The sequence below is a fragment of the Micropterus salmoides genome, unplaced genomic scaffold (genome assembly GCF_014851395.1).
Source record: "Micropterus salmoides isolate LMB-PRFRI ecotype aquatic unplaced genomic scaffold, ASM1485139v1 Ms_hic_scaffold_13, whole genome shotgun sequence".
NCBI classification, from domain to species: Eukaryota; Metazoa; Chordata; class Actinopteri; order Centrarchiformes; family Centrarchidae; genus Micropterus; species Micropterus salmoides.
The window spans coordinates 22,602,100-22,663,047 of record NW_024040374.1 but is presented as its reverse complement, the minus strand read 5'-3'; the positions used below and the strand labels follow the sequence as shown (position 1 = coordinate 22,663,047).

The 60,948-nt window shown below is 40.4% G+C and overlaps 3 protein-coding genes and 2 long non-coding RNA genes across 5 annotated transcripts; 4 read left to right on the top strand and 1 right to left on the bottom strand.

The window, feature by feature from the left end:
• The first annotated feature begins 1,685 nt into the window (after positions 1 to 1,685).
• LOC119900925 lies at positions 1,686 to 4,293 on the top strand. Its single transcript, XR_005444127.1, has 2 exons — positions 1,686 to 2,008; positions 3,898 to 4,293. It is a non-coding gene; the product is annotated as an uncharacterized LOC119900925 (long non-coding RNA).
• Positions 4,294 to 5,830: 1,537 nt separating this feature from the next.
• On the top strand, positions 5,831 to 8,145 carry LOC119901366 (granzyme D-like). The gene is made up of 3 exons (XM_038716994.1): positions 5,831 to 5,934; positions 6,155 to 6,323; positions 6,773 to 8,145. The coding sequence occupies exons 1-3, from the start codon at positions 5,877 to 5,879 to the stop codon at positions 7,089 to 7,091; spliced, it is 546 nt and encodes a 181-aa protein (XP_038572922.1). The 5' UTR covers positions 5,831 to 5,876; the 3' UTR covers positions 7,092 to 8,145.
• A 9,218-nt stretch (positions 8,146 to 17,363) lies between these two features.
• LOC119901399 lies at positions 17,364 to 23,120 on the bottom strand. The gene is made up of 2 exons (XR_005444187.1): positions 22,687 to 23,120; positions 17,364 to 17,748 (listed from the first exon to the last, which is right to left on the bottom strand). It is a non-coding gene; the product is annotated as an uncharacterized LOC119901399 (long non-coding RNA).
• Positions 23,121 to 35,910: 12,790 nt separating this feature from the next.
• On the top strand, positions 35,911 to 37,945 carry LOC119900919 (granzyme E-like). The gene is made up of 5 exons (XM_038716243.1): positions 35,911 to 36,059; positions 36,280 to 36,439; positions 36,625 to 36,757; positions 36,971 to 37,198; positions 37,295 to 37,945. Exons 1-5 carry the CDS (start codon positions 36,002 to 36,004, stop codon positions 37,469 to 37,471), a joined length of 756 nt encoding a protein of 251 aa, XP_038572171.1. The 5' UTR covers positions 35,911 to 36,001; the 3' UTR covers positions 37,472 to 37,945.
• A 4,885-nt stretch (positions 37,946 to 42,830) lies between these two features.
• On the top strand, positions 42,831 to 44,655 carry LOC119900920 (granzyme E-like). Its single transcript, XM_038716245.1, has 5 exons — positions 42,831 to 42,986; positions 43,157 to 43,313; positions 43,444 to 43,576; positions 43,683 to 43,910; positions 44,011 to 44,655. The coding sequence occupies exons 1-5, from the start codon at positions 42,929 to 42,931 to the stop codon at positions 44,176 to 44,178; spliced, it is 744 nt and encodes a 247-aa protein (XP_038572173.1). The 5' UTR covers positions 42,831 to 42,928; the 3' UTR covers positions 44,179 to 44,655.
• The last annotated feature ends 16,293 nt before the right edge of the window (positions 44,656 to 60,948 follow it).

Here is a 60,948-nt window from a genome sequence, read left to right as displayed (position 1 = left end):
CTTCAGGAGATTGCATTAGAAGTCCTTTCAAAGAAATGTGTTGGTGGGAAAGGGAACTTTCTCAAATTCTTTCTTTCTGATGTGTTCAGCACACATACACACATGATTCTCTTTCAAAGGCTGTACACATAAAAGTGTTTTCTTGACTATGGAAATGGTGGAATTATTAACACTTCAATAAGTAAGACATATTTTATTTCACAACAGTGCTGTAACACATACACATACTATTTCAAATTGACATGTGACACTAAAAATACTTTTCTCCCACAATATCAACTTCAGATTGCAGGATATTATTGAAGATATTAGTCATTTTCAGAGCTTTTGTTACTACTGTGCACAGTCTGATATTTGAAAAAAAAAAAAATTGTGGGTCAAAATCTGGTGTTTTGAATGAAAAAAAGAAAAAGGGAAAGTAGGGAGTGAAATGAGGCTTTGAGGCACTTAAACTATGTCAGTCAGGTAAAAGCTGCTCATTGGCAGTATGTCAGGTCAATAAAGCTCCAAATAAGTCCTCAATTCTACATCCTCCATCCAGTTTTCTTTATGTTTTCATTTTACAATGTCTGTCAAAGTTAATGTGAACAACACATACCAAACTAATTTAGTATAAACAGTCAAAGCCTATTATGATAAACATTTTATAAAAATCACAAGTTGAGTCACCACTTGAGAATGCTTTCTCATCTTATAGACTCTCTCCAGGCTCTGTCTATCAGGATTCCTTTCCAGCTTTGAAAATACTTTCTTATTCATGTAGGCTTAAAAACAAGTGGCTAAAGGTCTTTAGGAGATGCTCTAACCTGTTTGGCAGCTATTCTCTTACTGCAATACTACATCTATACGTAGACCTTTATTAGGCATCACGTATTGAGTTATAAATTAATGGTATGTTTTAATGGGATAAATTACCGTTAATTTCATATCTTATTAAGCAGAAGATTTAATGATCTGTTTAAAATGAAGAATGTACAAATAAATGCGTGTATATGCAATAAAAGAAAAGAAAATGCTGATTGTCCAATCTCTTCAATTTTGAGAAAGGAAATTTTAAGTGCACCACTATCTTGTAACCTCATGCAAATGTCCCTCATTTGTTCAGTAGTTTCCTGTTCAGCATCAAGATAACAATAAGCAGTTTATTGTGGTCTATTTTACTGCCATGATGGTTGCTGTGGGAAAATGCACACCATACACAAATTACACTGTTTTAGTATTTTCTGAATTATGTCTGTAGCATCAAATATTTAGTTACTTCTGTAGTTTGCTACAGATTGTTAGTGCTATATCAATTCTTTGATCTGATCTTTCCAGATTTAAGTCACAATAATTCAGTAGAACAATGTAGGAAATCATGTTAATTCAGCTATCAAAACAAAGTATTTATTTGAATTAGTACAGTCTACTATTATACAAAATCACTGATCGTTGATTATTTCAAAATAAAAATATCGGCTCATAAATCGGTTCTTTTTCATTTCGTCATCGTCCCCCAAAAACCCATATCGGTTGGGCTCTAGTCACCAATTAATGCTGGGTACACACCAAAGGATTTTTTACATCTAATAAGATTTTCAAAATGCTATAGACCACAAACATGAGGAGAAAAAATCCTAGATTTAACCGTTTTGCTCCTACACAAACAGATTTTCAACCAGAGTCTAGACTGTGAACACAGGAAAACTCGCTAAATCTCGCGAAACTTCAGAATAAGCATGGCGGACGATATGCAGGAAGAAGAAATTGCGACGTTGAACAAACATTCGTGCTGTTGCCACAAATCTACAAGCTGATCCTCCATCTCTGCTGTCCACATTAATTTCACCTTGTGCTGCGCCATGACTGTGTTTCTTATGCTTCCGTCTTCAATCATCTTGCTTTCTGATTGGATATTGTTTCGTTTCACGTGATAATCTCCAGAACGTGCGCGTGTTTGTCCTCGGGGATCCCCCCACACATCAGGATTTCTGATCGATCGAGGCGCCTCCGACGTTCTTTCGATCAGGTTCGGACACTCTTAACACACCTCACACCAACGGAGAATCTGATAAGATAATCTGTAGAACCATCAAAATAATCGGGACATAGCTAGGATTGTCGGAAAGGGGGGGAATCGGCCAAAAATCATTTGGTCATTATCTTTTGGTGTGTACCCAGCATTAGACTTGCCGAAGTTGGGGATCAAACTCCGTTGTGGCACTATAAGGTGATGCCCGCAAAGTCCACTGACTCTGGTCGTGTCACGGCTGTGCCGGAATTAATAGGGCCATTATGGTGCGTTCCATTTGACATGGGAAGTCAGAATTTCCGAGTTCCCAGTTGGAACTTTCAACTGGAAAGCCCCCTGAAGTCGGATTTCCGACCCAGGAAGTCGGGAGAACCGCACTACCCCGACTTCGTGATCCAAGATGGCTGTCGGGGTATCAACAGTTAGTGAGAGCTGTAGTTTATACTATTTATTAGCACTTCTGTGTACTTGTGACCCATAGAAATGTTTATACACAAAGTGCTGTCCAACAGCTGTATGTGGACGTGTTGCTACAGTGTTTAGTGTGAGTAAATACCGCACAATGCGTTTTTTTTAAATCAACCGGTGTATCAATAGCTAACCTGGCTAGTTGTAAACAAACAGCTGGCTAAGCAAGGTTTTCCGACTTGTTAACTGCAACGCCATCAACTCGGGTGTGACGTCATTCCCAGCTCCGACCTCCGACTTCCGAGGTAAATGGAACGCAGCATTATAGTCAATGCTTGTGAGTCCACCAGACTTGCCGCAGCGCGTCCCAGACTTGGCTGTCCACTCTGCAGAGAATAGGTAGCCAATATATTTTTGACTGAAGACACGTCAAGCAGCACAGAGTACATCGAACCAGGCAGGAAGTCAGACACAGAACGGCATAGAGAATCCAGTCAATTTTCAAAATAAAACACCCTGTGGAGACACCCGATCTTAAACAACAATAAACACGGTTAAAACAGACACTAAAAGAAATCATTTAACTACGTAGCCTACTTAATCATAGTAGAAGCACAAAAAGCAAGCACTGATTACCAAATCAACAAAACATGTCACCAAATCGGGCAGACAAAATGCTCTGATTCTGAAATGCTCCTTGTGGGATATGCAGCCAGCAGATGACGGAACGAAGCAGGGTCACAGGGAGCTGTGAAGAAGTAGTAGAAGCACAAAAATGACAAATTAATAACAAGCTAATAAAGTGGGACAGGCTGACACGCTTCTGAGACCCTTCAACTAGACGTTGACGCCAGGTTGAGGACGGATCCGTAACGTGCTGTAGCTGGAGTCAGTGTACTTTCGGAGTTAGTCTGACACCCTACCAACTGAGCTAAGCTTGCCAGAAATAAGTCTGTAACTGCACTGCCATAGCAGTAAGCTTAATTAATGTTGAGTAGGTTGGATGAAAGTTAAGTCTTTACTCCCATTGAAACACATTCATTTTAAAATGAATAAAAAGATTAAAATAAAATCAAAAAATACATAGGCCTCAGCAATAAAAGTAATAGCACAAACGAAGTTTGTAGGACAAACGGTAAAGGAGAAGATAGATAAATGCTAGATTGATAGAAGAACAAAAGTGTGAAAGCTACAGCTCTCACTAATAAAACAAAATAATTATTGATTGCAGATTTCATCTTTCAAGTAAGCACAGTTCGTCAAATATGCTCTCTCGTAACGTTAGAAAATTCTTTAAAAATTGATGGAGGAGCACATAGATTCTGTACCTTAAACTACAAAATTATTAAATTACATTTTTCCCAAAATAACCTTGGATTATGTTTCAGTTTTGAAATTGATTAAAGTACAGAGGTCATGCATCATCAGTGTTCTGTTAAACTTCTGTTGTCTTACATTTGTCTTATTTCTTCTGACAGTGGTGACGTTTCCCCATCACAGAGGCTAAGCTACAGTGTTGGAATCCAGACCTCTCCTTGCTGGTGGACAAGAAGTGCTTCTGTTTGGCGACATTCACCTCCAGAACGCTGGGCTACAACAGACCCAGTACAGACTCAGACAGTGAGAAAGAATAGAAGAAACGCATGCTTATTGGAAATACTCACACACGTACACATATGAGACCAAAATATAATATATAAGAGCACAGGCATGAGTTAGCATGGCTCTTGGGTTGTAAACCTCTGTTAACATATGTGATTTCTGTTAAATCCAAGTTCCGATCTATCATGACTGTTTTATGAATGTCTCTGTCTGTTGACTTTTATTGTTGCCATTTTCCTTTCTTCTTAATAAACATGTAATTTGCACCATGATTGATGGTTTTTAATAGCTGTTATTACATTCCCTCTTTCGTTGTTGCTGTGTCCAATGGTTAAACCAGCCAGTCTTCTCAGCCCCGTGTTCCCAATAAAAGTCACGGGCTAACCGTAAAGGTCCTGTTCTACCAAGCAAGTTCCTCTCTGCATCTCCTTCTGTAATTCCCATTACTGCCCTGGACTCCAGGAGCTCACATCCCAAAAACCTGTCCACTCTTTTCCTTCTCATCTTCCCCCACCTCCTTTTTCCCCCCTTTCTTTAACACATGAAAACTCTATTGTGCATCATTCAAAACAATTACAATAAAGTTTGTGACTAAGATATAAAGTGGACATACTTGAGTCTAGACTGAAGAAGTGATGTAACAGACAAATCTGTACTCTGTGGTCAGTAAGCTGCATACTTTTAGGCTTGACTACACTGTGGAAAAAGGGGAACAGGTTATAGCCATCACTGTTTTCAGTGTTGCAAATCTCTTCATATCTTTTCTTTACAGAGTTTCATTCATGTTTGATCCACAGTCATTGCTATGAGCTAACATCCAGCTTGCCTTTTCATCTCTTACTGATTTCTAAAACACAGTCAGTACCACACAAGTGTATTTTCTTTCGTTTTTGCCAAACTGAAACAAATAGGTCTGAAGAACCCACAAGCTATAAACAGATTTTATAAATTGTGTTTGATTTATGTTACACATACATTTTTTAATAAAGAGTTTATTAAAGTGGCTCACTGCTTAAAACAAACGGACTGACAGAGATACTTTTACTATAAGGCTAGTTTATAAAAATGCAATCTACCGACTGATCTCCTTTTCCCTCCTACAGAATGGGGTCACATTTCACTTTAAGTTCCACAAACCTCACTTTCATACAAATCCTATTTACATGGCGTGATAACATGAGAATAATGTTACCTTTGGGGCTGTGTGACAAACACAGGGGCTCTGCTGAGAAAGCCACAGCTTTGAACATGAAATGCCAATAGAGAGCTTTGAGGATGGAGTGTTAACACAGAGGCATCAGTGGAGAAATTATGAACAGTCATATTACAGATCAACACACTGGTCTGATTTATGTTCAGGTTTTCAATTTGAAGATAACTTGAGGTCACGGACATGATTAAGAGGTGGCTTTTCATGAAATGTAAATTTATGGAAATGGTAATCCAGGCCAGATAATTGTAAAAACAAAGAGTCTTAAGTAAAAAGCATTACTTACCTACTGACCTCAGTCTTCACTTGAACAGTCAGTATTTGTGTTATGGCTGCATGTTTTTATTTACCACATTCATATATTCATCCCAGCACAAATATAATGTTACATTACATATTGTATATCTAACACGCATACCAAATTTACTTAATTAAACATTGTCTAAAAACTTAAGACTTGTGCTTTGAAAAATCAAATCTTTGTCATGCTGTGGAGGTGAAATAGCACTCCTCCTCACAAATGTGGTACAAAGCCACAACAGCATATGCAAACTACACCAACACTTCTCTCTCTGATAGAAGGAAGCATTTAAAGATGTGATGTGTGCCACTGCTTTTCAGTAGATCAGCTGAACTGATCTCACCATGTTTATCCACTGTAAACTGGTAATACTGATACTCGTGCTGACTCTTGATGGCCAAGGTAAGTTTAGTAGCGTATTTACAGTGGTATTTATACTTTTGCATTGCAGAATGTGCTTTCGACTACAGCACATGAGGCACTACATACAGTCCATGAGGATGGATCTGTTTATTTTAATCAATTTCTTTGGTCAGTTTGGGCACATATAGTGAGGACATCAATGGTCAGTTTAGTTTTGTGAGTTAATATATATAAATAATTTCTCTTTCTTTTTTCCCAGTTCATACAGGGGAAATCTATGGGGGTCATGAGGCTGTGCCACATAGCAGGCCATACATGGTGCTTTTGGTGCGGCACATGCCGGATGGTACTACAAGACACTGTGGTGGCTTCCTTCTGAATGAGGATTTTGTGATGACTGCAGCCCACTGCCAAAATGGATCAGTTTAACACACTTTATATTTACCTACTGGGAATTCTTGGGTAGTTAAACTTCAAATAAAAAATGCACCAATAAATGACATATTTTATTTACACAATGCCCTCACTGAAAAACATGTTTTTGCATTTTATTTTGTCATTTCAGGTCCCACATAGTACTACTGGGAGTTCACGATGTCCGTAAGACTAGTGAAGGACAAAGTATCTCTGTGGAACAAACATTTCCACATAAAGACTTCAACAACACTGATTTTACATAATTCATAATAATGACATAATGCTTCTTAAGGTAGAAGAAAAAAGAATTGTATTTTAAACTCTTGTGCTTTTTGACATTTGGTTAAGCTTTTTTTTCATAATTTCCATTTTTTATTTTCATTATGTTATTTGCAAATCTCTCTTGAATGCATTTATCAAGAGGATGAGTGAAATACTGTAGGCATGAACAATAATTAAGCAGGAAATGTATTAGACAACAGGCACATGTGAGCACTAGGGAAATTTTAATTGATATTTCAACTTCATATTTGTGTTTTTTTTTTTTTTATCCGTTTCTGTTCCTCATGTTGAGCTCCAAGGCAAAATTCAGCAAAAATGTGAGACCAATTGTTCTCGCAGGCCAGGATGATGGTTCTCTCCCAAAGTCATGTATAGTCTCTGGTTGGGGAAGTTATGACAATGAGAAATTAGTAGTAGAAGTACTCATGGAAGTCAATGTAACACTCATTGACAGTGAGCATTATCGTAAGCACAACTTGTACTGCTCTGAGGGATAGACCAGACCGGGTGAGGTATGTACATTTTTCTGACATAACATTGACAACATATGTTGGTCAACCATAGTAATTAATTCAGAGTTGATGAAATCACTGCATACTGTGTATGTACTTCCAGGGAGACTTGGTCTGTGAAGATGGGGAGGCATATGCGGTGGTGTCCTTCACCACACAATACCCAAATGGCCAGCAAACCTTTAGTCAGATTCCTGACTATAGAAGCTGGATCAGTTTGATTATGAGCACTAGTGGAAAGCGCTACTAGATCTATCACTTACTTGATCAAATCACAATATTTGAATTTACTGTTTGTGTAACATTGGAGGGCTAATAATGGAGAATAATTCCACAGCAATGCTTCATTACTTCATCTTCAACTATGTTTCCAGGTTATACAAATGATAATTTTGTTTGGTGCGTTGACTCAAAATATTTTTCTGCAGCAGGGGGCTACGGACATCACTAATTACACTTTTTGTTAATAAACATTTATTACAAATGTAAATCAAGCACATGCAGGTTTTTTAAGGCTAGACTTTAACAAGCCAATCATGGCCAAAAATGAAGTATGGCTATAAATCAGAAGTCTTATTGTAGACTTAATTTTTAAATGGGATATGAAGTTAGATACAGTATATCATCTGTTCTTATATTCAATATTATATACATTACATACATTACTGCTTTGTGTGTCTTCCTACCATCTTTTTAAATAATAAACTATTGCTCTCTCACGATGTTCTCAGTACCTCTGTTCACTCATCTTTGAGTGTGAATTTATTCAACAAAAAGACAACACTGCCTCCTTGTGAAAAAAGTGTAATGATGCAGCAAAAATAGGTCCACTGGCCACTTCTACAAGTCAGAACTGATGTTTTCCTCTCTTTTATAAGCTCTAAACCTTTTCAATTTGGCAAAGAGTGGTCAAAGTGGACACTAAAAGCCTTTTTCTTAATTTTCTAATTATACATTACGTTTTGTTTTCTGTTTTAGAGATTGTTTAGGCATTAAATAAGGCCGCCTTCCTTTATTACTGTCACGATCGGTGGTGTGGAGGCAGGTTGGAGGACCCAAACGCAGGACACAGAGCGGAGCAGGTATAGTTTGGTGGTTTTAATATAACAAAAGGCGAGCACACTTACAAACAGAGTGGCTGATTGACTGAGTCCAAAAACAAAGGTTGTCCAACATACAAAATCCAATAATGGCAGGGAAACAGGGAGACACGACGAGTGAGGCTGACGACACGAAACACACTGCTACACAGGGTGACAACATACAATGACCCAACAAAGACAAGACAGAGACACCAGGTATATATACACACACAGGGACTAATGAGCAGGGCGGGAGCAACACAGGTGAAGGACATGAGATTAACGAGGCAGGCAGAGAGAGACAGTGAGCAGAGGGAAACAGAGAGACTGACATGCAGGCAGAGTGACAACCGGGGGAACAGACGGAACACAGGTTACTGAACACAAAACAGACCAGAGTGAACACTTAACATGAACTAAGGTACAGGACTGGGAACAAGGACAAAGAACTAAAACGCAGGAACAAGAGTTAAGGCAGTGACTAAGAAACAATATAACAAGTAGACTACCAAACCAAAGCAATATCAAAACAACACAGGACTACGAGCTAGAACACCAGACAAGACATAAACACTAAGGACAAGGAAACAAGAAGAACAGGTAAACAGAAGGACACCAGAAACAAATGGCAAAAACTACAACTCATGACAATTACCACTCCAAATGTATATGAAGGAGGATCAAAAATAACTAATCTTAAATGTTTAATGGGGTACAGATGAACCTAGTATTTATTTTCATTCTTTAAACACATTACACAAGAATAATAAGGTAAGCAGATAGTTGTAAAAATATTGAATGTTCTCCACTTGTTATCCTGTAGTTACACAGTACTTCTAGGGGTGTGGGCTGTAATAAAAGTATCTACTGTTCTCCCATGCTCTATAATCACACAGTAACAACAAGCTATGTGCTGTTCTCCCATTCTGTATTTACACATAAACAAGAAGGAATGTAAGGGGAAATATAAAAGTATTTATATTGTTTTTGGTTATTTTCTGTGTTGCTCTCCTTCGTCTCCTTCTTCTTCTTCTTTCTATCCTCCTCTGACAAAGATGCAAGTGATGGCCACTTCATGCTACCTGCTCTTTCTTCAGTGTTTTTTGGCAATAAAGGAAAAAACACACATAAAATAATTGTTACTCGTTAAGTGCAGCAAAGTTAACTTTAAATTGACTCCACCACACATTAAACATGCCTTATTAACAATCACATTTAACATAAGCATACAATTCGGCTGTCAAGATTTATTTTATGTTCAAAATTATTAGCTTCGCCTATGACATTGTAAACTGCATAAATTTGCCTAGTGGCTAGCGGGCTTTTCCTCTCCTCAAAGCTTAACAAATAACATATTTATACTATATCTTACTCACCGCTGGTTAAGTCACTGCAAGAGCAGTAATCAGTGTTTATACAAAACACAAAACATTGCTTAGCGCCACTCTCTACCGAGTGCATGCACCACTAGCAGTAGCAGCCGGTGAGTTTCACATTGCTGTGCTGCTTTAGTAGATATTAATTAGATGTAGAATTGTTCGCTGTTGAAAGATTTTTGCTGGTCACACAAAGTTTGTTCTTTGCACTTTGACATGATAATGGCAGTACTTACAGCTGTCAAAAGATCACCCATCTCCCTTATTCTCCATTCTTCCTTTAGCTTTTTGGCTAACAGCTCACTTCAACAACATAACATGTCAACTTGAACTGCTACCGACCTGCAGCAGAGTCACGCATTAACATCAAGGATAGTGTAGTCGAGACTGCCCAAACCGAGTCCAAGTCAAGACCAAGACCAGAGCAGGGGCTGAGACCAAATCGAGACCAAGACTGAGGGAGGGCGAAACTGAGTCAAGACTAAGACCAGTTCCCCACATTACATGACACACAATTAAATGTGGAACGAGATCATATGTACTGTACTTCTCAAACTGATCTGAAAGATCCACATTCCCATTAAAGCACCCACATACAAACACTAAAACCTGAAATCAACTTAAGTATCTTTATTCCACACTCCTTTTCCATGTTTACTATCTACTTAAAGGTAGAGCTGGGCGTTGTGGCCAAAAATGTTATCACGTTAAAATATGTCATTTGATATCAATAATTAACACGATAAATGTCAAATCATTATTTCTTTCAAATTTAAAGGCACATTGTCAACACATGCCCTGTCCTCAGTCTAACAAACTAACCGCAGTAGCTACTTCCCTCAATACGTTAACTTAGGCTACGTTCACACTGCAGGCCTTAATGCTCAATTCCGGATTCCGAATTTTTCCAGATTTTCAGATTTTTTTGTTTGACAGTTCACATTATTAAATGTGGCCCGTATCAGACTTCAGTTTGTACTGTGACCCACATGCGTAGGAGAATAACACAACATCACACACAGCACACTGTTGCACAGAAGTCAACAAGGAGCAACAGAGGTTAGCTTTGGTTAGCTTATACTTGCTATTCATTGTCCTCTCACGGGTCACATTTCTCCCGAATAATGACAACTGTTCACAACTTTCTGTCCTTTTCATACCGGTTTCTGGCGCTGTAAAACGCACCTGCCACGCAACTGCCACACAACTCACTCCCTCCGTCCCTCTCTCTCTCCCAACTGTGTCCACACAGACAAGTGCAGATACGCCTAACTCAGAAGTGGAATAAAGGGAATTTGTGAGCAGATGATAGCAAGGTAGAGAAGAAGGATAGCCACATGTTTAATTATGGGTTTTGTGGAGCTTTTTCATTCACCGCAGCTCCGTCTACAGCATAACTGTGACAATAGCTGCTCTAGAGTGACGTCAAAGTCGTATCAATTCCGAATGTCAAGATTGAAGTCGCATTTAAAAATACGTGATCTGTATCGGATTTGGACCACATATATATAGTGGCCCAAATTTGAACTGGATAAGATCAGATTCCATGTGACTTGGCCTGTTTACACTGTCATAAAAAGATCAAGTGTGAGTCACAAATGGGCAAAAAAATTGGATTTGGGTCACATGGGCTGTCTGAACGTAGCCAACATTGGTAATAACAGCTTCAACATGTCTATATGAAAAGCAGCCGCCATGCCAGTGTTTTCATGTTTATTGTGGGATCTCTGTATTAAAGCGGCTGTGTTTTGGATTATTCTCGCTCATGAGTTCAAGCTGAGCACACGCACAGGTACACACCTGGTTGAAATCTTAAAACCGCACCAACAGTGGCCGCTGAAAACTACATATTGCCCCTTTAACAAAGCTAGACAGAGTGAGCAGGTGAAGAAGCAACAATAAATGCTTAAACTTCACTTTAGCGGATATATTCAACACGCAGCTTAACAGTGTGTTATCACAGCAGTGCAACAGCCCACGTTCAGAGCAATTAGGCAGACAGACAAGAAAGAACAGCAGGAAAGCCTGCCATAATGCAGAACATGCAGTGATGCAAGAGGGAATAGCCAGCAACAATGTCCTGCCAAGGAGGGAATGTGCAATAACTACAGGAAAAAGGTGTGCAAAACCAAAAAAATGTGTGAAATTCAACGGTGATTGAACAAATGAAGATGTTGCATATCCGGGCTCACTGTCAGCCGCTGGAAATGTCAGTCCATGGATGACAAACATATATGTAGATAATCTCAATGCACTATTCAAAATTGACACTGGCGCAGATGTCAGCACAATACCACAAACACTGTACATCCAGGGCCAGTTCTGCAGGCTGGAGAGGCCAACAAAGATTCTGCTGGGGACAGGAGGGATGCGTCTGACAGTGTAAGGGAAGTTCACAGCCATTCTCAGTAAGAACAGTGAGAGAACTGAGGAGGAAATACATGTTGTGAAGGACCTGTGCATACCACTGCTAAGCAAGCTTGCTGCAGTGGCACTGCAGTTGGTCAACCTCGACTCCAAAGTTTTGCCTGGATTGGGCAAATGCAGGGTGAGTACAGTATTGTACTGAAGGTGCTCAGCCCATTTCCCTCTCAATAGCCAGGTGCATCTACCTCCCACTCCCCCAAAGTTTAAAGAGGAGCTCGACCGTATAGAGCAACAGGAAGTTATATTACTGAATGGTGTGTGCCGATGGTGGTGGTGCCTAAACACACAGGCATGGGCAAGGTGAGAATATGCACTTATCTCACTGAGCTGAACAAATCAGGGGTGAGAGAGAAGCATCCCCTCCCTTCAGCTGAACACACCTTAGGACAGCTTTTTGGGGCCAAAGAGTTTTCAAAGCTAGACGCCATCGCAGGATTTTGACCGATTCCACTGTCCAAGGAGTCATCTCGGCTGATTGTTACAATCGCCTGTGCTTTAGAATCTCGTCAGCACCAGAACACTTCCAGAAACACAAGTCACGCATCCTGCAGCCTGAAGGGTGTTCTGTGTCAAATGGATGATGAGCTCATTTTGGGAGCCACACAGACGGGATGACAGACTGCAGAGGGTGCTGTCACGCCTTTCTTCTGTGGCATATGCTTCAAGAGCCCCCAGCAGCACTGAACAGCAATAGGCCCACTGCATAGGGACTGCTGAAGGAGGAAATCAACCTTTGTGTTGACTATGCCATAGTAAGTCTGACAGACACAGAAAGAGGCTAAGATAAATCCAAGTTCTGTGCAGAAGGATGGCCATACAAGTTCTCTACTGAAAGAGTGTTCCAGCCCTATTTGCCATTCTCAGGTGATCTCACAGTCCAAAATGGTGTGCAACTACATGGCAGAAGGATAGTCATTCCAGCATAATTCAGGGCAGACATGCTGTCCAAGCTGCACTAGGGCCATGTGGTAAAAACAAAAAACAGAGGGAGCCAAACGTTCAGTGTGGTGGCCAGGCCTCAGCAGAGAGCTAACACAAATTATAGAAAACTGTGACATGTGCAGCCATGACAGAATCTCAATCTCAGCGATAAAAATTAGACCAGCTGAGTTCCTGCCTAGGCCATGGTCTACTGTAGGAGCACATTTGTTTCCTACACAAAACCTGGTCATTACCTGGTCATTGTGAAATATTTCTCAAGATATTTTGAAGTGGCCAAACTGACATCCACAACAGGACAATCAAAAGTCTCAAGAAATCCAGCAACCTTTATCTCACCATCATGGCCTACTGCCCTGCTCTTCTAGCAAATGGACACAGTCGCACTGAACTTCTGATGGGAAGGAAAATAAGAATACCAGTTCCTGTTATTACATCCCAGCTCAATCTGGCACGGAGAACTCGAAGGACAAAACAGGGGTACAGACAAAACCAGCGGCAGAACTATGATTGAAGACACAGAGCACATGACATGCCAAAGACTTGATGGAGAGAGACACTGGTGTCTACTGCTGGCATGCCAAAGTCCTTCATCACTGAGACACCCACGGGTGCCCTGCAAAGAAATGGGCACCATCCCTCGCCAACCTTTGTGGCTCCTGAAACATCTGCCAACCCAACTGGATAAGAGGTAAGCTGAAGAGCCTTCTATTTGCAGTTTGAAAGGGCTTATTATTGTTTATTCCTGCGACTGCACAGGGAATATCCTTTGTTTATAAAGGGGGGATGTAGTATTAGGTTTAATACAGAGGGTGGAACCTTGTGGAGGTAACTGCGGAATAAACAATAAAGCTGTGGGATCAATAGGCATGGTGCTGTGGTTCTTCTGTAGAGCCTCCTTTAAGGTTTCGGTGTACCTATAAACCACTTAAAAATGTACACTGTGCTAATACCAATAAAGGCACAGAGTTATCACTGCAGTGCAGCATGGTTTCTCTCTGTAGCTGTTACCTTTTTAACAATCACAACACTGCAAATGAAGAACAACCTGTTCTCTGAATTTATACTGTGTCCTAATGCGTTATTTTTTGTACTTCATTGTCTGGGAAGTTTGAGCAATGTGGTCCAAACCCTGCTTCAATCAGTTTACTTGCGAACTGAAACACTATTGTACCTTAATAGAACACTTAGCGATGTATCCATAACAACAGTTAATGGGAGAAATAACAGAAAAGAAAAACCTTTTTAATAAATGCAGAAAGTCATCTGTATCTTTGTTAGTGAATAGTGGTGAAGGGCATGGGTTCCATTTTGGCCCCTAAACACAACTGAAAATAAGATTGGACTTATTACTGTTTCACAATTCAGGCAGAGGAAATGTTTCATGATATTAATCTGTACGTCATGTTGATTACAGACAAGATAAACATACAAGAGCATTTCAAACGGATGTGACCCCGATGCAGAAGACACAGAGTAAACTGAAATCAGAGATGCTGTACCAAAAATAAAGATTTTATTTACAATTGATTATAATGGAAAATTCTTTAATTAAGTAGCAGGCCTACCATAATTTGAAGACTTACAGCTTATTCAGGACAAAGAAAGGTCGTGCATTTTATGAGTAGGCCTTACTACATGGTACCTCCTACGCTGTCCATGGAGACATTCCTGACATTTCACCATAGCCTATATTGTGTATATTATGATGTGTTATGTTTGTGTAAAAAAACAAACAAACAAAATAATGCTGAGCTGAGCTGCTTGTTATAATCGCTGTGGTATGTAGGACATCGTCTGATTCTGAGGGGAAAATATGTAGTTAGCCTAGTCTTGATAGGTTTATATCCTATCCTATATTGAATAGTGGGCCATAGGAAATCCTATGACACATTGAATAATTAGTAGATAGGAAATACAGCAAGAACATTCTGAGGTGTGAAAGGCCCCTTAAAGAGTCCATTGTTTATTATGCTGGCTGGAAGGTGGAATATTTGTCACTTGATGACCAGATCTTCATGACTCTCATGAAGCTCCATCATATCTACACCAACGTGCATCGTGCTCAGCTCTTCCAATGTAGCTGCACTTGTGTGACAAATAGAATACTTACATTCATTCATGTTCTCCATGAGTTGTGGTTTAAGGACACCATGAACACTGTGCTGAGTCAGGAAAAAAACCTGTCAAGCTTATTGTCTTTATTCCTGATGTATAGCAACTGCAGGATACTCACAGATTGCACAGAAGTTGCTACTTCAGCCTACATGGACCTTCAGAAGTGCACCTACTCTTCATACATAGGAATACATTAATTCAAAAATCTTGCTGTGAAAATATACAGCAACAAACTGCATCCTGGAATAGTCTCTGACAAGGACATTGTGGCTAAGAGTGGAATTCTAAATGTCTCCATTTCAGGTGATCTTATACTTAAAAGATTTCTTATCTGAGACATTTGTGCCAGAAGGAGTCGTTGTTAACATGACACCATTTTCGAATCATGGGAGGTTGACAAAGAGATTAACCTTTCCAAAGACATTGCACATTGTTTTTAATCATTATGCAAATAAAAATGTATTTATTATATAATGTATGCAACACTTTATAAACACTGATGGGCCCCACATATTTAAACAAAAGCACATGATAGAAAAGAAATTCAGACATAGTGTCTCTCTCAAAATAATAAAATAAAATGACACAACTATGTGAACACCCTTACAGAGAGATGTCCTCTTACTTTTGGCCATACAGATGATTGATGACACATATGCCTAATTTGTGCAGCTACAAAGGGTTTTATGGGCCTTTTTCACAGCAGACATTTTGATGTGCCAGTAAAATTGCTTATATCTACAACATTATTCCTATAGCATGGATCAAATGTAGAGTACTTTTTATTGCTCTGTATGCTATTTAACTTTTTCTTTTCTTTCTAATAAATTGACAGTCATATTTATTGTTTAATTAGCCAGGATAACACACATTAATTGACTGAAATAGCCGGTTGATCAGCTGCAGTGGAACTCTGTCTGTGTGTCTGTCAGACTGGGCCAAACTAATACTTTCAATATTGAAGGGAGATATGAGTGGCCCTCCCATACTGGACTGATCCCCGTTTTTCCTGAAATCTGATAAATATAATAAATAAATAGGGTGAAAAGAAAGAAAGAGGAAAAGGAAATGTGTGGTGCTAAAATAAGAATTAATAAGACAACAGGCAACTGAATGTGCATGTGCAGGGCTGGGTAGGCAATCATATTGTAGAATTAGAAAATGGATTATTGTGAGTTATTTTTATTACTTATGTTTTTCTCATTCATATGTAGCTATACAATGAGTACAAGCAGAGGGTTCAGCACAGGAGAAGCTGAGCAGGGATATGCCTACTCAGAGCTGAAGATGAGGGATTTGATTTTTATGCACACACATACATACTGCTCTATTTTATGGGACTGCATTGAAGGTTTTTATTATATTTTAGTATTTTAGCACACTGAGTGACTGAGGCTTGCCTGACCTGGTCTTGTTCAGTGCAGTGGTGCCTTGCTTATACAAACTAAGGAGGCAGGTGTCATCATAAAGTTTCTTGAAGGTCTTCAGCATAATCTGATTCACTGTATACAACAAAAATAACATATGTATCAAAAGTGAAAAAGAAATCTTTCTCCGCACCCCCAAAGGATACTTGCATAAAAGGCCTCTCTGACTCAGTCCTGGTATGACAGACCACCATCACTACATATGAGTATGCGCTGTAACTGCCATACCAACGAGCCTGGCTCGTGGTCAAGTTGCATGTTTGGTACCCTGTAGACCCGGGTTCGAATATGGGTGGGGTGACTGCCCTTGCCTTTCTGTCACATATGGTGTCAGAAGTGGGATGGCTTGCCATGAAATTGTCAGAGGTGTGCGGGACCCCAGAGATGGGTGAAGGAGTAGTGAGTGGGGGCACCCTGAGATGGGAGAAGTACGACTGTAAGCGACTGTAAGTGTCTCCTGAAGGGGAGGGCAGTGTGACGGACCACTGTCACTACGGTTGAGTATGTGCTGTGACTGCCATACCAACGAGCCTGGCTTTTTGGTGTTGGGGTCAAGTTGCATGTTTGTAGACCCAGGTTCGAATCCGGGTGGGGTGACTGCTGTTACCTTTCCGTCACACCCGGGCTGAATTTCAGTCTCAGTACACCCCTGTCAACGCCCCACTCGTGGCTGTACCTTCATGTGGTTTGTGGGCTTTCAACTTAACAGGTCTTGCTTTCTTAACCAAATAATCTGTTTAGCTTTCTAATATATCTTTTGTACACATTGTTTTAACACGTCACCAAATAATTTGACCACCAGTCGCAGTAAGTGAGACTGTGAAGTTTTTTCATTTTTTCAGATGGCATAACATTGAAAGAAAGTGTTGTGTACTTTTTAGACCTTAATGAAGGATAGATTTCTTTAATATTTTGGATCATTAGGTTCAAATAAAATAAGAAATACACCATTGGAACATCTGTAGAAAAACTACATTGAAAAATGGATATCCTCTAGGATGTACAAAGGTGAACAGATCAGAGAAATTAATATTATTAACTATTTAGAAACAAAGTTTTAGTCCACTGACAGCATGTGATCCTTGTAGAAGGACTTCAAGATCACCAAAGTATGCCGCCAGAAGTCATCACTTGAGATGGGTATCATCACACACTGCTTGGGTGTCCAGGTGGTGAAGTAGCAAGTGGTCTTCCCAGAGATGTGAAGCTGTTCCAGTATTGGCACGTTGCTGTTACACTTGAGGACTGTGGGTAGTGTAGTACTTCTCTGTAACTGAAAATAAAACACATTTTTCTTAAAACAAGGTTGATAAACGGACTTATGGCTTCTACAAGCATATACTGTTGTATCACAATCTTGTAGCTAGTGGTAAGTCTAATAATAATAATAATAATAATGATCTTTATTTGTAGAGCACTTTTCAAAAACAAGTTACAAAGTGCTTTAACAAGTGTAAAGACAATAATACAAAACCAATACAAGATAAAAGCATGAAAACATAGAAAAGAATAAAATACACGTTTAATATAAATATAAAATTAGTAAAATAGAATAAAATAAAAGGGACAAAATAAAGTCAAATAAGATCGGGAAAGGCTCTCCTATAAAAGTATGTTTTAAGAAGGGACTTAAAGAGTTCACTGACTCAGCTGACCTGATTTCCTCGGGCAGGCTGTTCCAGAGCCTCGGGGCCCTGACAGCAAACGCTCTGTCCCCTTTAGTTTTCAGTCGAGACTCTGGAACAGACAACAGACCTCTGCCCGAGGATCTCAAGGTACGTGCTGGTGTGTATGGGACCAAAAGTTCAGAAATATAACAAGGCGAGAGGCCATGAAGAGCTTTAAAAGTGATCAATAAAATTTTAAAGTCAATTCTAAAACATACTGGGAGCCAGTGTAATGAAGCTAAAATAGGAGTAATGTGGTCATATTTCTTTGTTCTGGTTAAAAGCCTGGCAGCTGAGTTCTGGACAGTCTGGAGTCGATCAATAGATTTTTGGGTTAAACAGGTGAAAAGGCTGTTGCAATAATCCAGGCGTGATGAGATGAAGGCGTGTAAAATGGTCTCGGTGTCCTTAAAAGTTAACATAGATCGAATTTTTGCTATATTTCTAAGTTGATAAAAACATGATTGAACAATCTTTGTGGTGAGCTGCTCGAAATTTAAATTACTTTCAAACCAAACACCAAGGTTCTTTGCCACAGGCTTAATGTGATTTACTAGGGAACCAGCAGATGGCAGTATTTGTTTTGCCATCTGCTGAGACCCGATGACCAGGATTTCTGTTTTGTCTGAGTTCAGCTGGAGGAAATTATTTGACATCCATTTTTTAACTTCACAAAGGCAGTTGTTAAGTGAACTCAGCGTTCCAGGGTCTGTGGATTTGACAGGCAAGTCTATTTGTGTGTCATCAGCATAAATATGAAAAGAAATGCCATGTTTATGGATAATATGTCCAAGGGGAAGCAGATACAAGAAAAACAAAATGGGTCCTAAGACCGACCCTGAGGCACACCATATTTAACTGGACAGAACGAGGAGACATAGTTGTTTACAGACACGCAAAACTTCCTATTTGACAGGTAGGATGAAAACCATTCTAGGGCAGTACCAGAGATCCCCACCCAGTGCCTCAGTCTGTCTAACATGATGTTGTGATCATTGGTGTCAAAAGCAGCGCTAAGGTCCAGGATTACCAGGACTGAGCACATTCATCAGCAGACATTAAAAGGTCATTGGTGACTTTAAGCAGGGCAGTCTCAGTGCTGTGGTACTTCCTGAAACCAGACTGAAACTTTTCAAATATTTTGTTATTTTCCAGTACAGTGAGCAGCTGTTTGGACACAATTCTTTCTAGAATCTTTGCAATAAAAGGCAGTTTTGAAATTGGTCTAAAATTATGTGGGAGGGAGGGATCTAAACCAGGTTTCTTTAAAAGTGGGTTCATGCAAGCCGTTTTAAAATAATCAGGAACACAACCAGTAGATAGGGAGCTGTTGAAAACAGAGATCAAATGGGGCCCAACAGAATCCATTACTTTCAGTAAAAACTTTGTAGGTATTACATCAAGTGGGCTGGAGGACACTCTCATTTTAAAACTCTCTTGTTTCTGGTGAGGAACCTCTGAGTAAGAGGCCGCGGGGGTAATAGAAGCTCTAATTGACACCACCTTATTGGTAAAATAAGATTAAAACAATTCACAGTCATCATTACTTCCAGCTGAGGCACAAGGAGGGGTTGGGTTTACCAGCTGATCCACAGTCTTAAACAGAAACCTGGGATTGTGTTTATGTGTAGTAATTCAGAGTTCAGAAAAATAGTGTGTTCTCGCATCCTTAACCATGTTATTGTAGTTAATTAATAAATCCTTCATACTGAGGTAATGGACTTGGAGACTGGATTTTTTCCATCTGCGATCTGCTTTCCTGCATTCCCTTTTTAGGCTGCGAATACTGTCATTTATCCAGGGTTGCTTACTAGCTTTAGATGTAGGCCTAACCTTTAGAGGAGCAGTAATATTTAGTCTACATCGGATGGTTAAGAAATTATGGTTAATAAACAAAATCCCAATACAGAATATGAATGGGATATTTACTTACGGAACCTCACTGTTGAGCTCTGTTACAGTGTTGAATAGTGGGCGCATCTGGGCAACATGCACATCTCTCAGTAAATAATAAGGATAATATATTCAGTCAATTTTGAATGGGCCTGATGAAGCTGATCATATTCATATCTAGCAAGTATTGTTTTCTATAATTTAGCTTAAGTTTGTCAGTAGAGTAGATGCTGGATTGTCACCTAGCACAAGCACATCCAGCCTCAGCCAGTACTAGCACAACCCAGTGCAGACGTCTTTAGCAAGTCACACAGACCCAGGTGAAACACAAGAAGTCTCAGCCAGTACGAGCACAGCCAGAGATGTACAGCCAGCATCAGATACAAGCAGCTCAGACCCTAATGGAACAGTTGCTGCTCCATCAAATGACCCAACAGATTGGCCCCGAGTCTGAGGACTGAGTTAGTGCGCAGAGGTCCATTCAAATTAGAATTGGATTTTTCTAGAAGAGGTTTCCATTCAGGTTTATTACAGAGACAGACTGTTTTAAAGTGTAACTGTGCAGCAGGGAATACAGTACGGAGGTGATTTACAGTGGCTCCAACCAGGACTCTGACTCCGGGGATGATGAAAACACGAGGAGTCAAGCAGGAGAGGAGCATGTAATGGGAATTTCCTAAATACCATTTCCAAACATATTGCATGTAATCCTGCACTCAGTTAGACTCATGTGTAATGTGGCACTAAATCTGTGTAAACGTAACAGTCAAAATATCTCTGTTCCCTGTGTTATCCAGACTTCAGGGATAACATTTCTCTTTGAGATGATATGCATTATTAGAGAAAAACTCAAATTACAGATCTGTTAACAAACTTTTCCCAAGCAGACGGCTTCAAGGTCCTTATAACTGTAAGACTAAAACAACCTCCCAAATTTAAAACATAAGAATTAGAGAGAACTAATTCTAAATGTAAGATCCTAGAGTTAAAGAGAGTTATTATTATTACATTACATAACAAACCAATGAAAATAGGTTTAACGAACAGTAAGAAGCAACACGATCCTTCAGTAATGAACACTCACAATATTAATTACATGGTTGCTAACTATGGTTTAGGAAGCAATGACCAACTGGACATGTGGTTAAAACTATGTGGTTTTCCAGCAGCAGGCAGTTTTAGCATCAGACAGCTAGACACTCTGAAGGTACAATTAGAGGTGGGACAACCTTTAAAGCACCATTCACCCCCAGCCATCCCAGCCCGGCCCACACCAGAGCCAACACAGTTTACAGACAAAGATCCAATTCATTTTCAAACTTCCATATGACAGCCCCCATGATGGAAGTGGCGTCTGGAGATGGAAACTCACAGCTGGTCCATAGACCGTTGGTGTACAGCGAAATGAAGGAAGCATCACGACAGCTTCCTCGAGTCCAGGATGGTGGAGTAATATATGTTGAACATTTTGATTGATTTTCTGCTAACAGTTCAGACCCACAACCGCTGAAATGAGACGACTGTTGAATCTTGGATTATCCCACAGCGGAAATAAGACTGACTAAACCTTCCTTGGATGAAGCAAAGAACATAGCCTATAGACTGGTGAAAATAGAAACACTATTTCCCCGGAAGCTGACTGGGCACATTATTGACAGGGTGCACACAAGAACGTGATGACAAAGTAACAGACTTCCTGAACAGACTCGCTGAGCTTCATGAAATCCACAGCGGTCTGACGAAGCTAGATGTGATGGGACCATCGCATTCCATCACCCCATGGGAAGCGAGTATCAGAAATAATTTCCTCACCGGCCTGAGACCAGAAATCAACATGAACATCTGGAGATTATTCAAAGACATCCATGCTAAAGATTTCCTCATCAAAGGGCACAGCAGAAAGACAGGCTGTAAATGGCACATCTGCATCAGAACCAGAAAGAGGAAGAGGAAGAGACAGGGGTCGTGGTCGTAGAGACAGAGGAAGAGGACGTGGTATGTCTGACGCTTGTTTAAAAAACAACAGAAAAAAAACGAGACTCTGGGCTAGAGATTGCCCTGGGAATTAAAATATTCAAACGGCTGATTGATTGGAGGAGGGGGAACCTGGGCCAGAGAAGGAACAGACTGGTTTGGACACAGGAGCTGAGATGACAGAACAACCTACACATAAATCACGTGAGAGCACCCACACAGACACACATGCTGGCACTGAAGCAGACATACAGACTCTTAATAAGTGAGTCTATTTTGCACCTTGAGCTCAGACAGGATAACGGAATTGATGAAGAAAAGCCTACAGGAATAAGTGCTAGACAGAAATGACGCATATAAATTATATCTGTGAAAAGCGCGATTTCTCTGCATCTATCCTTCTAAACTACAATCAAGGTATTAGGTTTTACAGGAAAAATGCTATGATTAATGCATTCAACTCAGGTCAACATAAGACTCAACAACCTTACCAAGCCAAATACCACACAAGCAACCATTTTATCATTACACTCTGTCTGCTCCTCTCTGGTGATGTTCATCAGTGCCCTGGTCCAAATTCAAACATTGTGGACAGAGTAACGTGCCCTAGTGTAAACCAGCCTGGGCTAACAACTGCATTTGATGTTCAAGTTCAACGAGTTGAGGAATGCAGAGACCTCGCCAGTGGGCCTGTGGATCGGAGGCACAGTGTCCTTTCCCGCTTCTGTTGTCTGGACACCGAGGACTCGACACCCAGCCCGGTGGATGTCTCATACGTTGCCGTGCGGCTTGCGGCGAGTAGTGGAGGTTGGGAACGCGCGGCGGCTGCAACGGAGGGAGAGAGTCGGGAACACATGCCAGCTGCTGCTACAGATGAAGATAAACAATGGTGCACGATGGCTACAGTAAATGGTGAGAGGAATGGGTTTCTGCTGGTGAACGCAACGCGCATGGCGGTGGATCCGGATATCTGTCCTAGAAGTGCTGGCTTACCTGCAGCGCCAGGCGCACTTCGGCCAGTGGTGCTGCTGTTGCGTTTTTTCCGATTTTGAGAAAGGAGAGGCTGGATCCGATGAAAATTAACAAGAAAATATAATTAAAAAATAGGTGAATAAAAGATGGCATTACAGAACAAACATGAAACAAAAACACTGCAGTGGACTGGAAAGTTGTTCCTCTTTTCAGATTTACAGCTTACAGTCCTGATTCTCACAAAATTAATTGTTAATATCCTCCAGGTATGTGGGCGGGTCTTTTCCTCCAAATGGCTCAGGACCATAGCCATTGGTCGTTTGGTTACTTCTTCGTCACCCAATTAGGAAGGGTGTACCTTACTGTTCTATGTTACTTTTGGCCGAACAAAAGAGCGCCAATTCCCAGACGTGAAACCCCCTTCAATCTACAGGAATAAACAGTCTTTTGCTCTAAACTAATCATGGAGACAGGGCTTGTCTACAAAATGGTTGACACCCTATCTTAAGTGTCAATGAAACAGTCAAAAAACTGTCCTTCTGGCACTAAACACAGAGGTGTCAGTTTTCTTTACATTACAAAGAGGATACAAACAATGGTTTAATCAACATTCTAATGCAATCGTTTGGCCTAAAACCCAGCAGGTTTACATTTGAAGAAAACACTGAAACACTGGAATACATTAAGTTTGTTGTAACTTTTTAAAACTCAACACTGCCCAGTCCAAGTAGGCCTACTACATCTTTGCTTTCAAGTGTGTTGAATTCGGCGAAATGTGAGTACTCTAACACACAAAATGAAAGTAATGGCTTTTCATCAATTTCTAAACAGAGAGCTTGCACTTGTGGAGAACAAATCCACCCAGGAAACACACATACCGGTAGTAACTCTAAAGACACCCATGGACCTACTCCTATAAACCCCGTCTTTAAAAAACATCGCAGTTTTAAACTTTTTAAAACAGTTAATCATTCTAGAGTCATCTGGGATCCCCAAAAGAAACCCAGGGGACTATTAGGAGGGCATTTGAATATCCGTAGGGTAATGTCTAAAATTGAACAAGTCAAACATTTGCTATGTGACTCCAATCTAGACCTTTTGTGTCTTTCAGAAACATGGTTAAATAAAAACTCACCATCGGCAGCTTTGAATATACCCGGATATAATTTATTTAGACGAGATAGAGTTAAGGGAAGAGGTGGTGGAGTCATGGTTTACCTGAAGAATAATATTCACTGCACCCAGATTCAACTATCTAATGTTAATCTGGAATGTATTGAACTATCACTGTCTCTTCTCAAATGTCTTTTGTTTTGTTTTTACTCTATTGTCCACCTTCTTCTAACAATACCTTCTATGATGAATTTAAAAGGTTACTCAAAGAATGTAATTCAAAACAAGAAGTCTTACTCTTAGGTGATTTCAACATAAATTGGGATGACAAGAGAAACAGGAATTCTTTAAAAAGAATTACAGATAATATGGATTTTACACAACTAATTAAAGGTCCTACCAGAATAACTTTATCCTCACAGGCGCAAATTGATTTACTTTTCACCAACAGACCAGAAAGAGTTGAGAAAACATATAACCTCATTACTGGATTAACTGACCATAACCTAATTTTATTCTCAAGAAAGCTTACAAATAATAGATTTAGGACAAATAAATATCATTCTCAGCATCCTAGAATTCCTAAAAGTGAACTTGAGAATTTCCAAATGGCTATAAATAAAACAAATTGGAATGAATTTATAGCTGGGAGGAATGTAGAGGAAGACAGCGAGAGATTTATAAACACAATTCAGAGCATAGCACAAAAGTTCACAAAGACATCCCAAGGTAAGAAAAAGAGTAAAAAGAATTGTCTACCATGGTTGAGTACAGACTTACTGAAACTGATGAAGGAGCTAGATCGTGTACTAAAACATTTTCTGAAGTTTAAATTGCAAATTGATAGACAAAAGTTTACAATGTTACGTAACAGGGTTACTCGAGAATTAAGAAAGGCTAAAGCAAACTTTTTTATTAGTATTATTCATGAGTCTAGAGGTAATACTAAACAAATCTGGGAGCATATTAAGAAATTAATTGGTGTAAATAACAGTGGATCATCAAAGCAACTACAGTTAAAGCTACTTGGTAAAATATCTGAGAATCCCTTTGAAATGGCTGAAGCCTTTGAAATATACTTTATAGACTCTGTAGATGAGATTACTCAAAGTTTTACTGAAACAGATGATAACATTTAGTGGACTAAAACACTTAAGACTTCCAAAGCTAAGGACTGCTACGGCATGGACTCTATAATGCTCAAGTCGTTAAAGGACTGCTTAGCTCCATCCATTACAAATCACACATCATAAACCTCACAATATCTCAAGGGATTTTTCCAAACACATGGAAAACTGCTATTGTGTCACCAGTTCTTAAAGCAGGAGATCCCCAGATTATCAGTAACTACAGACCTATCAGTATTTTGCCTGTTGTATCCAAGGTGATGGAGAAGTGGGTTTCAGAGCTAATAGTCTTTTATTTGAACAACAGTGACTTTAGCCTGCATCCTATGCAATTTGGTTTTAGAGCCCACCGTTCAACAGAGACTGCTACCCTTGTCCTTCTGGAAAACATTAAATCCATGATGGTTATGGGTGGTACTGTGGGGGCAAACTTCCTGGACCTTAAAAAGGCCTTCGACACTGTTAATCATGGAATACTTATTAACAAATTAATTTCTTTCAATTTTTCCATTGATACCATTAAGTGGATTGATTCATATCTAAAAGGAAGAACAAATTATGTAAAGGTTCAAAATCATAAATCCACTGCTTATACAAATAATACTGGTGTTCCGCAAGGATCTATACTTGGGCCACTGTCACTTGTTCAGTCTTTATGTTAATGATTTGGCCTTGGTTTGTCCCGATGTAGAAATCCAGTTATATGCTGATGATGCTGTTATTTATGTACACAGCAGCACAAAGCAGCAAGCTGCTTCAAAACTGACCAGTGCAATGAACTATATCACAACATGGCTTGACATTTCATGTCTTACGTTAAATGTTTGTAAAACAGTTAGCATGTTCTTTTCAAAGCGACCATGTAGCACTCCAGACCCAGACATAATAATATCAGGTCAAAATTTGCAAGTTGTGACTGAATACAAGTATCTTGGTGTCTGGATTATTTCAAATCTCTCTTTTAGAACTCATGTAAAAAGTATGCACAAACGAGTTAGATTTAATTTAAGTAATTTTAGATTTGTTAGGGAATCACTCAGCTTTGAAACTGCTATGATATATATGAATGCCATGATTATCCCGCATTTTACATATTGTTTGACAAGCTGGGCACAGGCTAACAAATCCACAATGAAGTCGCTCGAAAGTCTTTATAAACATACTATCAAAGTTTTAGTTCAGAAACCTAATAGTTTTCACACCTGTCAAATCTTAAATACCCATAGGCTTCTGAGTTGGGAAAACTTGATCACTTATAGTAAACTTTGTCTAGTTTATAAGATATTGCATAGCACTGCCCCACCTCCACTGAAAAGATTTGTTATGCAGAGAGCAGGCACTCATGTCACCAGAGGTATCACAAGAGGGGATTGTATCATTCCCACTCAAAAAAGTGTTTTTAGTCAGTCAGCATTCTCTGTAACAGCATCTAAACAATGGAATCTATTACCAATGCTGATAAGAGAAGCAAATTTCTTTTACTGGTCAGATTAAGAACTGGCTAATTAATAATCAGATATGTGCACATTAGACTACTGACTGCCTACCGAGATTTGTTGCTTGTTTGCAGATTGTCTTTTGTCAATCTTTTTAATCTCTCGTTATGTTTTGCCTATGTTGTGTGCTGATATGTTGTTTGTTACTTGTTGTTGTGTGTTGTATCTGTCTTATTACTATTTTGTATATATTGTTATTACTTGTGGACTGTAATAAGTCATTTTATGTCATTTTAAATCTTCATTTTAGGTTGCCTTCATAATAACTGGCCAGGGACAACAGATACAAATTAGCCTGTTGAGCTAACTCTGGCTCATTTACAGTTATTTTACTGTTAATTAATGAGCACTGTCCCAATGGATGTTGATAGCCATAAATGCACTGAAATGGTGACATACCTGTAGCAGCTGTGGGCAGGGTGTTATGGGCATATTCACCCCAGGGAAATTGGGCCGCCCAGGTGGTGGGGTTAGTAGACACCATGCAGCGCAGAGTGGACTTCATCTTCTGGTTACCTCTCTCTGCCTGACCAATAGATTGGAGGTGAAAACCAGACGATAAACTGATGGAGGCTCTTGCAGAAGTCCCTCCAAACAGCAGACAAACTGGGGAACCTGATCCAAGATGATGTCCACAGGCAACCTGTGGAGAAGGAATACCTCCCTTGCCAAAACATCTGACATCTCCCTGGCAGATGATAACTTGGATAGAGGCAGAAGATGAACAAATTTACTGAACCAACAAACCACAGTGAGAATGGGTAACGGGCGTAGCAGACCGGAGCTGGGCCGATTGGAACTCTTGTTCCGGGTGCACACAGGGCATGCTGCAACAAAGGTCTTAGTGTAAACCACAGTGAGAATGGGTAACGGGCGTAGCAGACCGGAGCTAGGCCGATTGGAACTCTTGTTCCGGGTGCACACAGGGCATGCTGCAACAAAGGTCTTAGTGTCCCCTTCCAAGGTGGGCCACCAGAATCTTCTGCGGAGGAAAGCAACAGAACGTGACATGCCAGGATGACCCGTGAATTTGGAGGCATGGGCCCACTGCAGCACCTCAGACCTGACGGAAGAAGGGACAAATAGGCGGTCAGGGGGCCTGGTCCCAGGCTGTCCTGATCCTCTCCTCAATAGGCCAAGTGAGGGCACCAATGATGCAGGCGCTGGGAAAAACTGTCAGATTGCAACTGGGGTTCCTTACTGTACAAAAAGAAAGAGCATCAGGTTTCACATTTCTGGAAGTGGGTCTGAAAGTGACAGTGAAAGTGAAGCGAGCAAAAAACAGGGCCCACCTAGCCTGGTGGGGGTTAAGTTGCATAGCAGAACGGATGTACTCGAGATTTTTATGGTCAGTCCATACCACAAACGGCTGGTTGGCCCCCTCCAACCAGTGGCGCCACTCCTCCAGCGCGGTCTTGACTGCCAAGAGTTCCCGGTCCCCAACAGCATAGTTGCATTCTGCGGGGGAGAGACGGTGGGAGAGAAAAGCACAAGGATACAACTTTTCATCTACAGCAAAGCGCTGAGACAGGACTGCCCCCACCCCGATGTCTGATGCATCCACCTCCACCACGAACTGCCTAGTGAGGTAGGGTTGTGTGAGGATGGGGGCCTCAGTAAATTGTCTCTTAAGAGAGGTGAATGCTGACTCAGCTTCAGGTGACCACAGAAAAGCTCTAGAGATGGAGGTGAGGTTAGTTAGTGGGGCGGCAATCTGACTGTAGTTGCGAATTAATCTGCGACAGAACCTAGAAACCTCTGCAGTTGTCTCCTGTTCTCGGGCCTGGGCTAATCCTGAACCACTCTCACTTTGACAGAGTCCATCTTGAGTTCTCCCTGGGAGATGATGTAGCCCAGAAAAGACACAGTGGCAGCATGGAATTCGCATTTTTCAGCCTTAACAAACAAACGGTTCTCCAGAAGGCGTTGCAGGACTTGGCGGACGTGCTGGACATGCTCAGAGGAGTTCCTAGAAATGATCAGGATATCATCCAGGTAAACGAAAACAAAATGGTCAAGCATGTCCCTTAAAATGTCATTCACCAGGTTCTGGAAGACAGATGGGGCGTTTGTTAACCCAAAAGGCATGACTAGGTATCTTCCACTCATCCCCCTCCTTTATGCACACCAGATGGTAGGCGTTGCGCAGGTCGAGTTTGGTGAAGATAGTGGAACCTTGAAGAGAGTCGAAAGCAGAAGACATGAGGCAACGGGTATTTGTTCTTCACTGTTATGTCATTCAGGCCCCTGAAGTCAATACACGGTCTCAACGTCCCATCATTCTTACCAACAAAGAAAAACCCCGCACCCACAGGAAAGGAGGGACGGATGATGCCAGCTGACAGAGAGCTCGTGATGTATGTCTCCGTAGTCTCTCTCTCTCTCGCTCAGGCTTGGAGAGACAGCTACTAGGAAGTGTGGCACAGGGAAAGAGCTCAATGGCGCAATTGTAGGGGCGGTGAGGTGGTAGTGAGAGTGCCTGGTCCTTGCTAAATACGGCTAGCAGGTCAAGGTAATCAGGGGGAATAAGTGACTGATCGGGGCTGGACTCCTTAGCACACAGGGGAGGACTAGCCTGTGGCTAACCTAAAATAACGGGTACAAACGGGGTCTTGATGATAAAGAAACTAATCTCCTCCACATGATTGCCAGACAATTGAAGAACAGGGCAGGTACGGGACGTAACCCGGGCGAGAAAACAGCCATCTAAGGCACTAGCCTCTAATGGCTCCTTGAGACCAACTGTGGGAATCCGTAGTTGTTTAACAACCTCACTGTTCAAAAAACTCTCATCTGCACCAGAATCAATGAGAGCTAGAAATTGACGGGACTGACCTTTAAATGTGACAGTGGCATGGAGCTGGGTGCATGGACAAGGAGACTGGGAAAAGGTGGAGGTGGACTAGAGGTAGTGTGACAATTTGGCAGACCATTGAACACTGCAATTGGGCCAGTGAAAAGACAACTCCGTGACACTACTCAATGTGAGGATGAAATGTTGAGATATTGTGCAAACTTCCAAAAATCCACATGCAGGTCAAACATGCCATCCCAGAGGACGCAGAGAAGAACCTGCATGATTTGGAGCTGGGAGAATGAATTGTGGTGAAAGACAAAGCAACCAAACGGCCTCAAACCAGGTGAAGATTGAGATCAGTGAGTGAATGAGCTATCCCGTGCCTTGTGTTCCTAGGGAGGGAAGGGCAGTGGAGGTCTCTGAGACCACCTAGAACCACTAATCTCCGAAACACTCACCGCGGGCACACTGATTACGGGGGTAGGCGACACCAGATATGACACCAACGAACAACAGAAAGCTCTAGAAGGGTAACAGACTGAGAAAACAGGCGTGGTTCTGCTCACTGTCATCATTGCTAAACGTGGAGACAGCAGAATCAGGCCTGCTTGAAGATAAGATGAAGGATAAGAGAGGAGGTGATGCACATCCTTCCTGACAGCTGGGCTGAACGACAATGTATGGTCTGCAACCATGATGACCTCTTCAGTGACAACCCAGTTCTTCTGATTCCCTCCTCTGACGGTTATGGATCGCTGAGACAACACGTGTGGGTATGTGGACAACATGTAAATCAATCTTTGAGACCTGAATATTGTGGGATGCGTTATCTTGCAAATCAGATAACCTCTGTCACCATCCTGCCCACTCTGAGTCATTTACACACTCACTACGCCCTCTACTATGTGCCTCACAGAGCAAGACGCTCAACCACCAGAGTTTCAGGAGCAGAGAAATGCATTGTTGGCTTCCTCATCAGAAATGTTGCTTTGGAAAATAGAATGGCGCTGGACCTGATGCTGGCAAGTCAAGGAGGAGTTTGCCACATTATTGGAACGGACTGTTGTACGTACATCCCAGATGTCTCAGATAATATGACTCATGTTGTCTTACATCTGAATGATCTACGGCACGAACAGAAGAATCAAGACTCACAAAACACTGGGGGATGGGACATGTGATCATGGCTGATTATAGGCGGATGGAAGAATGTGCTGATAAAAATGTTAACACCACTGTTCATCTTTGTTGGTGCTTTCCTCCTCCTGATATGGTGTGTGATTCCTTGTGTTAAATCTATGATTTCTACAGCTATTAAATCTTCTGTGGGCCAGTATATGCAAATACCAACTGAGCTAAGTGATTCAATGGAGTGGGTCCCACCATTTTGTGGTTTAGAAAGTAAAATAATCTGAATCATATCTATATTCTTTGCAAATCACAAGAAGTGTATTAGAATTTATTATTCATATGTCTGAGTAAATTTTGAATTAGAAATAATTATGATAATCCACTTTGATTTCTGCATATTTGTTATCTTACATATTATTAATTTTTATATATTATTCCCTTATTATCTATTGCTTATATTCTTACTCAATCACATATTCTGCAAGTACCGCTAAGGTTAAATTTAATGTTTGTATTCTTATTATGTTTGGTTAGCATAAAATGCTAAAAGGGAGTAAATGGAATGGGAATTCCCTAAATACCGTTTCCAAACAAATTGCATGTAACTCTGGACTCAGTGAGACTGAGTTGAACAGTTGAAATATCTCTGTTCTCTGTGTTATGCAGACTTCATGGACAACATGTCTCTTGAACCTTGAAGCTAGATAAATATCAGGCTTATTGATCGCTCCTCACTCATTCAAGCATACATGCATACGGCGTATGTGTGTTGCTGTGAGTCCTTTTGCAGAAGACTTGAATAAAATTCAGAGAAAGAGTTTGCCTGAGCTGTGTATTTCCATCCATCCATTGTCAACCGCTTATCCTGCGTACAGGGTCGCGGGGGAGCTGTGTATTTGACACCTCGAATTGCCATTATACTCAATAGGGAGGTCGGGCATCAGAAAGGGAGTGATGGCGTTAGCCAGAAGATTTGGACATCTAACTTGGTGAATTAAGGGTTTATTTAAACCAAACCAGATTGGTGATTGTTGAAACAGAGGAAATACTAACCAAAATGGTATTGGGGAGATTTATTTGTTTCTGTCGAGTTTGAATGTAGATGTGTTTTAAGATGAAAAGGCAATGAGAGAAAATTGAATTTAGGTCTATGGTTGTATTTAGTTTATTTGTCAGACTGAAAAGCTTAGAAAGCCTATGTAAGCTGCTCGCACATATCTCCTAGCTGAAACTACATCGGGGAGGCCTGAGCTACTACTATTTGACTATTGACTCTTGAGGTACTAAGTGGTATGATGAGAGGGGACAACCCTGGGAAAACTGGTTAGTGTGACCGCTTCTGTAGACGTCTCTGAAACACAATACATAGATGTCTTTGACATAATATCAGAACTGTTCTTCATATTCTGTTGATAAGGTAAGTTAATATTTGAATGTTTTAAACTCTCAAAACTCTTACTCACAAAACTTAAACAGTGCACCTTAAAGAGCCTGTGACCAGACTTAAATAGGCCTACATGCATATCAGAGAACATGCTGTTTACTTTACAAGAAATGTACTTTTTGGAAAACGTTCATTCTTCAACTAAATGAAAAAGGTTTAAATCTGATACATCTAAAGATGAATCCCATGTCCCAAAGCTCAAATGATTCAACTCTTTTCTCTTTCCTTTTTGCTTGCCATGTTACTGCCTATTCATATTTTCACTGTTTAGGTCAATATTGTGACTGGGAGCTTACACAACCACATTGGGCAGCTATATGTGAACAAAACTGCAGACAGGAAAGTAAGGATGTACCCATGATGCAGTTTGTTTGTGGCTGTGACCCTAAAGAGGCCTCACTGTATGAGATTACAACAAATAGAGCATGCATGCATATTTGTGGTGCAAAGAATCAGGTCATGTGCTGCAGATCTGCAGCTTGAGAATACTTGCACACTCTTTTCAGAAAGCTGCCAAACAAGCACAAGCAACATTCATCAAAATAAGAACATATAGGTTTGAATTATAAGTTCTGATCTCCTGAAGCTTTGGTTAGTCCTACCGCACTTTATGAGATTGCATCAGAAGTCCTTTCAAAGAAATGTGCTGTTGGTTTGAAAGGGAACTTTCTCAAATTCTTTCTTTCTTTCTTTTTTTCTTTCTTTCTTCGTTCTGTAACACATACACATGATTCAATCAATACTACAACCTAGTATATTGTTGAAGATATTAATCATTTTCACTGTGCATGATCTGATAAATACGGTAGTTAGTAGTTATTTCTTTGCTTTTTTTATGGGTCAAAATCTGGCATTTGGAATGAAACAAGTCACAGCACTGGCCACGTTAAGATAGAGGGGAGTGATATGAGGCTTTGAGGCACTGAAACTATGTGAGTCAGGTAAAAGCTGCTCACTGACAGTATGTCGGGTCAATAAAGCTCCAAATAAATCCTCAATTCTACATCCTCCATCCAGTTTTCTTCATGTTTTCATTGCACAGTCTTAGTTAATATGAACAACACATATCTATCTTTATTTGAGGATAAACATAAACAGTTATAACCGTTAATAAAATATTTTATTTAAATCCCACGTCCACCCGAGAATGCTTTCTCATCTTATAGACTCTCTCCAGGCTCTATCAGTGTAGCCATTCCTTTCCAGCTGTGAAAATACTTGCTTAGTATGAATGCATAAATTCTTTTTTCATGCATGCTTAAAGGAAGTACGAATAAATGTGTGCTTATGCATAGACAAAAATGCCGTTGTATCTTACAATCTCTTCATTTTGAGAAAGGAAGTTTTGAATGCACCACAATCTTAGTAACCTCATGTAAACCGGACAAACTTTCAGCGAAGAGTAAATTACTGTTAACATCAAGATAACAATAAAAATAACAGTTTAACGTGGTCTATGTCACAGCCCTGATTTAATCCTGTGGGGAAATTACACACTATACACTAATTCCCCTTTTGTAGCATTGCCTTAATCATGTCTGTATCGTCAAATATTGAAAACTATCTAGTAGGTGGCTACAGTTTGTTAGTACTATGTCAGTTCTTTGATATTACAAAATATTAATTTGAATTAGTACAGTACAGTATATACACTATTAAAACAACAGAACTAGAAAGCACTTAGATCCCTTGTCTTATTTTTGTCTTATTTCTTCTGACAGTGGGGACGCTTTTCCATCACAGAGTCTGAGCCTATATCATGTATACTATATTTGTTGACACAGTCAGTATCAGCATGCATTGCTCTCGGGTAATAAACCTCTGTTAACATATATGATTTCTGCTAAATCCAAGGTCTGATCTATCATGACTGTTTTAGGAATGTCTCTGTCTGTTGACTTATTGTTGCCATTTTCCTTTCTTCTTAATAAACATGTAATTTGCACCATGATTGATGGTTTTTAATAGCTGTTATTACATTCCGTCTTTCCTTGTTGCTGTGTCCAGTGGTTAAACCAGCCAGTCCTCTCAGCCCCGTAGTCCCCATAAAAGTCACGGGCTAACCGTAAAGGTCCTGTTCTACCAAGCAAGTTCCTCTCTGCATCTCCTTCTGTAATTCCCATTACTGCCCTGGACTCCAGGAGCTCACGTCCCAAAAACCTGTCCACTCTTTTCCTTCTCATCTTCCCCCACCTTCTCTTTTTCCCCTTTCTTTAAAACATGAAAACTCTATTGTGCATCATTCAAAACAATTACAATAAAGTTTGTGACTAAGATATAAAGTGGACATACTTGAATCTAGACTGAAGAAGTAAGCTGCACACTTTTAGGCTTGACTTCAGCAGGTTATAGCCACCACTATTGTCTTTTCAGTCTTACTGATTTCTAAAATACAGTATTAGCCAACAATACAGGCAGCAGCCAGTACCTTATATTATTGTATTTTCCGTTATTTTTGCCAAACAGAAACAAATAGGTCTGAAGAACCCACAAGCTACAAACAGACTTTATAAATTGTGTTTGATTTATGTTACACATACACTTTTTCTAATAAAGAGTTTATTAAAGTGGCTCATTGCTTAAAAGAAACGGACAGACCAAAATATTATTTTACTCTAAGGCTAGTTTATAAAAATGCAATCTGTCTCCTACAGAATCCTAATGACTCCTTCATCTCTCTGGTTGCTCAGGGGTCACATTTCCCACCAACCTTCCTTTCACACTAATCCTATTTTCATGCCGTGTCTTATGCCGTTTTAACATCACAATGAGTTTTTTGCTGAGAAAGCAACAGCTTTTTTAACATGCCAACAGAGATCTTCAAGGCTGTGAGTGTTACCACAGAGGCATCGGTTGAGAAATGATGAACCACATATAAAAGATCACTACACTGATTTATGTTCAAGTTTTCAATTTGAAGTTAATTTGCTTAATCACTGACATAATTAAGAGTTTGCTTTTCATGACATGTAAATTTATGGAAATGGGAATCCAGGACAGAGAAAACAAAGAGTCTTTGTCTTTGTTTTGGTATTCATTCCTGGTCCTTGTTTGTATTATTGTGATTTGGTCTCCTGTGTGCTCTGTGTTCTGGTTTAGGTTCTGGTTCTTTGTAACTTGTGTGTGTGTTTCTGTCAGCTTGGTTATTCACTCTGTCCCATGTCTGCGTGTCTAGTGTTCTCTCTGTTTCCCCCTGCTGTCTCTCTGCCTGCCTGCTTGTCTCTCTGTCTCTGCCTCGTTAGCCCTGATCCCGCTCAGCTGTGTTGCTCCCGCCCCACTCGTTAGTCCCTGTGTACATGTATGCCTGCTTGTCTCTCCAGTCTTTGTCATGTCCTTGCGTCTAAAGTTGAGTGTTCCTGCCTGTTCCTTTGTCTTCCTTGTTCTGGATTATTCCCTGTGTTTTGGATCGCCTTGTGTTCTGGAGTACCTTTGTTGGACTTTGCCTCAAGCTCCTTGTAAACCTGTTTAAGTTATTTTTTGAATTAATAAACTTTTTTGAACTGCAACCTCCTCGCCTTGCCATTGTCTGCATTTGGGTCCTCGCCCCAGTCTGCACTCAGCGCCCCAATCCATGACAGTCTTAAGTAAAATCTTACCTACTGACCACAGTCTTCACCTGAAAAATACACTAACAGTTAGTATTTGTGTTATGGCTGTTGTTATTTACCATATTCATATGTTCATCAAAGCACAAATACAAAGTTACATTACATATTGTGTATCTAACACGCATACCATATTAACACATTGCCTACAAAACTCCACACGAATGTGGTTCAAAGCCACAACATTTGCATATGCAAACTACACCAACACTTCCTTCTCTCTCTGATAGAAGGAAACATTTAAAGACTGACATTGTCAGTGATGTGTGCCACTGCTTTTCAGTAGCTCAGCTGAACTGATCTCACCATGTTTATCCACTGTAAACTGGTAATACTGATACTCGTGCTGACTCTTGATGGCCAAGGTAAGTTTAATAGCGTATTTACAGTGGTATTTATACTTTTGCATTGTAGAATGTGCTTTTGACTACAGCACATGAGGCACTACATACAGTCCATGAGGATGGATCTGTTTATTTTAATCAATTTCTTTGGTCAGTTTGGGCACATATAGTGAGGACATCAATGGTCAGTTTAGTTTTGTGAGTTAATATATATAAATAATTTCTCTTTCTTTTTTCCCAGTTCATACAGGGGAAATCTATGGGGGTCATGAGGCTGTGCCACATAGCAGGCCATACATGGTGCTTTTGTTGCGGCACATGCCGGATGGTACTACAAAACACTGTGGTGGCTTCCTTCTGAATGAGGATTTTGTGATGACTGCAGCCCACTGCCAAACCGGGTCAGTTTAACACATTTTATATTTACCTACTGGGAATTCTGGGGCACCTGATTCTTTTCCCAACATCAACACTGATTTCAATTAAAAATGCACCAATAAATTATATCTATTTTATTTACACAATGCCCTCACTGAAAAACATAATTCTTAGATAACTTTCTTTGCATTTTATTTTGTCATTTCAGGTCCCACATTGTCCTACTGGGAGTTCACAATGCCCATAAGACTAGTGAAGGACAGAGTATTTCTGTTGAACAAACTTTTCCACGTAAAGACTTCAACAAAACTGATTACAAAAATGACATAATGCTTCTTAAGGTAAAAGAAAAAAAATGAAATTTTTAAATCCATGTACTTGTAAATCTGGTTTAGCTTTTTTTTTTTCACCTTTTCCAATTTTTGTTTCTCATTATGTTATTTGCATAGCTCTGTTGAATGCATTTGTGAAGAGGATGCCTGACATTGGAGAAATTTGAATTGATATTTCAGCTTTACGTTTGTATTTTTTAAAATCCCTTTCTGTTTCTCAAGCTGAGCTCCAAGGCAAAATTCAGCAAAAGTGTGAAACCCATTGCTCTCGCGGGCCAAGATGATGGCTCGCTCCCAAAATCCTGTATAGTCTCCGGCTGGGGATGTTATGACAGGAACGACAAACATATGTCACATGTACTCAGGGAGGTCAACGTAACACTCATTGACAATAAGAAGTGTCGTAAGGACAACTTTTACTGCTCTGAGGGAGATACCGGACCGGGTGAGGTATGTACATTTTTGTAACATAACATAAAAAATTGGTCAACCATAATAATTAATCAGCGTTGAAGAAATCACTGCGTACTGTGTATGTATTTCCAGGGAGACTCTGGTGGCCCATTGGTCTGTGAAGATGGGAAGGCATACGGGGTGGTGTCCTCCACCTTACATCCAAAGTCAGGTGGCCCGCCTATCCATTTTTTCGCAAAGATTCCTGACCAGAGAATCTGGATCGATTTGATCATGAAAAATGCATGGAAAAAGGTCAATTACATGTAAATATTGATTGGTCAAATCTCAACATTTGAATTTACAGTTTATTTGTATAGCACTGGGGAGCTGATAACTGAGACGCTAATATGACGACTAATTCCATAGCAATGAGACTGTCAGACCAAATTCTGGGCTTGCTTGCTTTGCACAGATTTAATGAAAATATTCTTTACTTTGTTGTTACCAAATGACACAAATGGAAATCTTTGTTAGGTGCTCTGAGCCCAGACTGAAAATATTTAAATGTGATTTGGTTCATTTGAGTGTTTTTTTTGCAGCAAAAAGTGTAGATTTAATACTGTTTAGATAGATATGTATTGATTAGATACAGATGTCATCCTGCTCTTAAATACGAAATTACATACATTACATATATTATTGCTTTGAGCATCTTCTTTTTGATTCAATCAAATAATCACAGGATCCTCGAAGTTTGTTTTGTACCATATTTTTAAACAATAAACTGTAACTCTCTCACCATGTTCTCAGTACCTCTGTTCACTCCTGTTTGTGGAGTTTGTTTAATTCCACAAAAAGACAACACTGCCTCCTTGTGAAAAAGAACAGGTTTACTATTCATTTCTTGGAGGCAGAGCTGAAGCTTTCCTCTCTAAACCTGATCAAGTCTCTGCCTGTTGTTTGAAAGACCCTGTAACTACATTTTTAGTCATATCTGAGCTTGATGCTCAGTGTAAACACTAACAGCAATTATAAATCACATTTTGTTTCTATTTTTTTAGATTGTGTAGGCATCAAATGGGCCCCCCTTGTGGACACCTTTTTTACCAGTCCAAATATAGACTAAATGTATTCTACATGAGAAAGATTTATGTTAAATGTCATTTCATATCTTAATAAATCCTCAAACAATCATGTCTAGAGCAACAAGACTGATGTTCTGCAACTGAAATGTCTTTAATAGCTTAGAACAACAATATGGGACAAAATGTCGCACTACATGAGTTGGGTGAACATAAACAACAACAGACATTTGTAAAGACGTTTTATTGAAAACATGCAAGCTAGAGTATACTTAAGCCATACAAACTTAATATCACAATATAATAACAATTGCACATTGTCAATAGTTGTGCTAAGAAAGATGTAAGGAGAGAATTAGTCTGCTGTTTTTATTATTATATGCTGTGTGTTAGTCATCTGTACCTGAAAAACTAAATCTCTGCTGTCAACACTGAGTGATGTCTAACAAGCCACACTAATGTCTCTGTCATACCAAGGAGAAATGGGGGAAATAAAATAGCATGAAACAAAAACAACTCAGACTATATAGAAATATTGTCGATACACTCCTCTACATGTATACGTTTTCACATGCTTTTTTGAAGCAATTCAACTTGACCTCAGGTTATACTTATTGCTTGTGTTAACCTGCTTATGTTCACCTGTAAGCTTAGACTTGTTAAAACAGACACCATGTCTTATTTATTATATTTGTCCTACCTTATTAACCTATTCTTTCATCTACAGTTTGATATTTCCTGTTTTATGTGCTGTACATTCTTGGTACATTTTAATCAAGGTAACGTGATTTAAGACGTTATCTGGTTCCAGAGGTAACAGTGAGGCACTTAGGTCTTTCAGTTAGATCATCTCTCTGTTTTTTTTATCTTTTACCAGCATATTTTAAATGATGACAGTTCATTGTGCTAATTATGAAGGTAAAGGGTATCAGCTTGCCTTTGGCAGGTGGTTCCCATTTTTTAACGTGACTGTATCAGTCCTGAATTATTAGCTGACACTTTTATCCAAAGCTACTTACAATCACTATACATGTCAGAGGCCGCACGCCTCTGGAGCAACTAGAGGTCAAGTGTCTTTCTCAGGGACACAATGGTGGATGGGTCACAGTGGAGGATTGAACATGGATCTCTCACACCAAAGGCATATGTCTTATCCATTGTGGCACCACCACCCATGTTGATAGAGAAAAAAAAACATTAGGATTATAAATAACTAATATACATTGTAATCAAGATGAGGAACACTCCTAACAAATGTTGAAGCCACTTTGCTTGCAGTTCTCATACTGACCACTAGATGCTGGCTTCATTTCTTTTACCTACTGCTCATTGGCGCTTTCTCACACTCAATCTTCCATTTAACATTGTGAACCTTTTTGCATGGTTTCATGTCTGGGAGTTTCAACCGACAAACTTCCAATTATCACAAACCAACAGACACACACTAAATCTAGGGCTTTCGTTGCCCCCTGGAGATCAGGAACCTCAGGGCAGTTGCCCTCCTTGTTCATTTGATAGTTCTGCCTTTATTTTTAGGGAGTATCTTACCCATTTTGTGACACACTTGTATATGTGCTGCATGTCAGTCCACTCAATTGTAAAGTGCTTTCTAGAGCTGGTTGATGCTCAGCAATATAACAAAATGTATTTGTTATTTTACTTAAATTGGGCAGCAGTATTTCTGGTCTTCCCCTTATTGTGACAGAAATAATGTTAATCACTTGCAAGTCCATACCTCACCAACAAACCTGCTTCATTTCCCAAATGCACCACCATCTAAATACACTATGAAAAATATATTATTTTTTCCATATTTGATCAGATTAAAGGTCACAGTGAATTATTTTTGTTCACATAAAAATGCTGGTGACACAGTGTGGAAGTACAGGTTTGCGTTTTACCACCCTGACAAAATGTGTCCAACACACCTCTTGTCTTATATATGTTCATAAATTTAGCTTCAGACCTGGTAATTATATTAACTTGTACTTGCTGGTGAGGGCAGAAGGTACCTGGTTGAAATGAGCTGTGGATTGCATGGGGAATCCTCCACTGAGTGTGAGCTGGGAGCATAAGAGTCCCAGAGCTCCACTGAATGAGGTGCTGAATGTTTCCAATGAAGGGCCAAATCTGAAACCCTTCAAATATGATCTGAAGGGCCGAAAGTCCAGTGATTTTCCAGTTCAATACTTTCATAAGAAACTTAAGGAAATGGGATCCAGTGATTCTGGCTCTTAAACATGTATCATAAAAAAACCCCCAAAGGTTGAGAAATAACCAACAGTGGATAGTCTGCTTCTTCGCAACTCAGGGGGAGGATGTGGTTAATGATACTAATCTGTACTTCTCTTAAATTAGAAACAAGATGAATCATGTTTGAGCAAAGTGAGGCCAACTTCAAAAATTCTTGTGTAGTCAGTATAGAGGGAGGAAGGCCCTAAACTCCTGCTCACCATCAGCCCCACCCTGATCCAGAGACTAGATGATTAAAAAAAGATTATAAACACAAGTTGGCTTTAAAACACGACATTTTAACAGGAAAATAATGCCACCAATAATAGGCTGGGTGTTTAGTATATTTGTATGCAACTTGTGGAATGGAGCCAGTTCCTGAAATATCAGAAGCCACAGCCGCTTTTCATCGCAAGCCTCTCACATCTACATCTACAGTCATCCTGAGGACATCAAAGAGGCCATTCCCACTTCGGCGAATTAAGCACTTTTAGTGGACAATGAGACAATGACACCTCACACAGACGTGCCCCCACACTAAGTCCTACTCCCTGGGTTCCTCGCCACAACACCTCCGGACATATTTGATCCCCATTCAGACCTACTCATCAGTTCATGCTCGATCACATTTCATCCAATACCTTGACACACAACCCTCATTCACCCCTCTGTTCGCAGCCCCAATTCATCCATCCATGCCTTACATGCCGATCCAATAAATTGATTTTCATACTTAAACGGTGTGGTCTTTGTTAGTGAAGAAAGTGAAGGGCATGGGATCCATTCTGGCCCCTGAATATATTGAATTAAAAATGAGATCTCAAAGAATATGAGGTTACCAAGGGGTAGTGAAGTGCTGTCTCACAACTCAGGCAGAGGAAAGGTATATAAGATATTACTTCCTGTAAATTCTGAAGATAAAGAATTATGAATAACTTAATAAACTTATTAAACTGAAATCAGATTATTCTGAAGATATTGCATATCAAGACATGTTGATTTAGCCTCAGTCTTTCGCATACATCATGCAGTAAAATGCATATGTATGATCCTACAGTAATTAAGTTTTTAAATAAATACGTAAACATTAAAAAGTCAGCTGAAGAGAGAGTTTACAATCAACTCACAAAGTGATTTCCATGCCAGCAGCCAGCATGATAATCCTTAATTATCATTGTTACTGAATGAACAACTTGGAAGATGGTCATATAGCCTATGTAAATTTTTAATGGTAATTAATAAATACTTGATTGCTTCCTTATGGTAGCTACTTGTAGGAAGAGGCTGAGGGAAGCACCCAACAAACAAACGCCCAGTCATTCTCACCTCACATAGCTTCCTGTTATTTTCCTGTTGGTGGATCTCTGAACCACATATATCTGACTGCATCTCTGTCTTTTTATGACACTGATGCATAACAGTCAACTTCAAACCATCTCATGCAACACATCAGTTTTCTCATGCAGTGAAAAATATGTATAACTGAACACCCCTGGACATTTCCACCATAAAGTGATGCAGAAAAGGTAGAAATTTTGCAGAACATTTCATCATAATGCAGGAAAAGAAGTGTTTGATGCTCAAACTGGCACTTAAAATGTGTCCCCTCTAGTGTTGAAGCAAAACCTACTCTCTTGCATTTCAACAACAAAATGACTTCATAAATTCACTAAAATGCAAGTAAACAGTCTCGGGAATGACACACACATTATCTGGGGGGTTATACCTGTTTAGGTTTAGTCTCCTGATTTAAGCTATGATGTATGAAGGTTGGCAAGCATGTTAATCAACCATACCTATTCATCACTGACCATGATTATTGCCTACTACTAAAATGCACCTACCTCAGCAATCTAATCTAAACTAAATTGAAAAGTTGGCAGCCCTGGTTATGTCTGCAGAAATGCTGTCTTGATGTCAACCATGTCAGCAGTTTCATGCAGCCTAGACCTTATCAAGATGCTTATCAGATCTAGAGTCAGTTTGAGTCCTGTTAATAAACATTAAGATAACATCTGCAATCTGCGAGTCAAATAAAACAGGTAGCTTGAAGGTTGCCTTCTCTCAGAGCAGTATGATGAGGTAAACAATCTGTCTTTATGCATTGCCTCAGTCATTCCTTGTAATTCTCTGTCACAGCGGGGCCATGTGAACTCTGAAAAAGCCACCACATTAAGCACCAAATGAAATGAATGACATCTTCACGGCTGTGTGTTACCACAGAGGCATCAGTATAAAGTATCCAGCACACATACACCATATCTACTTAATTACACATTTTTCTAATAATGTTAGACTTGTGCTATGACAAGGTTGGACCTTGATCTGGAGGTGGTCCCCCTCTTAAATATGCATATGCAAACTACAGAAACACTTCCTTTTCTCTCTGATATAAAGAAGCATTTAAAGATTGAATCTGTCAGTGATGTGTGCCACTCCTTTTCAGTAGCTCAGCTTGACTGATCTCATCATGTTTATCCACTGTAAACTGGTAGTATTGATACTCGTGCTGACTCTTGATGGCCAAGGTAAGCTGAGTTTTTGTGGCATTATATACTGTACTGTTTCACACAGGGTAACTACATTATATATAAACACACACACACTCATATGTATTTATATATGTATATGTATAGGGGTGCGTGTCTGTGTGTGTGTGTGTGTGTGTGTGTGTTTACATTATTTTTCTCCCTGCCAGTTCATACAGGGGAAATCTATGGGGGTCATGAGGCTGTGCCACATAGCAGGCCATACATGGTGCTTTTGGTGCGGCACATGGATGGTTCAAAAAGCTACTGCGGTGGCTTCCTTCTGAATGAGGATTTTGTGATGACTGCAGCCCACTGCAAAGCCAGGTCAGTTGAACATACTTTATGTTTACCCACTGGGAATTCTGGGGCCCCTGATAGAATTTCTCATCCCAAACACAGCTTCATGAATTGTGACATAAATTCGATAATTAATATTTTGATTTGGTAATTTCAGGTCCTACACAGCCTTACTGGGACTTCACAATTTTCGTGAGAGTAATAATATACAGAATATATCTGTGGAGCAAACATTTCCACATAAACACTTCAATGCAACGGATTTCAAAAATGACATCATGCTCCTTAAGGTATAAGAAAAAAAGTAACAGTATTTTTGTTTCTCCTTATGTTATTTTGCAAATGCTCTGTTGAATGCATATATTTATGTGTATATATATCTTTCTGTTCTTGAAGTTGAACTCCAAGGCAAATTTCAGCAAAAGTGTGAGACCCATTGTTCTCGCAGGCCAAGATGATGGCTCTCTCCCAAAATCATGTCTAATCTCAGGCTGGGGAAGATCTGACAGGAACAACAAACATATGTCCCTCGTACTTATGGAAGCCAATGTAACACTCATTGACAGAGAACAGTGTGCTAAGGAACACTCATACTGTACTGAAGGAGAGACCGGACCGGGTGAGGTATGTACATTTTTCCGACATAACATTGACAAACATATGTTGGTCAACCATAATAATTCATTCAGAAAGAAATCACTGTGTACTGTTTATGCATTTCCAGGGAGACTCTGGTGGCCCATTGGTCTGTGAAGATGGGAAGGCATATGGGGTGGTGTCCTCCACCCTCAAACCAACGTCAGGTGGCCCATTTATCCATTGTTTTGCTAGAATTCCTGACTACAGAAGCTGGATCGATTCGATCATGGAGCCTAATGCAAAGCTCTACTAGATCTATCACTTAGGCTACTTGATTAAATCACAATATATGAATTTACTGTTTGTGTATATGAATTCACTGTTTGTGTAACACTGGAGATTCAATCAAAATATGCTTTACTTCAATGTTTTCAAGTTGCACAAATGATATTTTCATTTGGTGTGTTGAATCAAAATATTGAAAAAAATAAGTGATCATGTGTCATTCAAGTGACAATGTTTGGCTGTTTGTTATGCATTTTGTTAATAATTAGATTAAAGATATAGATAGATTATTGCAAGCAAATTACAAATGTAAGCCAAGCACATGCAGTTTTTTTTTAAGGCTAGGCTTTAACAAGCCATTGGTGGCATGCAAATTAAGTACTGTTAGTTTGATTCGGCATGACATCCTGCTCTTAAATACAACAGTATATACATTACATAAGTTACTTCTTTGTGTGTCTTCTCTGCATCTTTTTAAACAATAAACTGTTGCTCTTTCACCATGTTCTCAGTACCTCTGAGTGTTAATTAACTCAACAAAAAGACAACACTGTCTCCTTGTGAAAAACGGGTATTGATGCAGCAAGAACAGGTTTTCTATTCACTTCTACTAGTCAGAGCTGAAGCTCTCCTCTCTTTAAGTTCTAAACCTAAACAATCTGACAGAGAGCTCAATGCTCAGGGTGGACACTAACAGCATTAGTCTTCATTTTCTAAATATACATTACATTTTGTTTCCATTTTAGAGATTGTTTAGGCAATAATTAAGGCCACTGTGCTTTATTACCACTCCAAATTTAGCTAGAGCATGCTTAAGAGTATGGGAATGGACTGACCCGGTACCGGGTACGTAATCGATTTTCGCTGTTATAGCTGTTTTCCGTCCAAAAACTGCGGTGCTTTGTGTCTACAGAGATCGTCTGGCGGGCCGCCATCTTGGTGAGGTCGGCTGCGGTTTTTAGTTTCGTTTGTGTCACGAGGTATGAGAGCCGAAGAAGAGTGTAATTTGGCGGAGGCGAACTTTATCGGTCTCTGCTGGCGAACCGTAGGAGCTACCGCCCACCCACAGCCCTGTAGGATGTTCTGTTCTCAAGCTGTGGGCCTGTAAAGCATGGGAGTGCTTTTGGTCATTTATATTGACTGTTTTTATCAATATTTCAATGTTTTGGAAGCTTTATGTTATTTGGAACGTGGTTGTATGGACAAAAATAATGTTTTGAAGATAACTACCAATAAAAGTGAACATATAAACAGTAAATATTGCCAAAACATGGACATTCACCTGGTATATTTTTGAAAAGTTTGTGTAATAACTGTTGTATATCAGTTTCTTTTCATCAAATTTACAGTTACAGTTGTATTCTAGGTGTATTAGAAGATATTCAGGTGCATTATAGTCTACCTTAGGATGGTTGTGATGGTTTATTGTATCAAAATAAAGCTTTTTTTACCAGGCGAGGATGAAAATATTATATTTTTTCTGTATTTCATATCCATGTAGTCTGTAATGGTAAAATAAATATGTTAATTTACAATGGGTTTATATTCCTTAGCTTCTGACCTTTCAAAGGAGACCAGAATTATGCATCTAGGCCTAATGGTTGAGGAGATATTACTGATTTATTTTGGATGTTATTTTAGGCGTTTTTCCTAGAAATAGGTGCCAGGTAGGAGGTACAAATCTAAACTTATGCTACAAAGAAACAAATAACAAAGCATGCAGTCCCTTCGCAGTGTCTGTGCTGAGGACAGAATAAGCCTGTTGTTGGTCATAGGTAGTGATGTTAGTCATCTGAACCAGTGTCCCTACTCTCCCTTGAGGTTGCTGAGGTCCACTGATCAGCAACGTCTTGTCATCCTTAAAAACAAGCTAACAACCAGGGGCGACTGCGCCTTTTCGGCAGTATCCCCTAAAATGTGGAATGAGCTACCCCTGCCCCCCTTGACACTATACTTGTCAAGTAAAGGGTGCATCGGAAGTGTAGACCCCTAGCCCTGAACCCTCAAAGACTTAACTGATGTAGTAGTAAACCTGGTAGTGATTGAGTGCAAAATGCTATAAATAGGAATAGGACAGCACTTTGTCACATCATAATGTATATAACATGTTACACACTTCTTATTTTATGTTGTTTACTTTCTTCGCGCCAAGCCACTTCAGGGACAGACGGCCTGATTTATAAGTCTTGCAGGCCCTACAGAGCAGACGAAAGGTAATTGTCAATCATTATCTATATTTGTCAATAATCAATAATGCACTATTGTTGGTCAAAAAAGCATCATTAAGCAAAAATTAAAATAAATAGTTGAATAAACTAGGTGTAGAATAAGGTAATTGCATTCCTCTGATGTGTGTTCATCTCAAATCTATGTAAACCTTTTTATCTAACCATGTCAACATCAGGATTGGTTGCTCCTTCCATTCTTGTTTGTTTATTGTTCTTCTTCTCTCATAAGGCGGATTCGCTTTGATTTTTCTTTTGCTTCCTGGCTTCCCCGAGTAACTCCCATGTTTCACGTCACAACACTATGAACTGTGGGCAGTTCCCTCAGGCAAAGTCAGCAGAAATGCGGACTTACAAAAAGGGCTCAAAATGTCTGTGAGAGAACGCTCGGACACCTGACGATTTGACAGAGGGACAGTCCTAACCCCTTACGGACTTATCGGCAATGCCCCTCAAAGTCTGTGAGTTTGCAAGAGTGGTGACTGAGACTGGGTCTTAATTACATCCACGTTTCTCTCACTTGCGTCTTCTCCTTGTGTCTTAGTTCCATCCACAAGGGATGTACGGAGAGACACAAGGAAACATGACGTCCGTGCTCTTTTTGTTGTCCAGACCTACAATGAACAAAGATTTTTAATTTGACAATGAATCAGAAAAAAAATTAAATATAAAACTTTCTTTTAAATATAACAGTTCAGTATGAAACTGCAGTGACATAGTGGTGTATCAGATCAGTCTGATCAGCTGCGACATCCAATCAATAAGTCATAATAAGGGTGCGTGTCAGCCAGTGAAAGGAGTTCCATGAAGGCTGGTCTCGTGTATCCTCGCTCATGACTCCTCAGAAGGCCTTTCTCAATTCTCAGTTTGTACCTCCTCGCCTCTTCGATCCTCGGTCCTCAAGGTGCATTTTAGATGGCACGCTGAGATCGATTTCCAGGTCACGGGTGGAGGCACACAATAGGGAAATGAGAAAGGCCTTGGGACGGCCTGCAAGATGGCGGACCAGAACAACGTCCAGTTCAAGCAAGGATCTAGGAGCGAGGAAATGACAAGAGACTTGAGATGCACCAAGAGATGTAAAATAATAGTAATGGTAGTGGAAACAATAGAAAAATCGATGAAAATGAATGGAGTATTGATGATGATAGCAATAGTAACGATAGGACTAATAATAATAATGGTAGTAGTGGGTGTCGAGCAGGAACATGGGGGCAGTAGGTGGCTTGCAAACACAGATACAGACTCCACAGCTCCAGAGGCAGAAATACCTGCAGAAAGCGAAAGAAGGAAAGAGATGAGAAAGCACAAAACTACAAGAGAGGGAAGAAGTTGAGTTAGTTACATGAATGTAATGGAAATGAACCGTTCTGGAGATGTGAACTTGGTTCTGAACACAGAGTTGTCTTTGTCGTATTTATTCTGAAGCTTCAGAGGTACAAATCATAGAGAGTACAGAGCAGTCTGCTGGAGAGTACAAAGAGGAGAAGAGTGTGTGTTTTTATAGAGCTGTGGAGTGTACTATTTTGACATCTGTTGCTGTGCAGAGAGATGATTGTGAGTGGCAGTAACGAGAACCATTAGTTACAAACAAGAATTTATCTGACACCTTGCAAGTATAGAAAGGGCCCCTGGGTCAAAAAGTACAGAGGGTGCAGAAGTGGAAAACAACTCACGGTGACCAGCAGTGAAGTAAATAATGTTCATGATACATGAATGACATCAGACAGTATGGGAAACATACAATAATGCTATAAGATATATAAATTGCCATAACATGAATTAATGCTAAGAATGCACCTAATGCTAATGCTCATTATAAGCCTAATCAAAGAGAAAAGTCTTTCATCCCATCCCTTTCCTCCAAGGTACAAGGTAGTTTATTAGTCATTATACAGCACAAGGCTGCATAACGAAATTAATTTTGTAGTTCCTTCATGCTACACACACAACATATTAAGTGTAGGCCTATATTAAAATATGGTAACATATAAAATAAAATAAAACAGTATATACAGTTATTTACATAGGCTACACGTATACACCCCAAACATTCCACAGTGCATTTTTTGAATTTGCATCTGGGGTGAATGTAAACAGCAGCAACCAGATGATAACATCCATCTTGACTGCGTTTGAGCACCAAGCATCATCGATGTAAAACACAGAGTACACTTCCTCTCATCTTGCTGGAGTCTTGTGCTCACAGCTCGGAACATGGACCGACTGCCGAGTGCTTGATCCGGGATGTTGATGGGGCAGGTCTCTGTAATGATGTGGGCACAACAGTCTCTGAATTCCGTTATCTGGTCAGTATGAGTCTTATTTTGTCCAGACTGGATCTCTAGGAGCAGAATCAAATCCAAGCTGGGCCAGCATGGCTCCTCTCCTGGCTCTCTTTCCTCTCCATTGAGCGATCACCGCACCCGCCGTGGCGCCTGGTCCAGTTGTTTGGGCAGGGTGGATTGTGGTCTGCTGCTCTTTAATCCAAAACCCCGACTTCATCTTCCAATGACTGTACTTATGTCAGAGGTAACAAGTATTTCGGCAAGAAAGCCGGAAAAAACTGATACAAAACAACAGTGTAGCGAAGTTGCTACCGGCTGCTGCTTCTACAAGTGCTGCTGGTTGCCTCCAGTCCCATTCCCAGCACTGATTCATCCATTCATGCCTTAAATGCCATTCCAATAAAATAATTTTCATACTTAAATGGCGTGGTCTTTATTAGCGAATAAAGTGAAGGACATGGGATCCATTCAAGCATTTGAACATATATAACTGAGAATAAGACTTGAGAGGTTATCAAGGGGTGATATACTGCTGTTTCACAACTCAGGCAAAGGAAATGGTTCACGATATTAATCTATACATCCTGCTGATAATAAACAAGATAAACAATACTAGAGCATTTCAAACGGATGTGACCCAGATGCATAAGACACAGAGTAAAATGAAATCAGAGATGCTGTATTAAAAATAAAGATTTCATTTACAATTAGGCATAATTATGATGGATTACTTTGATTAAATAATATTCATAATTTAAAAAAAACACCGTGGGGCTAGATTGGACCCTCGGGGTAGTTGGTGTAGACAGGTCTGCCAACTTTTCAATGTAGTTTGGAGTAAGATTCAGAATCGCTGAGGTCAATGCATTTTATGAGTCCTTACATAATCCCATACCTTCCTGAAATTTCACCAGGCTATGGTATTTGATGTTATTTGTGTAAAAAACAAAACATACATGTTATATCAAAACATGATATAACATGTATGAGACGGTCTAGCCTACAATGCTGTGGGTCAAATATGTAGTTAGCCTACGTGTTTCCTTTAGCCCTTAGAATGATAAGTAGATAGGAAATAAGTAACCTTCTTCCATAGATTCTTGCTGGAGGACCCGACGAAACATGTTGCAGCTGCAGATACCAACACATCAGTGGGCTGAATGGAGATGATGTGCACACAGCGCCATCGTGTTGGCTGACTCACCTTTATCATTGCAACTAAACCCAAAATAATCCCAAAGAGGGACAATGGCATTTTTCTTCTTTACTAGTTCTGTAACATTATGTAACATTATCCCCACCACAGCCTTCAAGTATCACTTTTTTGTGTGCATACTATGGTTGATATTTATTCATTTTCTCAAATATTAAATATTACAAAGTCAGCTGAAGAAAGGGGTTACAACCACCTCAAGGATATACTAATGAGAGCCTTCAAGGCCATACATAACCTCGCTCCTCTGCATCTCGCTGACCTCCTTCATATCAACACACCCGCCTGTACTCTTAGGTCCTCTTCTTCAAATCACCTTGCTGCACCTCCTGCCTGCTTGATCACTATGGGGTTTAGAGCTTTCAGCCACTCTGCCCCCCTCTTTGGAACTCCTTTCCTTCAGACATCCATAACATTGACTCGCTTACCATTTTAAAATCGCACACAACCCCTCATTCTCATGTTTCTGTTATTATTATTTTTTGCATATGTGAGACTGTATGTGTCTGAGTGCGTGTGTCTGTATGTGTATGTGTGTGTGTAAGTTTGTGTACATAAGCCTGTTACAGAATGTAGTTCATAGTGAGAGTGGGATGCCACAACCACACCACACCGACTCCAGCAACAGGCAGGCCAGACCCCCAGTAGCCAATAGGGGTGGAAAAGAAGTCAACTCCCAGACGAATCGCGATGCGAACGCAGAAGACCCCGACCCGACCAGCAAACGCCAAAGACACCGGCCATCCAAATGCCAATTAACAATGCAATGCCGTCGGAAAGCAAAAGGCGGAACCCGCAGAAGAGAGGCTCCCGGACCGACCGTGGCGCGCACACAACAGAGGCCACTGCCACCCCGCGACCGGTCACCCCGGTGAGAGAAAGCAAGTGGCAGAACACAACGCCAAAAGCCAGCAGAGAAAAACACCAGCCGCAAGTCCCAGCCCGGCAGCAAACGTGCCGCCTAGGCCACATTGCACCCGTCGATAAAAGTCCGCCCCCCACCCCCAACCGAAAAGCGGGGGCCACCAGCACCAGCCCAACATCCCCCCTGCACAGCACGCCCTCTAGGCCGCCATGAAACGCCAGCCAAAACAGCAACGAGGTAAAATCAACTAGCCCAACTGCATGTCACCACCAACCCACCCACCCGTCAAGGGCCGAGAACCCCAGGCACACGCCCAGTACAAACCCGGAGCACAGCTCCGCCCTGCACACACCCTGCACAATTAACTAGCTCAGTCTCCAGAGGAATCGGCCGACAGAGAAACAGTGGAGCACGGATCTGAGGTCAACGAGGCAAACCAGGGACGCAAACTAGTCCCCCCAAGCTAACCAGGAAATGCTTCAACTGGACTCCAGTGCACAAACTAGGCCGCCATGAAACGCCAGCCAAAACAGCAACGAGGTAAAATCAACTAGCCCAACTGCATGTCACCACCAACCCACCCACCCGTCAAGGGCCGAGAACCCCAGGCACACGCCCAGTACAAACCCGGAGCACAGCTCCGCCCTGCACACACCCTGCACAATTAACTAGCTCAGTCTCCAGAGGAATCGGCCGACAGAGAAACAGTGGAGCACGGATCTGAGGTCAACGAGGCAAACCAGGGACGCAAACTAGTCCCCCCAAGCTAACCAGGAAATGCTTCAACTGGACTCCAGTGCACAAACTAACGCCCAGCAGCCCACAGATACCCTGCACAGAAAAAAAACAATGCATCAAGATGCATCAACAATCGCCCCATGATCCCATGGCAGCCCTCCGAACAGCAACCAGACTGTCTCGCGCCGCGCTACGCCCAGAGACCCCCGCCCCCAGTAGCCAGGGCACCCTGCGACTCCCCAAAGTGCAAAGGACCCCAGACCACATGTCCCGGGGAGAGCTGCCCCCCTGCCCCGGGGGAGAACAGCAGAGAGCCGTGCCGGGTAGCTCCCCACTGCCAGGGAGCGATAACGCGGGAAAACTAGGGGGCAGCCCCCCCCAGCCCCCCCCAGTCAACTACCCCCAAGGAAGAGGTCCAAAACACACCCCGACAACACCGGCCATGTGCCCCAGGGATTCCCGAATGCCCCCACAGTGAGAGAGGCGGCTGGGGGAAGCAGCAGGAGCCCCACACTGCCGAAGAGGGCCCTGGTGAGGAGAGGAGACCACGGGCCCCAGGCCCAGGGACACACCACCCGCCCCAGAAATCAGCAAAAGCCAAAGGCCCCAGTCCCCATTCTGAACATCCTTTATCCAGTATAGTGTGTTCTATGGAGATTTTTATACTGTATAAGTTGTAGATTGGGATTTGTAGTCATTCTAAAGGTATTTAAACATCTCTGCATTCAGAAGTTTTGGTCTGGACTAATGGATATATCTGTCTCCCACTTTAAGAATGGGAAAGAGATTGAACTGTCTGTTTTTAACAATAACATGTATATTTTTGATAACAGTTTTGGGGGTGAGAGATTAAGAAAGTCTGTTATCATTGGAGGTAGATCTAAGTCCATTAGGTTATCCTTAAATCTTGCCTGAATTATGGTTTTAAACTGTTGAAATTCAAGAAATTCTAAACCACCATTCTCACGTTTCTTGTGCTAGGGCCCTATTGGAACTGATGAAATTTCTTTTAAAATTCTTCTCCTTCTTCCAATATGAACCACATTTTTGACGGCCTAAACATGCTCAAAAACTCACAAAACTGTATATGTTCTATGGCTCTTGCGCACGACCTGGCAAAATGGCCAGCTAGCGCCTCCTAAAGAGCAGTTCCCGACACAGGTTTCACAGAGGCATATGAAATTTTTGTGGCACAGAAAGTTGTCCTGCCCTGAACACATCTACATGTCAGTATTCAGATATATTCATAGCAACACCTACTGGCAACAGAAAGTAAGCACTGTGTGACTATCATAGTGTGATTTAAATGAAATTTTCACTGTGTTACACAATTCACATCCTGGGACATAACATTATGTGTTCTCTAGTGCCTCATAAAGGACACAGAAATTGATACTAAAGTCCTTTGTGCAGTATCCAAAGTGTGTGACAATTCAAACTTGTGTCAACTGAGCTGCTTTCAGCTTTAATTATCCTGTTGGATCCTGGGGATCTTTGAACCACAAAAGTCTGACTGCAATGCTGCCATTGTCCTACACCAGGAGGAACCCAGGGCCCACTGCACCAGCATATGGTACGGCAAAATAAGGATCATTATAAAGATCAAGATCATATGGTTACTTCCCATAGAGCTCCTCATGTTTACTCACAGATCCAAGTGAGTACACAGGCAGTGTCACTCCCTGTCTGAAAATGCCTTCAGACACGCCTGATGCATGGATTTTCCTGCTTGCTATATTATTTTTAAAAAGGCTTGCTATATTATCACTGCCGCTGGTCAACCTAACCCCCAAAATGACCCTCAGGCCACCAGGGAATCTCCTGGTGCTCCTGATGGCCAGTTCACTAGTGAGACTTTGAGACTAATGAGACTAATTGGCAAAGGAGAAACAGTGTTAGCATTCAACATGTGAACACAAGCAATGTCAACACCAAATCTGAAGGACAACATCTTTTGGTCCCTCTTATGTTTCTCTCTTCCCCATAGTGCCTGTATTTTTTTTTTAGGTCATCTTTAACTGGCTTTAACCTAGAACAACAAATCTATCTGACTCCAATGTCATATTGGAATCTATTACCATCCATGAGTTGCACTCTAATCTGTGGAGCCAGTTAGTTCTTTTAAACATTCTTGTAAGATTCCCAGAGAACACTGATATCTGCTAGCCTGATGCCTGATACTGTCTCTCTCTAATTAGTCTAACAGTCGTCTCCCTAACAAGAATATATGAGGGGAATAACTAGAGCTGGAAGGTCAGTGAACAAACACTTGTTGGGTCAGTTTATGAATCCAAGCCAACCTGTCTTAACTTTCCCTGTTACATCAATAAAGCCCCTTAAGAAATATCTTTAACATATATGGCTTGTGAACAGACTCTTTCTGTGCGTAGGACCTTGTCATTTGCAAATCTTTGAATCACCTTCTGCAGTAACATGAAAATATCAGGGACTTTTTATTATTTTTTTTATTTGAATTTTTGCTATATTTCTAAGTTGATAAAAACTTGATTGAACAAGCTTTGTGGTGTGCTGCTCGAAATTTAAATTACTATCAAACCAAACACCAAGGTTCTATATAGTATTCAAGTGTCTGTACTACACTGAGTACCTCAGGTGTCTTGATCTGAGCTTCACATTCATCACATAACTGTCTCAGAGCCTTGACATCATATAATTTTATTTCAACACTGAAGTTCGGCAGCCTTTACATACTTGTGTTACCACAGAGACATCAATATAATGTAACACCATCCATCTTCAAACGCTTATACTGCATACAGGGTCGTGGGAATAATGTAACACACATACACCATATCTACTTTATTATAAACACTTGTCATGCTATGGAGGTGATCCTCCACATGAATATGCATATGCAAACTACACAAACACTTCCTTCTCTCTCTGATTCAAGAAAGCATTTAAAGACTAAAATTGTGTGTGCCACTACTTTTCAGCAACTCAGCGTGACTGTGATCTCACCATGTTAATCCACTGTAAACTGGTAATACTGATACTCGTGCTGAGTGTTGATGGCCAAGTTTTGGGGCATTATACCGTACCATTCTCAGTAATGTGGGACATACAGTGCACGAGCAGCAATCAACTTCTTTAATCAGTGTCTTATTTTTTTCCCAGTTCTTTTAAGGGAAATCTTTGGTGGTCACGAGGTTGTGCCACATAGCAGGCCATACATGGTGCTTTTGGAACTGCACATGCTGCATGGTTTAACAAACTATTGCGGTGGCTTCCTTCTGAATGAGGATTCTGTGATGACTGCAGCCCACTGCAAAGCCAGGTCAGTTTAACATCCTTACCTACTGGGAATTGTGGGGCCCTTTATAAGATTGATCCCAACAACCGCCTAGATCTGTGCTTTGAAATTTCAATTTAAAATTCATCAATAAATGATATGTTTGGCAAATGTACTTGACATTTTTATGGATTGTGAAATAAATGTAAGACTTTTAATATTGTTTTTTAACGAATACAGTGCTCTGACCAAAAAACTTACTCCCATACAATTTTCTTCTCTTAATTTTGTCATTTCAGGTTCTACACAGTCTTACTGGGAGTTCACAATGTCCATAACAGTGGCGAAGTACAGCACGTATCTGTGGACCAAACATTTCCACATAAAGACTTCAATTCAACATTGTTAAAAAATGACATCATGCTCCTTAAGGTAAAAGAAAAACACAATTGTATTTTATTTTGCCATTTTTTCATCATTTCCAATTTTTGCTTCTCATGTTATTAGCAAATGCTCTATTGAATGCTTTCATCAAGAGGAGCACTACAACAATATACAGATATATATATATATTTTTATCTCTCCCTGTTTCTCAAGTTGAACTCCAAGGCAAAATTCAGCAAAAATGTGAGACCCATTGCTCTCGCAGGTCAAGATGATGGCTCTCTCCCAAAATCATGTAGAGCCTCTGGCTGGGGAAAAACTGACAGGAACAACAAATATATGTCACATGTACTCAGGGAGGTCAACGTAACACTCACTGACAGTGAGAAGTGTCGTAAGGACAACTTGTACTGCTCTGAGGGAGAGACTGGACCGGCTGATTTACATACATTTTTGTAACATAACATTGACAAACAACCGTTGACATGTCAACCATAATAATTATTTCACTGTTGAAGAAATCGCTGCGTACTGTGTATGTACTTCCAGGGAGACTCTGGTGGCCCATTGGTCTGTGAAGATGGAAGGCATACGGCGTGGTGTCCTCCGTCCTCAAACCAAAGTCAGGTGGCCCGTTGATCCATGGTTTCACTTAGATTCCAGAAGCTGGATTGATTCAAACATGGAAAATACATGGAAATGCATGTAATATTGAGTGATCAAATTTGAATTTACAGCATTCTGTTTATTAGCACTCGTGAGCTGATAACTGAGACCATAATATGAAGACGGATTCCATAGCAATGAGACTGTCAGACCACCGTCTGGGCTTGTTTTCTTTGAAAATATGCTTTACTTATTTGTTACCAAATGATGCTAATAAAATCATTGTTTGGTGTGTTGAGTCAAGAGAGAGAAAATATATAAATGGGATCTGGTTTTTTTGAGTGACATGTTTTGGCTTTTTATGGTAGTTGATTTTCTGCTACAGGGGATTACAAACTTTACAACTAACACACCAATCATGGCACACAAATAAAGTTCAGACTTAATACTATTCAATATATGTGACATATTATATATTATATATTTTTTAGATATATCTTTTTGACTAGATCAAATGAGCACACAGGATCCTCTAAAAAAACCCAATAAACTGTTGTTCTCTCAACACCGTTTTCGAGTGTTAATTAACTCAACAAAAAAACAACACGGCCTCTTTGTGAAATGTATTGATGCAGCATGAACACGGTCACTATTCACTTTTTGAGTCAGAGCTGGAAGTTTTTTCTCATTTTTTAAGCTCTAAACCTAATTAAGTCTCTGCCTGTTGTTTAACAGAACCTGTAACTTTTAAGCGATATCTGAGAGCTCAGTGTTACTCAGCATCTGCTAATGATACATCACATTTTCCAGGTGGTGTCAATCAGAGCCTCTATTACCCCCGCGGCCTCTTACTCAGAGGTTCCTCACCAGCAACAAGAGAGTTTTAACCAGTTTAATCCCATCGACTTGTCTGTAAAAACAGTATCACAAATGAGAGTGTCCTCCAGCCCACTTGTAATACCTACAAAGTTTTTACTGAAAGTAATGGATTCTGTTGGGCCCCATTTGATCTCTGTTTTCAACAGCTCCCTATCTACTGGTTGTGTCCCTGATTATTTTAAAACGGCTTGCGTGAACCCACTTTTAAAGAAACCTGGTTTAGATCCCTCCCTCCCACATAATTTTAGACCAATTTCAAAACTGCCTTTTATTGCAAAGATTCTAGAAAGAATTGTGTCCAAACAGCTCACTGTACTGGAAAATAACAAAATATTTGAAAAGTTTCAGTCTGGTTTTAGGAAGTACCACAGCACTGAGACTGCCCTGCTTAAAGTCACCAATGACCTTTTAATGTCTGCTGATGAAGGCATATGCTCAGTCCTGGTAATCCTGGACCTTAGCGCTGCTTTTGACACCATTGATCACAACATCATGTTAGACAGACTGAGGCACTGGGTGGGGATCTCTGGTACTGCCCTAGAATGGTTTTCATCCTACCTGTCAAATAGGAAGTTTTGTCTGTAAACAACTATGTCTCCTCGTTCTGTCCAGTTAAATATGGTGTGCCTCAGGGGTCGGTCTTAGGACCCATTTTGTTTTCCTTGTATCTGCTTCCCCTTGGACATATTATCCATAAACATGGCATTTCTTTTCATATTTATGCTGATGACACACAAATAGACTTGCCCGTTAGATCCACAGACCCTGGAACGCTGGGTTCACTTAACAACTGCCTTTGTGAAGTTAAAAAATGGATGTCAAATAATTTCCTCCAGCTGAAGGCCCAGCAGATGGCAAATCAAATACTGCCATCTGCTGGTTCCCTAGTAAATCACATTAAGCCTGTGGCAAAGAACCTTGGTGTTTGGTTTGATAGTAATTTAAATTTCGAGCAGCACACCACAAAGCTTGTTCAATCATGTTTTTATCAACTTAGAAATATAGCAAAAATTCAATCTATGTTAACTTTTAAGGACACCGAGACCATTTTACACGCCTTCATCTCATCACACCTGTATTATTGCAACAGCCTTTTCACCTGTTTAACCCAAAAATCTATTGATCGACTCCAGACTGTCCAGAACTAGAACAAAGAAATATGACCAGATTACTCCTATTTTAGCTTCATTACACTGGCTCCCAGTATGTTTTAGAACTGACTTTAAAATTCTATTGATCACTTTTAAAGCTCTTTATGGCCTCTCGCCTTGTTATTTTTCTGAACTTTTGGTCCCATACACACCAGCACGTACCTTGAGATCCTCGGGCAGAGGTCTCCTATCTGTTCCAGAGTCTCGACTGAAAACTAAAGGGGACAGAGTGTTTGCTGTCAGGGCCCCGAGGCTCTGGAACAGCCTGCCCGAGGAAATCAGGTCGGCTGAGTCAGTGAACTCTTTTAAGTCCCATACTTTTATAGGAGAGCCTTTCCCGATCTTATTTGACTTTATTTTATCCCTTTTATTTTATTTTACTAATTTTATATTTATCTGTATTTTAGTCTTTTCAATGTTTTCATGCTTTTATCTTGTATTTTTTTTGCATTATTGTCTCTTGGGTATTATTGTCTTTACACTTGCTAAAGCACTTTATAACTTGTTTTTGAAAAGTGCTCTACAAATAAAGATTATTATTATTATTATTATTATTTTGTTTCTATTGCTGAAATGATGAAAATGATGAAGATGGTGATGAAGATGAAAATGAAGCTATAAAGAATCAAATAACAAAGAATGCTGTACCTTCACAATACTTGTGCTGAGGAGAGAATACACCTGTTGTTAATTGGTGATGTTAGTCATCTACACCAGTGTTAAATCCAAATTGCACTCTCAAGAAACAAAGAATTCCCTGCTGTCAACACTGAGTGGTACAGATCAAATGGGATACTTGCTGTTTCCATGATAACAGAGGTCTCACAAGCCTTGCTTATTCTTTCTACTATGGATGAATAATTTGGGAAATCAAACAGATCACTCAGCACAACACTTAACTCACAAGTTTTCACCTCTACACCCCCCTATGGTGACCCATCTTATGTGCTTTAGGTCCTGGTGCAGACCTAATTTTAAGGTATTTATCAAGGTAGAATGATAAAATGAACACATTATCCAGGTAACACTTGATGCTGTCTTTAACCTTTTTATTAACAGCATAACTGTTTCCATGATTATATATGTCTGGGAGCTGCACCACCAACAAACTTCCAATTACCACAAACTAACAAACACACAGTAAATCTACGGCTTTTGTTGGCCCCTGGAGCTCCTTGTTTTTTGTTGCCCTGGTTTTAGAGTTGGGGTATCGTACAAATTTTGTTGACAAATCAGCTCCCTGAAATGTCATTGGCTTTCTAAAACTCCACACCCACTTTTAATGAAACAGGCTCCTTGCAATATAATAATATAATTATTTGTTATTTAACTTAGATTGGATAGCAGTATCTCACAAACAAACCTGGTTCATGTCTGAAATGCACCACAGTCAAAATAGTACCATTTCTATTGCATCAAAAGCTGGTGAAACAGTGAAGAATTTAATTTGTCTGAGCTTAAGACACCTCTTGTCTTCTATAATTTGCATTAATTTAACTTCAGGAAATTACAATAATGTGCACTTGCTGGTGAGGGCAGGAGGTACCTGGTCGTAATGTGCTGTGTATTGCACAGGGAATCCTCCTCTGAGTGTGAGCTGGGAGCATAAGAGTCTCAGAGCTCCACTGAACGAGGTGCTGAATGTTTCCAGTCAAAGATCTGAATGGCCAAAGGTCCAGTGATTGTCCAGTTTAATATTTCCATAACAAACTAAAGGTAATGGGATCCAATGATTCTGGCTCTTAAACATGTATCATAAATAAAATCCCCCAAAGAATGAGAGATAACCAACGGTGGTTAGTCTGCTGCTTTGCAACTCAGGCAGAGGATGTGGCTAATGATACTAATCTGTAATTCTCCAACATTAAAAACAAGATAAACCATGTTTTGACAACCTGCAATTATCACCAGGTTTCACAACAGGGGTAAAACCCCAGAAACGCCCATTTCAAAATTGACACACTGATTCGTTATTGACAGGCGCAACAATTCAACCTCCTTCCTGTAATGTGTCATTGTGTTGGAAGGAGAAGAGCGGAGAGGAGCAGTAAGAAAATTTGCTGGATGCAACCCACTCACACGCTCAAACATTGCCGATCCTGTACACTTCACCCTTCCGATCATCTTTCCACAGTCACAGTGCAGTTGTTTGCGTAAGCCGGTAAAACATTTACAAATAGCAAAAACCTGGTGTGGATTCTTTGACTGACTGGACTGTGAGCAAAGTGAGGCCAATGTCAAAAAGACTTGTGTAGACAGTGTAGATGGAGAAAGGCCCTAAACTCCTGCCCACCATCTCCAGAGACTACTATATTATAAAAAAGGGGAAGTTAGATTGCCTTTAAAACACAATATTTCAACAGGAAATAAAATGACACCAAAAATGCACACATGGTCCAGCACAAACTGTATAAAAGAATGCAAAACCAACAGCAGATGGACTGAGAATTTTATCATCCCCAGGGGACCACAGGATCCTGTGACACAACTGCTCGTCACAAAATATAGCTTGCACTCTCTTCAAGCGGGCTTTGCCTGTTTATGGCATGAGCGTCACAATAGTAAAGGAACGGGAAGAACCATTTCAAGTCAGCCAGGCAGCATTGAGTGTGTCAGGAAATTTGCTTAAGACATTAACATCATTAAGTAATGACCAACTGTCTGTGGAAAGGAACCTCCTTAGGCCACAGATTACCTGTCATCCAGATCCCCCCCCCCCCCATTTTTCAGCATTTCACCGCATTTCACACAACACAGACAACAGATAATTTCAGGTACATTGACATTTCGATTATAAAATTGACATTTTTAAACTCCTTCAGCCATCTGTAACATCACAAGTCTGGTTTGAACCACAGGAGATCTTAACCTCCAGCTCACCTCAGGCACCTCTCACATGCACGTTTCCAGGGAACTCACACCAGTAGAATTTGTTTTTGCAGTTACTTACATCAAACAACCTCAACTGATTTGTCTCTCTTCATGGACACTCAAATGCGTGTTCCTTCTAGCATTTTTTGGTTTCTTCTGATGCTGTGAATTCACAGCGTAGCACTTCTCACTACAACTTGTCTCAGCAGGCAAGTTTGGCTGACTACTTCATATTCAGTCTCAAGCAAAGTATTGCAGTACAGCTTGGCATATTTCTCTTCCACCCGAATACATATCTGGATCCTTTTGAACCCATGAGAAATGA

What these genes read in the sequence shown, in the direction of transcription:
- LOC119901366 (XM_038716994.1), top strand. Translation starts at nt 5,877, where the DNA reads ATGTTTATCCACTGTAAACTGGTAATACTGATACTCGTGCTGACTCTT. An exon ending in GCTGACTCTTGATGGCCAAG is followed by an intron (nt 5,935 to 6,154) that starts GTAAGTTTAGTA and finishes CTTTTTTCCCAG; the next exon opens with TTCATACAGGGGAAATCTAT. An exon ending in TGCCAAAATGGATCAGTTTA is followed by an intron (nt 6,324 to 6,772) that starts ACACACTTTATA and finishes ACAATAATTAAG; the next exon opens with CAGGAAATGTATTAGACAAC.
- LOC119900920 (XM_038716245.1), top strand. Translation starts at nt 42,929, where the DNA reads ATGTTTATCCACTGTAAACTGGTAGTATTGATACTCGTGCTGACTCTT. An exon ending in GCTGACTCTTGATGGCCAAG is followed by an intron (nt 42,987 to 43,156) that starts GTAAGCTGAGTT and finishes TCTCCCTGCCAG; the next exon opens with TTCATACAGGGGAAATCTAT. An exon ending in GCAGCCCACTGCAAAGCCAG is followed by an intron (nt 43,314 to 43,443) that starts GTCAGTTGAACA and finishes TGGTAATTTCAG; the next exon opens with GTCCTACACAGCCTTACTGG.
- LOC119900919 (XM_038716243.1), top strand. Translation starts at nt 36,002, where the DNA reads ATGTTTATCCACTGTAAACTGGTAATACTGATACTCGTGCTGACTCTT. An exon ending in GCTGACTCTTGATGGCCAAG is followed by an intron (nt 36,060 to 36,279) that starts GTAAGTTTAATA and finishes CTTTTTTCCCAG; the next exon opens with TTCATACAGGGGAAATCTAT. An exon ending in GCAGCCCACTGCCAAACCGG is followed by an intron (nt 36,440 to 36,624) that starts GTCAGTTTAACA and finishes TTGTCATTTCAG; the next exon opens with GTCCCACATTGTCCTACTGG.